This window comes from Antedon mediterranea, chromosome 6, assembly GCF_964355755.1.
Source record: "Antedon mediterranea chromosome 6, ecAntMedi1.1, whole genome shotgun sequence".
Classification (NCBI taxonomy): Eukaryota; Metazoa; Echinodermata; class Crinoidea; order Comatulida; family Antedonidae; genus Antedon; species Antedon mediterranea.
In genome coordinates, this window is record NC_092675.1 from 5,763,327 (window position 1) to 5,835,415 (window position 72,089).

Below are 72,089 nucleotides of genomic sequence, written 5' to 3' on the forward strand. Positions count from 1 at the left end.
GATTTGTGACATCTGAAAGTTCCGGCAATGAACTCCAAACTGGACTAAATTTGTTGCCGTCCTTCCTCCATCCCCAGTTTGCTGGGTCCTGTTCAACCCTGAATGCATCTAGTAGACAGTTGTACCACTTTCTGGCTTGTAGAAAAGACCGTTTCACATGTTCTCTTAATGCCGCAGATGTTGGGGGGGGGGGGGATATTTTCAATAGTCTGTAGTAAAAAGATATCGTCTTGCATCATTTACCTTCTTTCTACTGTACATAGTTACAACAAACTGTTCTAGATAATCTGTGTCACTAACATCCCCTACAGACAATGACATCGTCTCAAATTCCTTTCCTTGAACAGATGAAGTTGTATCAGAACTGCTAAAGGAATGAAAGAACAAGTAAGCGGCTGATGCTTGTGATCCAAGAGAAGTAATCTTGTGTATTGAGATATACTTCAAGTGCTTCCCCACTCCAAACTCGATCCAAAGCTTGTGGATGCCAGGTATTCTGTGGAAAGTTGACAATGAAATAACAACATCACTGTCTACAGTCTTGACAAGAATGCGCGGACAAATTTTAGCGGCATGTTAAACATGAACAAACATACGTTCATCTGCCTCTTCTATGTTACATGGCATCAGCGGTTTTATATTTACAGACTGGTTTGTTACAGCTCTGTATCGCTCTCAGAGACCCTACAAACATTCCGTGATTTGTGTCAATGTTCTCTACTACTTCAGTTACAATTAATGAAACAACTCTGATTTGTTGTCATCATATCTCGAATATGTGGTCCAATTGTTGGGCATGTTCCCACTGGCTTTGACGCCCCTCCTTACACCAGAGGTTTGAACGCGTACTAGCGCGTACTAGACTTTAAGCCGTCGTTAAAGTATCTATCGAAAACCAAATCTGGTCACGTCACTGATCGAAGTTGATGGTCTATATATGATTGTACGACAAAATGAAGCACCATTAGTTGCTGCCAAGGTGTTAGATGGACCAGCAATAATCAATATGCTCAGGCCCAATGATTCGAAGACAGTTTAAAGTCTGGTACGCGTTCAAACCGCGTCTCTGGTGTAAGGAGGGTCGTTAAAGCCAGCAGGAGCTTGCCCAACAATTGGACCACATTTTTTAGATTTGATGACAACAAATCAGAGTTGTTTTCATTTATTGTAACTGAAGTAGTAGAGAACATTGGCACAAATCACGGAATGTTTGTAGGGTCTTTGGGAGACAGAGCTGTAACAAACCAGTAAATATACAATCGCTGATGCCATGTAACATAGAAGAGGCAGATGAACGTATGTTTGTTCACGTTAAACTTGCCGCTGAAATTTTCCACGCATTGTCAAGACTGTACACAGTGATGTTGTTGTCAGCTTTCCACAGAATACCTGGCATCCACGAGCTTCGGATCGAGTTTGGAGTGGGGAAGCACTTGAAGTACATCCCAATACACGAGATTGCTTCTTCTCTTGGATCACAAGCATCAGCCGCTTACTTGTTCTTTCATACCATTAGCGGTTGTGATAGAACTTCATCTGTTTAAGGAAAAGGTAAAGCTACATTTAACGAGACTTTGAAAAAGATGCCATGTATGACTCCAGTTTTTGAGAGGATGTCATTGTCTGTAGGGCATGTTAGTGAAACAGACACAGATTATCTAGAACAGTTTGTTGTAACTATGTCTACTGCAGAACATTTAATGATGCAAGACGATATCTTTTTACAACAAGAGAAAGACTATTGAAAATATCCCCCAACATCTGCGGCATTAAGAGAACTTGTGAAACGGAAGCCAGGAAGTGGTACGACTGTCTAGATGCATTCAGGGTTGAACAGGACCCAGCGAACTGGGGATAGAGGAAGGACGGCAACAAATTTAGTCCAGCTTGGAGTTCATTGCCAGAACTTTCAGATGTCACAAAGGTTTTAATTCGCTGTAGACACACCGACTGTGATCTTGGATGCTGTAAATGCAGAAAGAGTGATTTACGATGTACAGAGCTGTGTGGTTGCCAGGGAAAATGTGATCTACAATAAGTGTCCGTGTTAAATGCATGTAATTATGAACATAAACAAATAGTGTAAAGCCAGTACGGGTTGAGCTACATTCAAAATGGCCGCCATGCAATCAAAGACGTTATACCAATATGTTTGTTGACCTCAATACTATATTATACTTTGTACCTAAAATTTTAACTGTAGGTACCGTACTGAAACATTTTGAGTTCGCCATTTTGAAATTCAAAATGGCCGCCATGCAATAAAAATGTCAGTTAAATACCAATATGTTTGGTTACCCATTACCATATAATTGGCACCTAAAATCAGAACTCTGTGTACCTTTTTAGCAGAGATACCTGAAAAGTGAAAATTTGAAGTCCGCCATTTTGAAATCCAAAATGGCCGCCATGCAATCAAAATGTTAGTTATACCAATATGTTTGGTGACCCCATTAACATATAATTTGCACCTAAAATCAGAACTCTAGGTGCCTTTTTAGCAGAGATATGCCTGAAAAATGAAAATTTGAAATCCGCCATTTTGAAATCCAACATGGCCGCCATGGAATCAAAATGTTAGTTATACCAGTATGTTTGGTGACCCCACTACCATATAATTTGCACCTAAAATCAGAACTCTAGGTGCCTCTTTAGCAGAGATATACCTAAAAAGTGAAAATTTGAAGTCCGCCATTTTGAAATCCAAAATGGCCGCCATGCAATTAAAATGTTAGTTATACTAATATGTTTGGTGACCCCATTACCATATAATTTGCACCTAAATTCAGAACTCTAGGTGCCTATTTAGCAGAGATATACCTGAAAAGTGAACAATTTGGGTCCGCCATTTTGAAATCCAAAATGGCGGCTTTCCCCTGACCAAATTTTGTGCAACCTTCCATTTCATATTTTTGACACCCTAATGAATAACTGTGCAAAGTTTCAGAATGTTATCACAATTTGAAGGATTGGGTCACTTAACAGGCCTACTATGACATGGACATCTAGGCCCCATTTGCTAAAAACAACCAATCTGAAGGCGTCAAACATAACTGATCCTACAAAATCTGTAGAACCAGTAAATATATTATATATTGGCATAGGAATAATTATAATTGTTGGAGCACTCATAATATTTGGTCAAGTATGGTCATACAGAAAAGATCGGGCTTATAAATTTTTAAAGCAAAATAAGAATAAATTAGATAAAGAACGTTTGATAGACGATAACCAAAACAATTGCCAAGAGGAAGACGTCGTTTAAAGTAAACCTTAGAAAGATATTCAATAAATAAATATATATTGAGGCAGTTTTAACTTATTTGATCTTGATTTTTGTCTATATCCTGCCTATGCAGCTCTTTGATTTTAAAAAAATAACGAAACAATTGTAGAAAATGCTTAGAGATTATGTAATTGTTGCTTATGTAACATTGAATGAATAAAGGAGGTGGTTAACCACAAAAGATAAAAATAAATTGATGTAGTTATTAATTATATTTACAATAAATAAATCACCCAGAATACTTTTCGTTCAAATTATTAGAAAAAAGGTAACAATTTAAAATGAATCAAAAGAAACTAGATTTGAACTCGTCACGGTGACGAGTTATTAGGATATCGTGCAACGCATCGTAACATGCACATGCTATTTATTAGCTGGCTTAGTCTACAGTAGGGTGCACCACAACGAACTGTGTCGACAGAGATAAAAATCCGCCATATGATGATGTCATAACATACTTACGGTCTAAATTTCACATGAATTCATATCTACAAAAAAATAGGTGTCACCAGCCATTCCGGGGAGCTATAATTGATTGAAAATAATAAGAGAATGTACTTTATATACAAAATGAAACGGTTTAATGTTAGTTCTCATCTCATTCATATGTTTTATTCCTCTGTTGTTCAATCAATCATTTCTTATAGTACTGTATTATTGTTTGGTTTTCTCATATCAATGTAAACAGTAAAAGTCAAATTCAGAGATTAGTAAATAAGGCCAGCAGAGTTATCGGTGTAGAAGTGAAACCTTTAGATGAAATGTTTAATACATTCATACTTCAGAAATTTGACACAATTATGCAAGACCCATCACACCCATTACATTCAGACATCATTATAAGTAGATCAGGAAGGGTTAGACTGACACAGAAAAAAATATCCACAAACCGTTTCGGATTTTCACCAATGTACATAGCATGCAATTTATTTAACAAAAACTTTTCAAGATAGTCCACTTGTATCATTTGTATTTATTTATATAGTTATCACATCGTATTATTTATTCTACTCAGGTACAAAACAAATCTCGAAATTGTTACCAATTTTGACAACAAAGTTATCTTGTATCTTTTATCTTGTAAAATAGGCATATTTTTACACAAATTTGCATATAATACCCATTTTAAAGCGCACGATTTAAAAAGTTTGACGTGCACGTGTTTACATTCATAATTCGTCAAAAATGAAAGGAACTTATCATAAAAGGTATACAAAACAACAAGTGCAAAACGGTCTGTCTAAGCTGCGTGAGAGGTAAGTACGTAAAAGCGCGTGCGTGACGCGACATTTTGTGAAAAATGTAAAATGCTTAAAATGTCCTTAAACGTGTAGAAAGTTGAAATTGATTTTGAGCAATTTAAACTTTCAATGCGCGCGTACGCGCGAAAATACAAATGTTCAAAATGTTGCTGATGATACAGGAAGATGACCCTTGACATGAAGCAAATATGTTTCATTTGAAAAAGGCTGTTAGTTTTGATTTTATAGTGTTGTTAAACTGCACAACTACATTTATACGTGCATCTGCTGGTCAAGTTACAAAATAACTGCTTTCGTCCTTTTAGAGATCTGTCACTAATAAAAAATGATCACAAAAAAAAATATTTTTAACAATAACAATAGGCTAGGCCTAACATAGAGCGATAGCCTAGTGAGAAAATTAAAAATGTGTGTTTACACTGTCAATTTACACAAAAGTACAACTTTCAGCAAGTGTAATAAAAAGAAATCGTACAACTCAATCATAATAGCCACCAAAATTACACCTGATACAGTAGCTCCATTAAAACTGTTACTTATCTTAGTGTCTATTGTCACTTCATGTTTATCTACTATATTTTTATCATGTTTGTAGTGGAGTGTCAACAGAGACAGTACAGATTGACAAATATTGATGTGTGATTAAATGTGTTTATTTTTCAGGAACTGTGACCATAAATGTTCATTTTATGGTATAAGTAATCTTATAACATAAGACATAATCTTAGAGAGCCACTATCTAATACCAAGTCATTATTAATTAAATCTGTTGGTCGTCACATATATTTTTTTTCTGTTTGTTTTGTTTTGTTTTAATTAATTTCCACACATTAATGATTATTTTACATAAACATAATACATTTAAAATGTGGAATTTACAGCATAATGGGCATGATGTTGATGATAACAATAGTTATCATTAAGAACATCGGAGATATTTTACTACTCTACTGTAAAGATATTGCTTTTTAGTTATCCGCTTGGTATACCAAGCGGATAACTCCTTGTTATTGTATGAGATCAACATTTTTGGTTATCCGCAACTTAGTTGCAGGATAACCCTTGTGATTGTAAATATCTTTTTCATCTTCTTTGTTATTAGTTATCCGCTTAGTAGCGGATAACTCCTTGTAATCGTCCTGTTTCATCATATTTTTTTTTTTTTTCTGTATTATACTTATTTCCTTCCGTCATTTTTGTGCGTCGCGTTTCTCTAAAACGTGTAAACAGAACATATCGTAACTTTGTCAACATATCGACATTTACGTGAACTTGTGCACCTCCTATTTTTGAATGACGTCAGAGTTGCGCAACGTGACTTACGCGTGATTTTATGAATTTCAATGATTGATCATAGACTGAAAACCAAACATAATTTTGTTTTGACACTTTGTGAAAATTTAAGTCACATCAAGCGCAAACTTTCTATGGATTAAAAATAGCATCTTTCACAAAAAGTTACGCGCGCACGCACGTTTAAAATTTTAGAGTGCGAAAAATCAACTTCTAATCAACTTTCTATGCGTTTCATGTCATTTTGAGCATGTCAAAAATTCCCACGCGCGCGAAACTTTTTACGCACGCGGTGCACACGTAGCGTTAAAAACATGCTTTTTTCGCGTGATTTATGTTTTTTCAGCCTTTTATAGTAATGTTACCAACTTTTAAACAATTTCGACTTAAAATTACGTCATACGAGCACGTCGAATTAAATAATTTGCACGCGTTTCTGATGAAAAAGTTTAAAAATTCGTCAAAATTATGCCTATTTTTAAACAGTCATAGATTCTAAACTACATGGAGAACTTTTTTTTAATTACATATTCTGGAAGTTGATGAGTTGTAGATATCGAATCATGCATTAATATGGCTAACCGGACATTGTGACGTCATCGTATGGCCACGCGAATATAAAATATAGGATTTTTGTCTCTTTCGTCATAGCTCATCACATTTAATAGAGCGCATCTCCACTTATTCGTAGTCGATTTTCATCCCGATTTTAATATATTCTAGGTCAATCAACTATCTTTTGCATGAATTAAAAAATTTTTAATTTTTTTAACGTCATCATGCCTAAAAATTTAAATTACGTTGGTCATTAATTTCATCTTTACAGTAAATTTTAATCTGTTATAGCTCGTAAGAATAAAATGAGATAATCACGATTAAAACGTTTTCAGGAAGCTATTGTATTGTAGATACAAAATCATGTAAAAATTGTGCCAATCGAATGTTGTGACGTCATCATATGGCCAGTTAAATACAAAAAGTCGTATTTTCATCTTTTGCGTTATATTTCATTACATTTAAAAGAACGCGCATCAATATTTCACGTATTCAAATTTCTACTACACGTTAATATGTTGTTGCTGAGATAATTTCATTCTGAAATTTCTACTTTTGCATTTCATTTTGAAACCGTCAAGATTTTAAAAATTACAATAAAATACGGGTCCCGTAATTTCACCTATTTTACACTGTTTGTGATATGTATACAGATTGTACCGTGTATACTATGTATATGACACAAAATAACAGAATTCAGAAATAACAACATATCATATTCTTCAGTTCAGGTCATAATGCCTTAATATTTTTCTGTGTGCAATATTCTAACGTATGACGTGCACGTGGCGTTTGTCGAGCGGATAACTAACTCGTCAAAGTGACGAGTTTCATGTCTAGTTCTTCTTTCTTTCCCGGATTTTTGTCTACAGCATATCCCCTATTGCTTGTGACTATATCATATATATAACTTTGTCATCATATGGACATTTACCTGAAGTTGTGCACCTCCATATTTTGAATGACGTCAGAGTTGCGCAACATGACTTACGCGCGATTGTATGAATTTCTATGATTGATCACAGGATAAAAAATAAAAGTCATTTTGTATTGACACTTGGTAAAAATTTAAGTCATATCAAGGGCAAACTTTCTATGGATTAAAAATGGCATGTTTCACAAGAAGTTACGCGCGCACGCGCATTTAAAATTTCAAAATGCGCAAAATTAATTTCTAATCAACTTTCTACGCTGATCATGACATTTTGAGCATGTCAAAAATTCCCACGCGCGCAAAAAAAATTACGCGTAAGGTGCGCACGGAGCATGAAAATCATGTGTTTTTCTCTTGAATTATAATTTTACAGTCTTTCGTAGTCATTTTAAAAAAGATTGACATCATTTCAAATTAAAATGATGTCATACGAACACGTTGATTTAGACCATTTGCGCGCATTTTAGTTGCAAAAGTGACAAAATATTGTCAAAATTATGCTTATTTTTAATCTATTATAGCTCTTCAGGATCGAAGGTGACCCCCAATTTTTTTTACTTATTATGTAAGAAGATAAATTGTAGATATGAATTCATGCAGAATTTTTACCTCTCGGATGTTATGACGTCATCGTATGGCCACACGAATGTAAAATATAGGATTTTTGTCTCTTTTGTTATTGCTCATCACATTCAACAGAGCGCATCTCGCTTATACGTATTCAATTTCCTCCGAGATTTTATTATTGTCTCTGTCAATAAACTATCTTTCGCATGAGTTAAAAATATTTTTATTTTTATGACGTCATCATGTCTAAAAATGTAAATAACGTGGGTCACTTCTTTTCATCTTTACAGTAAACTTCAATCTGTTATAACTCGTCAGAATAAAAAGTGACGCGCATGATTAAAACTTATTATAGAAGTTGTTGGATTGTAGATATGAATTAATATACAAATTTTGTCTATCTGATGTCCTGACGTTATCATATGGCCAGTTGAATTCAAAAAGTCATATTTTCATTTCTTGCGTAAAATTTCATTGCGTTTAAACGAGAGCTCATGTCACTTTTACGTGCCCAAAATTCTTCAAATTTGTATTAATGTAATTATTTAGATAATTATCTTCTAAAATAGTTATCTTTATGTCAATTTGATGACGTCATCGTGTTAATAATTGGATTTAAAAGATGGGTTTCGTAATTTCGTCTATGCTACACTGTATATAACATATACTACAGTGTATTCTGTAAATACTGTAATATGTTGTATGCTACAAAATAGGTACAATTCAGCACTGTAAACGTATTTAAATCATGTAATAGGAAGGCATAATAATTGTCGGCGTTCATATATTTTAAACGTATGTGCATGTTGCGTTTGTACGGATAACCCGAACTCGTCAAAGTGACGAGTTCAAATCTAGTTTTTCTGTATTATTAGTTATCCGCATTCAGCGGATAACTCCTTGTAATCGTCCTGTTACTTTTTTAGTTATCCGCATTGAGCGGATAACTCCTTGTAACTGTCCTGTTACTTTTTTTTTTTCTTTCCTTCTCCCCCATTTTTGTGTCTCGCGTATCTCAAAAACTTGTGAACATAACATGTTATAACTTTGTCAGCATGAGGGCATTCACGTGAAGTTGTGCACCTCCTATTTTTGAATTATGTCAGAGTTGCGCAACATGACTTACGCGCGATTTTATGAATTTCACATATTTAACATAGGTCAAAAACCAAATAACATTTTAAATTGAAACTTATCAAAAGTTTAATTTATATCATGCGCTAACTTTCTGTTGAAAAAAAATTGCGTGTTTTACACAAAGTTACGCGCGCACGCGCATTTAAAATTTCAAAATGCGCAAAATTAATTTATAATCAACTTTCTACGCGTTTCATGTCATTTTAAGCATGTCAAAAATTCCCACGCGTGCGCAAATTTTTACGTGTGCGGTGCGCACGTAGCGTTGAAAATATAATTTTTTCGCGTGATTTATGTTTTTCCAGCCTTTTCTAGTAATTTTACCAACTTTTAAACAATTTCGACTTAAAGTTACGTCATACGAGCACGTCGAATTGGACAATTTGGGCGCGTTTTTGATGAACAAGTTCAAAAATTCGTCAAAATTATGCCTTTTTTTAAACAGTCGTAATTTCTAAACTGCACGGTCAACTTTTTGTGGATGACATTTTCTGGAAGATAATGAGTTGTAGATATCGGATCATGTATTAATATGGCTAACCGGACATTGTGACGTCATCGTGTGGCCACGCGAATATACAATTTAGGATTTTTGTATCTTTCGTCATAGCTCATCACATTTAATAGAGCGCTTCTCCACTTATTCGTTTTCCATTTTCACCCCGATTTTAATATTGTGTAGGTCAATCAACTATCTTTCGCATGAGTTAAAATATTTTTAATTTTTGTCACGTCATCATGCCTAAAAATTTAAATTACGTGTGGCATTAATTTCATCTTTACATTAAATTTTAATCTGTTATAGCTCGTAAGAATAAAATCTGATAATCACGATTAAAACGTTTTCTAGAAGCTATTTGATTGTAGATAGGAAATCATGTGAAAATTTTGCCAATCGGATGTTGTGACGTCATCATATGGCCAGTTAAATAAAAAAAGTCGTATTTTCATCTTTTGCGTCATAATTCATTACATTTAAAAGAGCGCGCATCAATATTTTACGTATTTAAATTTCTTCTACACATTAATATGTTGTTGCCGAGATAATTTCCTTCCGAAATTGCTACCTTAGTGTTTCATTTTGATACCGTCTCCATGTTAAAAATTGAAATAAATGGCGGGTCCCGTAATTTCACCTATTCTACACTGTATATAATATATATACAGATTATACTGTTTGTACTATATACTATATGACACAAAATTGACAGAATTCAGCACTAACAACATATCATATTCATCAGTTCAGGTCATAATGCCATAATCTTTTTCTGTGTGGAATATTCCAACGTATGACGTGCACGTGGCGTTTGTCGTGCGGATAACTAACTCGTCAAAGTGACGAGTTACATGTCTAGTTTTCTTCTTCTTTCTTTCTCCCTCATTTTTGTGGCTCACGTATCTCAAAAACTTGTAAACATAACATTTCATAACTTTGTCTGCATATGGACATTTACGTGAAGTTGTGCACCTCCTATTTTTGAATGACGTCAGAGTTGCGCAACGTGACTTACGCGCGATTTTATGATTTTTTATGATTGATCATAGACTAAAAACCAAGCATAATTTTGTTTTGACACTTAGTGAAAATTTAAGTCATATCAAGGGCAAACTTTTTGTGGATTAAAAATGGCGTGTTTTACAAGAAGTTGCGCGCGCACGCGCATTTAAAATTTCAAAATGCGCAAAATTAATTTCTAATCAACTTTCTACACTGATCATGACATTTTGAGCATGTCAAAAATTCCCACGCGCGCGAAAAATTTTACACGCGCGGTGCGCACGTAGCGCTACAGACATGTTTTTTTTGCATGAATTATGTTTTTCCAGCCTTTTATAGTAATTTTACCAATTTTTTAACAATTTCGACTTAAAATTACGTCATACGAGCACGTCGAATTGTACAATTTGCGCGCATTTTTAATGAAAAAGTTCAAAAATTCTTCAAAATAATGCCTTTTTTAAAAAAGTCATAGATTCTAAACTACGAGGTGAACTTTGTTTTAATTACATATTCTGGAAGTTGATGAGTTGTAGATATCGGATCATGAATCAATATGGCTTACCGGACATTTTGACGTTATCGTATGGCCACACGAATGTAAAATATAGGATTTTTGTCTCTTTCGTTATTGCTCATCACATTCAATGGAGCGCATCACGCTTATCTGTATTCCTTTTTCTCCGAGATTTTAATATTGTCTAGGTCAATCAACTATCTTACGCATGAGTTAAAATATTTTAATTTTTATGACGTCATCATGCCTAACAATTTAAATTAAGTGGGTCATTAAATTCATCTATACAATAAATTTTAATCTGTTATAGCTCGTAAGAATAAATTGTGATAATTACGATTAAAACGTTTTCTGGAAGCTATTGGATTGTAGATACGAATTCATGTGAACATTTTGCCAATCGGATGTTGTGACGTCATCATATGGCCATTTGACTTAAAAAAGTCGTATTTTGATCTTTTGCGTCATAGTTCATTACATTTAAACAGCGCGCATCAATATTTCACATATTCAAATTTCTTCTACACGTTAATATGTTGTTGCTGAGATAATTTCCTTATGAAATTGCTATCTAAGCGTTTCATTTTGATACCGTCGCCATGTTAAAAATTGGAATAAATGGCGGGTCCCGTAATTTCACCTTTTCTACACTGTATGTAATATGTATGCAGATTATACTGTAGTGTTTGCATGTATACTATATGACACAAAATTGACAGAATTCAGCACTAACAGCATATCATATTCTTCAGTTCTTGTCATAATGCCATAATCTTTATCTGTGTGCAATATTCCAACGTATGACGTGCACGTGGCGTTTGTCGTGGTGCGGATAACTAACTCGTCAAAGTGACGAGTTTCATGTCTAGTTAGTTATCCGCTTAGTAGCGGATAACTCCTTGTAATCGTCCTGTTTCATCAAATTTTTTTCCTGTATTATTGGTTATCCGCACTTGGCGGATAACCCCTTGTTATTGTCAGGATCTTTTTTTTTTTTTTTTTTTTTTTTTTTTTTTGGTTATCCGCACTTGGCGGATAACCCCTTGTTATTGTCAGGATCTTTTTTTTTTTTTTTTTTTTTTTTCTATGTTATTCTTCTTTCTTTCCCCGAATTTTGTTCGCAGCATATCTCTATCTTCTGGCCAACATAAGATTGTATAACTTTGTCATAACGTTGACCTATAGCTATAGATGTGCAGCCAAGCTTTTGGACGATTTTGGAGTTGCGCAGCGCAAGTTACGCGCAATTTTATGAATTTCAATGATTGATCATAGAATAAAAACCAAAAGTAATTTTGTATTGAAACTTGGTGAAAGTTTAAGTTATATCAAGCGCAAACTTTCTATGGATTAAAAATGGCATGTTTCACAAAAAGTTACGCGCGCACGCGCGTTTAAAATTTCAAAATGCGAAAAATCAATTTCTAATCAACTTTCTACGCGTTTCATGTCATTTTGAGCATTTCAAAAATTCCCACGCGTGCGCAATTTTTTTACGCGCGCGTGCGCACGTAGTGCAAAAACATCTCTTTTTTGCTTGATTTTTGTTTTTTCAGCCTTTTCTAGTAAATTTACCAATTTTCAATCAATTTCGACTTAAAATCACGTCATACGAGCACGTAAAATTGAACAATTTGCGCGCGTTTTTGATGAAAAAGTTCAAAAATTTGTCAAAATTATGCCTTTTTTCAAACAGTCATAAATTTTAAACTACGCGGTGAACTTTTTTAAAATTACATATTCTGGAAGTTGATGAGTTTTATTTCTCGAATCATGCATTGATATGACTAACCGGACGTTGTGACGTCATTGTTTGGCCACTCGAATATGAAATATAGGATTTTTGTCTCTTTCGTCATAGCTCGTCACATTTAATAGAGCGTATCTCCACTTATCCGTATTCCATTTCCCCTCATTTTTTTATATTGTCTAACTCAATCAATTACCTTTCGCATGATTTACAATTTTTAAAATTGTGATGACGTCATCATGTTCAAAAGCGTCAATAACTTTGGTCACTTATTTTCACCTATCCTGAACTGTATGTAGTACGTTTACAGTATATAGTGTATACTGTATATACTTTGACGTGACACAAAATAGAGAGCGCACTAACATTTTTTTCAATGGCATAATCGTTTTTCTGTGCGCAATATTCTAACGTATGATGTGCACGTAGCGTTTACGCGGTGGATAACCTTACTCGTCCATAGTGAGGAGTTCAAATCTTTTTTTTATATTCTTCTTTCTTTCCACGAATTTTGTTGGCAGCGTATCTCTAATTCTGGTCAACATAAGATTGTATAAATTTGTCATAAGATTGACGAGCTGATGAATTTTAGATATAGATTCATATTCATTTTTTCTATCTGATTTCTTTTTTTCTTCATATGGCCAGTTAAATTTTAAAAAGTCGGATTTTCATTTCTCGTAAAAGTTTGTCGTGTTTAAAAAAACGCGCATGTTAATTTTACGTGGCCAAAATTATTTACCTTTTTAGAATGTAATTATTTAGATAATTTTTTAGATAACTATGGTTTTAAATTTTTATCTTCATGTTTCATTTTTATGATGTCATCATTTAAAAAATGTGAATAAAATATGGGCCTCGTAATTGTTTCTGTGCTTCACTGTATATCTAGACGTATGATTCAAAATAGACACAATTCAGTAAAAGTTCATCGTTTTTAAATGACCGCGCCTCTCACTTTTATGTGCCTGAATTTCCTGAAAATGTAAACATGTTGCAGCTCAGACAAAATTGTCCTATTGGATGCTGTGAAGTCATTCTATGGGTCATGCTATGAGATGATGCTATGGCCAGTAATTGGAAAGGTATTTAGAAAGGTAGGATTTTCATGTATTTTTGTCATAATTCATCACTTCAACATATTACGTATATCTCAGTCGTAGTGGCAAATTTTCTTTTTAAATTAAATTTGTTATGTTCTCGTTGAGATGAATTACTTTTCGAAAATGGACATGCCTTTATGTTTTTTTTATAACATCAAACAATATTATTCCCGTGATTTCAGCTCTGCTATACACCATAATGTACTCTACAGTACAACCAGTTAAAGAATTACAGAGCAGAGGAGACAATAAATTGTTATTATTATTCAGTGTTTTGATCTAATTGAGTTTAAGTTACAGTGAAACTTGCTTCAATAGATATAATAGTTCTAATAAAACTAATATCATCACACCATAACTGTTAAAAATAATATTTTATTTTAAACAAATAATAAGTATAAAATGTATGCATTTATAAAAGCTTTCATTGGTTAATGCAAATTGTACACAATTTTCAAAATTATAGTAGGCTGTTTATACTACAGTAGTTTATTTGGTGATCAGTAATTTTACATTACATTACCTACATTATATACATGTTAATTTGTGGATTAATTAAACGCATATTTATTAATCTATTTATAGAAGATTCTTATTTTTTAACAATCATTAATATAATTAATAATTTAATCATTTGCCGCGTTTAGACAATTGCTATGAAAGAGCGAATGACTGCATTGATGACTGCCTAAATATTCGGATCCTATTATAGTTGAAGAGATGAAACCATTCTATTAAACACCTAAAAAGCAAAACAAAATAACTTGATTATTCTTGCAAATGAGTAAATTACTGTGAATCTGGATAGATAGAAAAAATAAAATAAAAAACAACTATGCAACTGAAATTATGTATATACCTAATGAAGTATTGGTAATCGTATAAAACAAAACGTATTTTCTACTTCTGTAAAATGTAACTTTTTATTTTTAACATTACTTGAATACCGGTAAATATTGAAAGATTATTATGTGCAGAGATTACAACATTGCATATTCAAATTCAGAACAATATCTATAATAATATAACTAACATAAAAACAAGATTAAAATGTGTTTACTCACCAGATATTGTTTCTCCTATACAGGAGAATGACATGGGTTGAAGTTACAGATTATTTGCTGCTCCTGTTGCATAGATAATGAACTGATTATTCTTCCAAATGAGTAAATTACTGTATTAATAATTTCATGTGGACCTGGATAGATAGAAAAAATAATATAAAAAACAATTATAAAACTGAAATTATGTATAGACCTAATGAAGTATTGGTAATCGTATAAAACAAAACGTATTTTTTTCTTTTGTAAAATGCAACTTTTTATTTTTAACATTACTTGAATACCGGTAGATATTGAAAGATTATTATGTGCACAGAATATTCAAATTCAGAACAATATTTATAATAATATAACTGAAATAAAAACAAAATTAAAATGTGTTTAGACACCAGATATTGTTTTTCCTATACAGGAGAATGACATGGGTTGAAGTTACAGATTATTCGCTGCCCCTCTTGCATAGATAATAAATTGATTATTCTTCCAAATGAGTAAATTACTGTATTAGTAATTTCATGTGGACCTGGATAGATTAAAAAAATAATATAAAAAAAAAACAAATATACAACTGAAATTATGTATAGACCTAATGAAGTATAGGTAATGGTATAAAACAAAACGTATTTTCTTCTTCTGTGAAATGTTACTTTTTATTTTTAACATTACTTGAATACTGGTAGATATTGAACGATTATTATGTGCACAGAGATTGCAACATTGCATATTCAAATTCAGAACAATATCTATAATAATATAACTCACATAAAAACAAGATTGAAATGTGTTTAGACACCAGATATTGTTTTTCCTATACAGGAGAATGACATGGGTTGAAGTTACTGATTACTCGCTGCCTCTTGGGCATAGAGAGTCATAATGATTTTCAGCTTGTTTTTATCAAATTGTTTTTTTTTATTTGTATCCAGTTCTTTTTTCAATTCCTAAAAAGTTTTTACAGAAATATAATTCAAATACTTAAAAGGTATTGCTGCAATTAAAATTTAATTTGAATGGCTTCATGATAGCTATAATAAATTGGAATTACTTCAGCCTGTACTGAATCAAGACCTTTGCTATAAACATGATCAATCAATGTATTGTTTTCAGTGGTGGAACATGTAACATGTTGTCGGTATTCATTCTCTGACATTAAATTATTCACTCTGGAAGATTGTTTGAAAAGATTTTCGTTAAAATCACCCATTACAATACATTTTGTACTCACTTTTTGTAACTCTTCCAAATAGTTTCTCAAATTTTGACAGAATTGATTAATATCATAGCTTGGGGGTCGATAAATTACTGACACGGAAACTGAAATTGGACTTGTTATTAAAAATGAAACTGCTTCTATATCATAATTAGGTATGTTTAATCTGCTTGAAAACTTGTTTTTGGTATACACTGCAACGCCGCCATGAGCCTGATTTTTCATTTTGGAACTCAGATCATTTCTATTAGAATACGAATCATACCTTGTTTGGTGATACAATTTATACGGCTCAATATTTACTTCAAAAACATCGTCATCTTTATTCAACCACGTTTCAGTCAGACATATGATACTAGAATTCATAAACAAATCATTGCACTGAAGATCAGCAAAATGCTGTTTAAGTCCTTGAATGTTATGTAACATTATTGAAAATTTAGAATCCGAATCATGACCTTGTTTTTCACATTGTACATATGAATCCATATTATTTAAGCATTTCTTTATGTTTGGATCACAATAAATCAGATTAGGATTAAGATGTTCAATAGTAAGTCCAGATATTGAAGTAACACGACTGAGGGCTACGTATGCTTGTCCAGGTGCAAAGGTACTGTTAAGGCAAACTACTGCTTCATTCATTGTCAATCCTTGGACTTTATGAACTGTGCATGCATATGCTAATTTGAGAGGAAATTGTTTTCGACTATATTTATTCCCCATAGATTCTTTAAACATTTCAATTGCCTGAACACCGATGCTATTATTATCAAACTTTACTTTAATAGTTACTGGTTTGGCGTTATTATTGGGTTTGACTATTTCATAAACATGTCCCATACATCCATTCGTTAAGCCTTTTTTAACATCTACATTTTTAATCAACATCACTCTGGCATTAAGTGCAATCCACAAATAATTTAGTAAACTAGTTTGACGTGAATTCCGAGGTTTGTCACAAATTTTGCTCTGTTTCTTGGCGTTTACTACACTATCTTCTGCTTCAATGCATACAATGTCTGTACAGGTTTTGTGCAACATTTTTTTATTCCATTCATCAACTTGTTTATTGCGTGGGTAAATATGAACAGCATCTTCACATTCTTCCCCTGTTTCACGTGATTTTAAAACAAATAAATCGTTATCAGACAAACAATCATGTTTTTCTTTTGTACGCAATTTGTTTAACAATAAAGCAAATTCTTTATCTTCTTTTTGTCTCATGATTTGGTCTAACTGTACTTGCTTAAAGTTATCTAACCACAGTGAGCTTTCCAATGTGTCTTTATATAACGAACTGCCCATCACTGGGGGTAACTGATAAAAATCACCAACAGCAATTACTGAAATGTTACCAAATGGACTATCGTTGCGTACTTGTTTTATTTGCCTTAATCTTCCGTGGATATACCAAAGTAACCTTTGATTTACCATTGATATTTCATCTATAATAACAATTTGCAACTGACACAACTGATTACGAAGTGCACTTATTTTTTCTTCTCCAAGTGGTTGATACGGAAGTGAAATATTAATCGGGATAGACAAAGCGCTATGAATTGTTTGGCCTTTAATATTATATGCTGCGATTCCTGTAGGAGCTAATTTCAATATTGACAAATCATCGGGATTTTCCATAATTTTTCCAAGAATACGTGTCGCTTCATTATAAATACAGTTTACCAAATGACTTTTTCCTGTACCAGCGCCACCAGTTATGAAAGTGTAAAATGCTTCAGGTTTTTTACCATTAGCTTTGTCTAAACACCATTGTCTTGTCTTATAAAATATATGTTGTTGTTTTTCATTTAAAGATCGAATCATTTTGTTCAATTCTGGTCTTGGAATATTAGATGAATTAGACTCTACTTTAGATGTATGATTTTTTTGAATTCCAAAATCTGGAATGAAAAATTCATCTTCTTCATCATCAACCTCTACATTTGGCTTTGGGTTGTCTAACCTTTCTTTTTCGCTTTCTGGACATAATAAACTCCATGCATCTTCTTGTGGTCCAAATTTTGATAAACATTCCTGTGCTTCTTCAACATCATCAGCACTTTTTTCATATTGTTCCATGTTTCCATGAACTATTGACTTTACCGTTTGTAATTGACAGTCACATAATTTCACACATCCTTCCTCATGAAATTGTTCGTACGTTTCAAAATTTGGAGGTTTTAACTGTTCATCTTTTCGAAATGGTAGAAATAACTGAAGTATACTCAAAAAATATTTCTCAGGTGCTGTATCCATTGGAAATCGAGGGTATCTTACTATAGCATTACTAGTTCGTGTTCTTTTTTGGATGAATCCCAACTGTTTTTTTAACTGAAATACATTATTTTTTTGTTTGTTTCCTTTCATTTCTGATGAACTCAATATTCTATATTCCGAACAAAATTTTGCAAGGCACATTTTATTAAATTCAGAACTATTAGGTCGAGCTTTATATTTGTCGATCTTATTTGGCAACCATGCACTTACATCATCATCTTCTTTGTTTTTAATTACACTTAGTGGTAAACTCATTCTGACAGGATTAGGTCCTACTGGGATAAATTCAACTTTCCTTGAACATTCTTTTAATCTTAAACTACAAACACGATAAATACTTTCTTGTGCAGACACTTCTCGATTATTCATATAAACATTACCAAGTTTTCGCAAACTTTGCCTAGCATCTTCATTGCCTTCTTTTACTTCTGATGCTGCATGATTTAACAGTAAACCCATTTCACGTTCAGATTTTGACATATATCCTATAACGTAAATTATACATGCATATACATTTGTAATATATTGAATATCCATATTAGCATTCCATGCTCTCAATAAGGAAGGATTATATTGATTTACCCACACATCTTGAGGGTTTCTCTTTATAACTATTTTTTCCTCAGTAGCTACACAATTATTTGCTTTCTCAAATGCACTCTGTGTAATACCTAAACTTTGGAAAAGTTCTATTGCATTTTTATATGTTTCTTCATTAGTCACAGCATCTTTTACTGAGGTTAACAGCTCCATTGCTTGTTTATTGTCATCATTATCATCATTGTCTTTATCCACAATTGTAGGTCTCATAACAAATGTATTTCCAGAAGGTTGTCTGGGAAAGTTAAATCTGCAATTTGTTCCCTTTTTTTTACATGATTTAGAATGTCTTTTACTGTGAATTTGCACACTTTTAACAATTTCATTCAGTTCACGATCTACAGTTTCACATGGCACAGCACAAGAAATATATTTATCAACAAAATTAATAACTTCATTATCTTTATCTGTACCAAAAATAGGAGCATTTTCAACCCATACTAACATATGAACATGTGGACTTCCTCTCATTTGAAATTCAATTCGGTAAAAATAATCTACGACTTTACCAATAGGCTGTGCTTCAGACAAAATTACATTTTTCAAAAAAGTATGAAAGCGTTTATCAAACATTCTGGCAACAGTCACTGGATTTGATTTCAACAAATTACATTTATCTGCCCATTCTAATTCTTCAATGTTTCTTTGGTCTCCAGACTGACTTAGCAATGTCGTCATTATTTCTTTCCAACGGAAATCAGCACTTGAGAATGAAAGAAAGAATGTTGGTTTTCCAATCTGTCTAACCATTGCTATTATATCTTTTTGTGTAGCTTGCCAGTACGGTGGAGTTCCACGAATTTGTTTTAGAAATTTATAACCCCTATCAGATTTTAAAATCTCCTGAATTTTGGTAACATTTTTTAAATCGGATACAGTAACTTTGCTAAAATCATCTTTTTTACTTGACCCTTTTCGCAATGCAATGGAAATACTTGATAAAATTTGTTGAAGTTCATATAAAGATTGAGCATAAAATATGAATTCTGTATTTTGTGCAAACCTGTTATCTATATGCATTAATCTATTGTGAAAATAACGTCCAAGTGTTATTTTAACATCTCTCGTATCATGGAATGTTGGTTGTCCTGTTGGAAATAACACTGGAAATGATTTTGCTTCATTGCTTTTATTACTTAACAATGCAATAGGACTATTATTTTCACATGGTGCACAACAAATTATGTCATTAAAATATTCATCAACCAAATTCTGTCGCCTGTCAACAGGTTGAAGACTTGTATCAAAGGTAGCACCACATAATCGGTCTTCTATTTCTTCTTCTTTTTCTTCTTCTTCATTGTTTTCATTTTCATTAGTAGTTTCCCTTTCGATGTTATCTTCAGATAAATAATTGTGCCATTCTTCATTAATAGCTATATCAAAATAGCACTTGTTATGATCTTGTAAATATTTAAGAGCTTGAATAACATTGGCAGTGTTAACAAATTTATATTTGTAATAACCTTTGTAAGACAACTTTCGCTTCAATTTTACGGATATTAATTGATCATCAACCTGTGGTCTAGGCAGCATTTTAACAGTTTCAATAGTATTTGAAGGTACACATACAACAGGTCCATGTACTCCATGCTGTCCACCTTTAGGTAAATTCATTAATTTCATAAAAGGAATGTTTAATCCAATTAAATGCTGCTCTAAATTATTTAAACACCTGAGCTCAGGAGGAATATCGTGTAGTTGTAAATTGTTTGAATTGGCTTCTGCAGGAACTTTCCCGTTTAACATTTTTCTGTGGCATGTGAAACAAATCCATAAACGACATCTTGGTGATTCGACAAATTGACAAGGTTTATTACATTCATTATTGCAAAGATGCAAATACTTTTCATTTATACAAGCCTTATTTTTGTATTTAGCTTTGATGCACTTCATAACTTGATCTTTGAATAACAATTTAAAGCATACACAACAAACATATTCAGGACCACGAGAAACTGTTCTCCTGAAGTTTTCTAAAACAATCTCAAAATTAGTGTTTTCTGTTTTGATTTTTTCCCGATTCTTCATGTTTTTATTCATGATTTTGTTTCGGAACCCTTCATCACCATGATACTTTTCTGTAAATCTTTGCTTACACTTTTGCTTACACCTTTGACGAAATTTTAAATTACCTCGATATTTCTCAGCCAATTTTTGTTTACAGTTTTGTCTAAATTTCAAATTACTCCGATACTTCTCTGCCAATTTGTCTTTACAGTTTTGTCTAAATTTCAAATTACTCCGATACTTTTCTACCAATTTCTGCTTACAGTTTTGTCTAAATTTAAAATTACTCCGATACTTCTCTGCCAATTTCTGCTTACAGTTTTGTCGAAATTTCAAATTATTCCGATACTTCTCTGCCAATTTCTGCTTACAGTTTTGACGAAATTTCAAATTACTTCGATACTTCTCTGCCAATTTTTGGGTAACATTTTCTCTGAATTTGGAATTATTACAATACTTCTCTGCTAATTTTTGCTTCAAGTTTTGTTGAAATGTTAGATCATTGTGATACTTTTCCTTATTTCTTTGATTATTGTTTTGTCTAGTTTTATGTCTAAATATTGTATCATTGTTATATCTATTTTTCTTTGTTTCTTTCAAATTTTGCCTATACTTTTCATTAAATTTATAATTTAACAAATTGGTGGCTTTTTTGGTTGTTCGGTAATGCAAATTAATGTTGTAGTTATGTCTAGCTTTATTTCGTACCTTACCATTATATTCAGGATCACATCTATACATTTTGTATTGTCTTTTTCTGTTATCTTTACTTTTTTGGAATTTATAATCATCATCATCACAATATTTCATTTTTTGTGCCTCTTTTACTTTACGTTTCTTTTTTTCTCTGTATACAGGATCACTTTGATATTTGTTTCCGATTTCATTTGTTTCTTCTGAATTATTTTTTTCTTCTCTTTCCCGTTTAATTCTCTGTCGATTCTTAGCACTTTCTTTTCTAATTCTATAAGATTGTTTTCGTTTTCTGCTCAATATTTTTACTCTGCTTTCTGAACAAGGTCTTTCAACAGTTTTACTCTGTTTGTGTTTTGGTTCTATATCTTCAAATGTGTCACAAGTTTCATTTCGCGTTTGCTTTCGTTTCTTTGTTGTAGAATTCTTTACAGAAAAATTCGCCTCTGTATTTGACAGTTTATTGTGGGATGTCACGTTCATATCAACTTTTCCTGTTGTTTCCTGAACATTATTTTGACTAACATTGACAGATTCCACTACATTAAAATGCACATTCATGGTGTACAAAATATATATACCATTGTCAGTTGTAACATCATCTATTCTTCCCGGCTTTTTAGCAGAAAACAATTGCCACGTCAAAAGTTGATCATTAAATGAATAAATATCTGTATTAAGCAAGTTTGCCATTGCACTTATTTCAGTATTGGATGCCCACGTTCCATTATCCATTACTCTTTTTTTTAACACATATTCCTTAACTGATCTATACTCGTGACTAAATGTATTAATAAACAAGTCACCAGTCTCCAATAAATGATTAGTAATTGCTCTTCTTAAAAGAAAATGATTATCTTCAGTACCAGAAATAATGTATGAAATTGCACGATAAAAACAATTACCATCACCTGTAATATTCGTAATTTGAAGAGGATGTCCAATCTGACTAGCTCTGTTAATACCACAATTCATATCGGTATGTTCACAATGAATGCCTACTTCATTACACATGTTTTTCTTTTGTGCTTCTGAGATAGGAATAAATTTAAAATTCTCGTCAGGTCTTCTTTCATACTGAACATTAACAATTTCAATATCACTATCACTTTGCCATCCATTACTTGATGAGACATGACCTTCTTTATTATGTTTTTTGCCTTTAACGTTAGAATCAATATTCTTGTCTGGTAATCCTGTACTACATTTATATTGATAAGACGTACTAGGTTCATCAACATCGACATTTCCAAAGTTGCTTTGTTCACAATTATCATCTAGCACAGAAGCGGAACATAACATCATAGACTTATTTTCAATATTTACACCAGTCAGTTCAAACTCGGTGTCATGTAAATTACAGTTCATTGACCTTGCTAATCTTATACAATAGTCGTACACACCTTGCCAAGATGTACTGTAAAGTAAAATACTCTTTCCATGCTCACTAACACGACCAAATCGATCTCTTGCATGTGGATCAAATATAAGGAAACCATTTACACGTTTAATAATAGAAAATGTGCTTCTGTTGAAATTCATAAAAAATGCATCATGTTGGTGTAATTCTTGTTCAAGAGCTTGGTTTAATGACAAGGCTCCATACTCAGCCATAAATTCGAGATTCCCATCTATTATGCCAAAAACTGATTCTTTGGGAGATATTACAAATGTGTTATCCAAGATATCCAATTCTTTCGGCAGTTCAGAAATCATTAAAAGGTCCTCGTGCATAGTGGAATCTTTCTGAATGTAACGGTACAACTCGTTTCCAAGAGTCAATATTGTATCAAGGTCTTTGGTGTAAAAATCATTTCCATTCCTCTTTGTAGAATAAAGAATAGCTACAAGACTATTTGCAACACACTGTTTACCACTTGCAAAGCCAAATCTATAATTCCCTTGATTAAAATTACCCTGTGCTACAGTTATATTTTCATTACTATTATATACTTGTAATTCATTTATTGATTGTGTTTTCTGCCTTTTTCGTGTATTTTTTTGTTTTGGTACATCATCGATTATCAATTCTTCCGAAAAATTATTTTTTGTTAAAATTTCAATGTCCACATCGATAGTATGTTGGTCACATTTAGGTTTAGTATGGGACCTAATTTTTTTAGTCATTGCTTTTTTGCATCCGTCATCAATTATGAATACTTCATTTTCCTCAAATTCACAACTTGCACATGTTTGATTTTTATGATCTGTACCATTACTATCAATTATTCTACTTCTGTCATTTATTTTGCTATTATTTTGTGTTTTCGCATCTTCAGTCGCTGTGTTGTCGTTTTCTACAGTACATTCTATTTTAAAATCCTCGTCAGTTTTCGTTTCAGAATTGTCATTATTACCCATGTTCTTTATATCTTTGCCAAACCGTTCCATAGTATCGCAATCATTCTTTAAATTCACATTACCTTGTGCTTTTTTGTTATCAATCTTCTTAGTTTTGACAAAACGACCTTTGTTATTTCGTAAACGTTTCGAACCACCACCTGATTGTTGTTGTATTCCGTTTGTTACTTTTGTATTTTTCAAAACATCACACATAGGCCTACCACTGTCGTCAAATATTGTTTGTGAATTTCCCAATACATTCGTTTTAGAATTTTCTTTGTTGTATTCTCTGTAAGTATTTGTATTCATATTCCATTCCATTTTGTTATTATTTCGTCTTTCATAGAAATCTTTTACACCTTTGCCAATATATTTTACACCTGGTTCTAAACTTATACCATTTATAACGGGCTTTCTCCTTTTCTTATTTCCTCTATTTTTACATCTTTTTTTTTTGTTGTCGGTTCTTTTCTTTGATCTTACTCTCATCCAATCACTACCAAGTAAATCTTCACTTCCTGTTTGTTGACATTTTAATTTGGCATTATTACAACGTTTTTCTTTATTTTTCGTTAATTCTGGAAAGTCTGCAGTGACAGATTCATCAGGTTCTAGAATCGTATATCTATTGAAATGACAGGGAATACCTATTTCACCCAACATGTTATTAACAAAATTACTATTCCCACACATTGAACAAATCCAAATTACCCTGGAATTACATAGTTTGTCTTCAAAAACATCTCTTACACATTTCACATGAAAATATTGACTACAACAGTCACATGTTATGCAATTGTCGTCTACTTTCACTTCAATATTACAGAAATCGCATGTATCATCAAACTCTGAAGTGACCTCTGTACCATAAGATAATATGTTTATGATATCATCAATTATTCCTTTAAATTCAGTTGTATCTTTCATAAATTCACAATTGACATTACCTGTATCATCATTTCTGTCGTCTTTGACATTCTCAGTTGAACAGCATTCATCAAGTAGGTCCAAGATGTCATTAACAACTATTTTAAATTCTGCTGTCTTATCCATAACTCCATTATTAACATTACCAGTTGTATTGACAAAAATCTGCTTTTTACTTGTAACTTCTTTATTCACATTCTTACACAAATAAATTATCATTGTAAAGATAATCAACAAAAAGATACCAACTAATGTTATGAATTCCATATCCATTATTCAAAATTTGTATAAGAAACAAACCTACAAATTTCTTCAAATTAATAAACTTTGTATTCTGCAATTCCAATGAATATTACAATTAAGTTCTTTTTATCAATTCAAGAAATCCTTGCTAAAACAAAATAAATTATTAAAATTCCAAAAACAATTCAATTATATATTGTCTTTTGTTTCTATGATTTTTAATTTTTGTCCTAATTTTTTTTCTTTTAATATATTTTTTTTTTGTCTGCTTTTTTTTCAATAGTTCAATTATACAATTTCACTGAATAAAAAAATTAGCTTCTGCTTAATATTGGCTTAATGAAATACTATTTAATATTATTATAAATATTATTTTAAACTTCTCTTTAATACTTGGTTGTGCTAAATAGTTTCAGATTCTAATTTTTATTCTTTTTACAATTCTACTTAATAACAGATTCAAATAAAAGTGATCTTTAAATCTTCTTTAATTAATTCTTTTGTAATAAACTCTGTTTAATATTTATTTCTTTATAATAAGCTTCTGTTTTATTCTTCAAACTTTTGTTTGTATAATCAAACTTTAACTTTACACTTTTGCTTTTGCAAAAATGGTTTTGTAATAAACTTTTGTTTATTAGTTGTTTCCTTGTGATTAACTTCTGTTATCTTCAAGGTTTTACACTTTTGCTTTTGCAAAAATGGTTTTGTAATAAACTTTTGTTTATTGGTTGTTTCCTTGTGATTAACTTCTGTTATCTTCAAGGTTTGACACTTTTGCTTTTGCAAAAATGGTTTTGTAATAAACTTTTGTTTATTAGTTGTTTCCTTGTGATTAACTTTTGTTATCTTCAAGGTTTTACACTTTTGCTTTTGCAAAAATGGTTTGTAATAAACTTTTGTTTATTAGTTTTTTCCTTGTGATAAACTTCTGTTTACTTCAAGGTTTTACTGAATGTTTCAAAGATACTTTTAAAAAATGTTTAAAAAGAAATTGTGCATAAATATTAAAATTCGGTAACCCCTCGTAGAAACTCTCTTTGGAGAGTGGATCTTTTTCTAAAGACCCGGATCTCTTCTGAGATCCAGTGGGTTTATATAAGACAGTCACCTACAATAAAAGAAAAAAAAAAGAGTTAGTTATTAATTTTAAGATACACTGTACAGTACTAAGAATTACAGTCAAACAATTATAAATTGAATCAGTAGATAAATCAGTGTTTTTACAAATACCTAAATAATAATATACACATCCCCCCTGTGGAATGTAACATGATCTATTGGGCCTAGCAAAACAAATTAGGACCAACTCATTACTAAATTCAGGATAGACCCATTTTATAAAATTGCAAATTTATGTCTGGAGAAACTGACCACCACATTTATGTTAAAAAGGATGATTGTCCCAAATTTTGAAGTAAATTGTGATAATATATTTGTGACTTTGGTTTATACAATATAAATAAATCACTATAGAAGATATTTTGACCTAAAAATATGTCAAAACTTCATTACATGGAATGTGTCGGAAACAAATTCTTTCATAACAATTTCACCTTCAAAATTAATCTGAAAATAGGTTTAATTATTCAATGTTCTAATAAAATAGAATTTTATACACAAACATATTTGGTCACTCAGTATAGTCAATTTACAAACAACACATGTTTATCAATTATTGGAGGGCATAAAGTAAGGAAAATATGTTTTTTCCGTTTTACAGATAATTTTCTAATACTCACAGCTGTAACTGGCACTGTATATTTTCTGTACAACTACAATCTAAAAAATAAAAGGAAAATCATTAATAATGGCAATAAACAACATTAACACTTTTTCAAAATCAACATGCTTCTTAATCAATGTCTGAAAAATTAAGAAATTTTCTCAAAATGAATTTGGGTATTAGACAGCTGGTTAGGGCCTACATGTTGTCTCAATGCTAATTTCATTTAATATTTTATTCACAAACCATAAAATCTGAATTATGTAAATGTTTCATAATAGAACATGCCTACAAAATAACAGGCAACGGTTCACAAAGTAAAGAAAATATGTTTTATCCGTTTAACAGATAATCTACTAATACTCACAGCTGTAGCTGACACTGTATATGTTCTACAATCTAAAAAAAAAAACAAGGAAAAACATTAATAATTGGCAATAAACAACATTAACACTTTTTCCAAATCAACATGCTTTTTAATCAATGTCTGAAAAATTAAGAAATTCCTCAAAATGACTTTGGGTATGAGACAGCTGGTTAGGCCTACATGTTGTCTTAATGCTAATTTCATTTAATATTTTATTCACAAACCATAAAATCTGAATGATGTAAATGTTACATAATAGAAAATGCCTACAAAATAACAGGCAACGGTTCACAAAGTAAAGAAAATATGTTTTCTCCGTTTAACAGATAATCTACTAATACTCACAGCTGTAGCTGACACTGTATATTTTCTACAATCTAAAAAAACAAAACAAGGAAAAACATCAATAATTGGCAATAAACAACATTAACACTTTTTCCAAATCAACATGCTTCTTAATCGAGGTCTGAAAAATTAAGAAATTTCCTTAAAATGACTTTAGGTATGGGACGGCTGGTTAGGGCCTACATGTTGTCTCAATGCTAGTTTAATTTAATATTTTATTCACAAACCATAAAATCTGAATTATGTAAATGTTTCATAATAGAAAATGCCTACAAAATAACAGGCAACTGTTCACAAAGTAAGGAAAATATGTTTTCTCCGTTTAACAGATAACCTACTAATACTCACAGCTGTAGCTAACACTGTATATTTTCTACAATCTAAAAACAACAAGGAAAAACATTGATAATGGCAAAAAAACAACATTAACCCTTTTGTTAAATCAACATGCTTCTTAATCAATGTCTGAAAAATTAAGAAATTTCCTCAAAATAACTTTGGGTATGGGCCAGATAATTGGGGTCTACATGTTGTCTCAAAACTACTTTCATTTAATATCTTATTCACAAACCATAAAATCTGAATTATGTAAATGTTTCATAATATAAAATGCCTACAAAATAACAGGCAACAGTTCACAAAGTAAGGAAAATATGTTTTCTCCGTTTAACAGATAATCTACTAATACTCACAGCTGTAGCTGAAACTGTTAATTTTCTACAATCTAAAAAAAACAAGGAAAAACATTAATAATGGCAATAAACAACATTAACACTTTTTCCAAATCAACATGCTTCTTAATCAATGTCTGAAAAATTAGGAAATTTCCTCAAAATGACTTTGGGTATGGGCCGGCTGATTGCGGCCTACATGTTGTCTCAATGGTAATTTCATTTAATTGTTTGATCACAAACAATAAAATCTGAATTACGTAAATGTTTCATAATAGAAAATGTCTACAAAATAACAGGCAACAGTTCACAAAGTAAGGAAAATATGTTTTCTCCGTTTAACAGATAATCTACTGATACTCACAGCTATAGCTGAAACTGTATATTTTCTACAATCTAAAAAAAAACAAGGAAAAACATTGATAATGGCAATAAACAACATTATCACTTTTTCCAAATCAACAAGCTTCTTAATCAATGTCTGAAAAATTAAGAAATTTCCTCAAAATGACTTTGGGTATGGGTCGGCTAATTGGGGCCTACATGTTGTCTCAATGCTAATTTCATTTAATATTTTATTCACAAACCATAAAATCTGAATGATGTAAATGTTTCATAATAGAAAATGCCTACAAAATAACAGGCAACAGTTCACAAAGTAAGGAAAATATTTTTTCTCTGTTTAGCAGATAATCTACTAATACTCACAGCTGTAGCTGACACTGTATATTTTCTACAATCTAAAAAAAAAACAAGGAAAAACATTAATAATTGGCAATAAACAACATTAACACTTTTTCCAAATCAACATGCTTCTTAATCGAGGTCTGAAAAATTTAGAAATTCCTCAAAATGACTTTGGGTATGAGACAGCTGGTTAGGGCCTACATGTTTTCTCAATGCTAATTTCATTTAATATTTTATTCACAAACCATAAAATCTGAATGCTGTAAATGTTTCATAATAGAAAATGCCTACAAAATAACAGGCAACTGTTCACAAAGTAAGGAAAATATGTTTTCTCCGTTTAACAGATAATCTACTAATACTCACAGCTATAGCTAACACTGTATATTTTCTATAATCTAAAAACAACAAGAAAAAACATTGATAATGGCAATAAACAACATTAACCCTTTTGCTAAATCAACATGCTTCTAATCAATGTCTGAAAAATTAAGAAATTTTCTCAAAATAACTTTGGGTATGGGCCGGCTGATTGGGGTCTACATGTTGTCTCAATACTAATTAAATTTAATATCTTATTCACAAACCATAAAATCTGAATTATGTAAATGTTTCATAATATAAAATGCCTACAAAATAACAGGCAACAGTTCACAAAGTAAGGAAAATATGTTTTCTCCGTTTAACAGATAATCTACTAATACTCACAGCTGTAGCTGAAACTGTTAATTTTCTACAATCTAAAAAAAACAAGAAAAACATTGATAATGGCAATAAACAACATTAACACTTTTTCCAAATCAACATGCTTCTTAATCGAGGTCTGAAAAATTAAGAAATTCCTCAAAATGACTTTGGGTATGAGACAGCTGGTTACGGCCTACATGTTGTCTCAATGCTAATTTCATTTATTATTTTATTCACAAACCATAAAATCTGAATGCTGTAAATGTTTCATAATAGAAAATGCCTACAAAATAACAGGCAACTGTTCACAAAGTAAGAAAAATATGTTTTCTCAATTTAACAGATAATCTACTAATACTCACAGCTGTAGCTAACACTGTATATTTTCTACAATCTAAAAACAACAAGGAAAACATTGATAATGGCAATAAACAACATTAACCCTTTTTCCAAATCAACATGCTTCTTAATTAATGTCTGAAAAATTAGGAAATTTCCTCAAAATGACTTTGGGTATGGGCCGGCTGATTAGGGCAAGCAACAGTTCACAAAGTAAGGAAAATATGTTTTCTCCATTTAACAGATAATCTACTAATACTCACAGCTGTAGCTGAAACTGTTAATTTTCTACAATCTAAAAAAAACAAGGAAAAACATTGATAATGGCGATAAACAACATTAACACTTTTTCCAAATCAACAAGCTTCTTAATCAATGTCTGAAAAATTAAGAAATTTCCTCAAAATAACTTTGGGTATGGGCCGGCTGATTGGGGTCTACATGTTGTCTCAATACTACGTTCATTTAATATCTTATTCACAAACCATAAAATCTGAATTATTTAAATGTTTCATAATATAAAATGCCTACAAAATAACAGGCAACAGTTCACAAAGCAAGGAAAATATGTTTTCTCCGTTTAACAAATAATCTACTGATACTCACAGCTGTAGCTGAAACTGTATATTTTCTACAATCTAAAAAAAACAAGGAAAAACATTGATAATGGTAATAAACAACATTAACACTTTTTCCAAATCACCAAGCTTCTTAATCAATGTCTGAAAAATTAAGAAATTTCCTCAAAATAACTTATTTTATTCACAAACAATAAAATCTGAATTATGTAAATGTTTCATAATAGAAAATGCCTACAAAATAACAGGCAACAGTTCACTCCCAATCATGAAACCATTAATCATCTCTACAAACTATTTATTTAATATACACTACTTACTATATTCTAGAGATACTAAAGTAGAAACAATTGTGTATCTCTTCCAACAGCTACAAGACAAAAATATATTATTATTATAAATATCAATACAAATTGTGATCAAAACATCCACAATATTTGTAACAATGACAGGTGCGAAAGGGAACTGCGCTGACCTACGTCACTACTACTAGGACTACTGGAGTAAGCCTAGACAACATGCTATTGTAAGAAGAACGAGTCATTGTTTCTTCTCTTTAAGAATTTATACAACTAAAAATTAAGCTAGAGTTAATATAATATAAGCCAGGTGCAAAAGGGAACTAGCGCCGTTTAGTCCTACTAAAAACAGCAAGTATTCTTGTACAGGCTAGGCCTAGGTACACTATGAATGTAGCAGACATATTTGTTCGTATTTACCGGGACCGTATTTAACATACACATGGCCATACACGATTGTCGTGCTGCTACGAAAGCCATCGGGCTGAAAAACGTCACGACGTTTGCCGGCCGTCTCTGAAAGTCTGACATCCTTCCGTATATCTATAGTAGGCTAGGGTATCGTTAGTAAGTAGCAATTACAAAACAACTACAAATCAAACAATCCACATAATTTCTTACCTATTTCTTATAGTATATCAATTCTCAACAAACTTGAGTTTGTTATTTATTTATTTAATCGTTGAAGTTCGACGATATAAAATGGTATTTGTAACAATATTATCAGAGAGCGACTCTTAAAAACCAACATGGAGTTTACCAACGACATACCACAACACAACACGTTGTCGAATTTTCTCGAAATTCGGTTCACCTACAGTATGGCATGCAATCCTCGCCAAAATTACCAATATTTAACGAATAACGAAAATTAGTTTTCACGTCAGACCTATTATATGTATTCTACGTGTATATTATTGGTTATCCGCACTTGGCGGATAACCTCTTGTTATTGTCAGGATCTTTTTTTTTTTTTTTTTTCGATATTCTTCTTTCTTTCCACGAATTTTGTTCGCAGCGTATCTCTAATTCTAGCCAACATAAGATTCTATAACTTTGTCATAAGATTGACCTGTAGCTCTAGATGTGCAAGAAACTTTTTTTTTCGAATTTCGAGTCGCGCAGCGTAAGTTACGCGCGATTTTATGAATTTCATTGATTGATCATAGAATAAAAACTAAAAATTGTTTTATATTGAAACTTTGTGAAAATTTAAGTGATATCATGCGCAAACTTTCTATGGATTAAAAATGGCAGGTTTCACAAAAAGTTACGTGCGCACGCGCGTTTGAAATTTCAAAATGCGAAAAATAAATTTCTAATCAACTTTCTACGCGTTTCATGTCATTTTGAGCATTTCAAAAATTCCCACGCGTGCGCAATTTTTTTACGCGCGCGTGCACACGTAGCGCAAAAACATCCTTTTTTTGCTTGATTTTTGTTTTTTCAGCCTTTTCTAGTAAATTTATCAATTTTAAATCAATTTCGACTTAAAATCACGTCATACGAGCACGTAGAATTAAACAATTTGCGCCCATTTTTGATGAAAAATTTCAAAAATTCGTGAAAATTATGCCTTTCTTTAAAAAAGCATAGATTCTAAACTCCGTGGTGAACATTTTTAAAATTTCAGATTCTGGAAGTAAATGAGTTGCAGATATCAAATCATGCATTGACATGGCTAACCGGACATTTTGACGTCATCGTATGGCCACTCGAATATAAAATATAGGATTTTTGTCACTTTCTCATAGCTCATCACATTTAATAGAGCGCATCTGCACTTATCCGTATTCCATTTCCCCCCATTTTGTTATATTGTCTAGGCCAATCAATTATCTTTCGCACAATCTACCATTTTTTAAATTGTGATGACGTCATCATGTCCAAAAGCGTCAATAACTTGGGTCCCTTATTTTCACCTATTCTGCACTGTATGTAGTACGTATACAGAATACAGTGTATACCGTATATACTTTGACGTGACGCAAAATAGAGAGCGCACTAACATTTTTTCAATGGCATAATCGTTTTTCTGCGCGCAATATTCCAACGTATGACGTGCACGTGGCGTTTGCGCTGCGGATAACCTAACTCGTCCGTAGTGACGAGTTCAAATCTAGTATTTATTTCTTTCTTTCCACACTTCTCTCCCATTTTTTGTGGGCAGCGTATCTCTAATTCTAGCCAACATAAGATTGTATAACTTTGTCATAAGATTGCCCTGTAGCTGTAGATGTGCAAGAAACTTTTTTTTTCAAATTTCGAGTCGCGCAGCGTAAGTTACGCGCGATTTTACGAATTTCAATGATTGATCATAGATTAAAAACTAAAATTCATTTTGTATTGAAACTTGGTGAACATTTAAGTCATATAATGCGCAAACTTTCTATGGACTAAAAATGGCATGTTTTGGAAAAAGTTACGCGCGCACGCGCGTTTAAAACTTCAAAATGCGAAAAATCAATATCTGATCAACTTTCTACGCGTTTCATGTCATTTTGAGCATTTGAAAAATTCCCACGCTTGCGCAATTTTTTTACGCGCACGTGCGCACGTAGCGCAAAAACATCATTTTTTTGCTTGATTTTTGTTTTTCCTGTCTTTTTTAGAAAATTTACCAACTTTCAAACAATTTCGACTTAAAATCACGTCATACGAGCACGTAGAATTAAACAATTTACGCACATTTTTGATGAAAAAGTTCAAAAATTAGTCAAAATTATGCCTTTTTTTAAACAGTCATAAATTCTAAACTACGTGGTGAACTTTTTTGTAATTATATATTCTGGTAGTAGATGAGTTGCAGATATCAAATCATGCATCAATATGGCTAACCGGACATTGTGACGTCATCATATGGCCACTCGAATATAAAATATAGGATTTTTGTCTCTTTCCTCGTAGCTCGTCACATTTAATATAGCGCATCTCCACTTATTTGTATTCCATTTCCCCCCATTTTTTTATGTTGTCTAGGTCTATCAATTATCTTTCGCACGATTCACCATTTTAAAAATTGTGATAACGTCATCATGTTCAAAAGCGTCAATAACTTTGGTCACTTATTTTCACCTATTCTGCACTGTATGTAGTACGTATACAGTATATAGTGTATACCGTATATACTCAGACGTGACGAAAAATAAAGAGCACGCTGAAATTGTTTCAATTACTTAATCGTTTTTCTGCGCGCAATATTTTAACGTACGACGTGCACGTGGCCTTTGCGCTGCGGATAACCTAACTCGTCCGTAGTGACGAGTTCAAATCTAGTATTTATTTGTTTCCTTCCACCCTTCTCCCCCATTTTTTGTGCGCAGCGTATCTCTAATTCTGGCCAACATATGATTGTATAACTTTGTCAAAAGATTGCCCTGTAGCTGTAGATGTGCAAGAAACTCTTTTTTTCAAATTTCGAGTCGCGCAGCGTAAGTTACGCGCGATTTTATGAATTTCAATGATTGATCATAGAATAAAAACTAAAAGTCGTTTTGTATTGAAACTTGGTGAACATTTAAGTCATATAATGCGCAAACTTTCTATGGATTAAAAATGGCATGTTTCATAAAAAGTTACGCGCGCACGCGTATTTAAAATTTCAAAATGCGAAAAATCAATATCTAATCAACTTTCTACGCGTTTCATGTCATTTTGAGCATTTCAAAAATTCCCACGCGTGCGCAATTGTTTTACGCGCACGTGCGCACGTAGCGCAAAAACATCATTTTTTCTATTGATTTTTGTTTTTCTTTTCTTTTTTAGAAAATTTACCAGCTTTCAAACAATTTCGACTTAAAATCACGTCATACGAGCACGTAGAATTAAACAATTTACGCGCATTTTTAATGAAAAAGTTCAAAAATTTGTCAAAATTATGTCTTTTTTTAAACAGTCATAGATTCTAAACTACGTGGTGAACTTTTTTATAATTACATATTATGGTAGTAGATGAGTTGCAGATATCAAATAATGCATCAATATGGCTAACCGGACATTCTGACGTCATCGTATGGCCACTCGAATATAAAATATAGGATTTTTGTCTCTTTCCTCGTAGCTCGTCACATTTAATATAGCGCATCTCCACTTATTTGTATTCCATTTCCCCCCATTTTTTTATGTTGTCTAGGTCTATCAATTACCTTTCGCACGATTTACCATTTTCAAAATTGTAATGACGTCATCATGTTCAAAAGCGTCAATAACTTTGGTCACTTATTTTCACCTATTCTGCACTGTATGTAGTACGTATACAGTATATAGCGTATACCGTATATACTCAGACGTGACGAAAAATAGAGAGCACACTGAAATTGTTTCAATGACTTAATCGTTTTTCTGCGCGCAATATTTTAATGTATGACGTGCACGTGGCCTTTGCGCTGCGGATAACCTAACTCGTCCGTAGTGACGAGTTCAAATCTAGTTAGACGTTGCGTTTTCGCGGATAACCTAACTCGTCCGCAGTGACGAGTTCAAATCTAGTTGGTTATCCGCACTTGGCGGATAACCCCTTGTTATTGTCAGGATCTTTTTTTTTTTTTTTTTTTTTTTTCTATGTTATTCTTCTTTCTTTCCCCGAATTTTGTTCGCAGCACATCTCTATCTTGTGGCCAACATAAGATTGTATAACTTTGTCATAAGGTTGACCTATAGCTGTAGATGTGCAGCCAAGCTTTTGGACGATTTTGGAGTTGCGCAGCGTAAGTTACGCGCGATTTTATGAATTTCAATGATTGATCATAGAATAAAAACTAAAAGTTGTTTTGTATTGAAACTTTGTGAAAATTTAAGTGAGATCATGCGCAAACTTTCTATGGATTAAAAATGGCATGTTTCACAAAAAGTTACGCGCGCACGCGCGTTTGAAATTTCAAAATGCGAAAAATCAATTTCTAATCAACTTTCTATGCGTTTCATGTCATTTTGAGCATTTCAAAAATTCCCACACGTGCGCAATTTTTTTACGCGCGCGTGCGCACGTAGCGCAAAAACATCTTTTTTTTGCTTGATTTTTGTTTTTTCAGCCTTTTCTAGTACATTTACCAATTTTCAATCAATTTCGACTTAAAATCACGTCATACGAGCACGTAGAATTGAACAATTTGCGCGCGTTTTTGAAGAAAAAGTTCAAAAATTCGTCAAAATTATGCCTTTTTTAAAACAGTCATAGATTCTAAACTCCGAGGTGAAAATATTTAAAATTTCAGATTCTGGAAGTAGATGAGTTGTTTTTCTCGAATCATGCATTGATATGGCTAACCAGACATTGTGACGTCATCGTATGGCCACCCGAATATAAAATATAGGATTTTTTTCTCTTTCGTCATAGCTCGTCAATTTAATAGAGCGCATCTCTACTTATCCTTATTCCATTTCACTCAATTTTTTTATATTGTCTAGATCAATCAATTACCTTTCGCATGATCCACCATTTTAAAAATTGTGATGACGTCATCATATTCAAATGCGTCAATAACTTTGGTCACTTATTTTCACCTATTCTGCACTGTATGTAGTACGTATACAGTATATAGTGTTATACCGTATATACTTAGACGCGACGCAACATAGAGAGCGCACTAACATTTTTCAATGCCATAATCGTTTTATTTTTTTGCGCGCACTATTCTAACGTATGACGTGCACGTGGCTTTTGCACTGCGGATAACCTAACTCGTCCGTAGTGACGAGTTCAAATCTAGTTTTTTTTTTCTTTATTCTTCTTTCTTTCCACGAATTTTGTTCGCAGCGTATCTCTAATTCTAGCCAACATATGATTCTATATTCTTTGTTATAAGATTGGCCTGTAGATGTAGATGTGCATGACATTTTTTTTTTCGAATTTCGAGTCGCGCAGCGTAAGTTACGCGCGATTTTATGAATTTCAATGATTGATCTTTGAATAAAAACTAAAAGTCATTTTGTATTGCGCGATTTTATGAATTTCAATGATTGATCTTTGAATAAAAACTAAAAGTCATTTTGTATTGAAACTTGGTGAAAATTTAAGTCATAATATTCTCCAACTTTCTATGGATTAAAAATTGCATGTTTGACAGAAAATTATGCGCGCCCGCGCGTTTAAAATTTCAAAATGCGTAAAATCAATTTCTAATCAACTTTCTACGCGTTTCAGGTCATTTTGAGCATTTCAAAAATTCCCACGCGTGCGCAATTTTTTTACGCGCGCGTGCGCATTTAGCGCAAAAACATATTTTTTTTGCTTAATTTTTGTTTTTTCAGCCTTTTCTAGTAAATTTACCAATTTTCAATGGATTTTGACTTAAAATCACGTCATACGAGCACGTAGAATTGAACAATTTGCGCGCGTTTTTGATGAAAAGTTCAAAAATTTGTGAAAATTATGCCTTTTTTTAAAAAGTCATAGATTCTAAACTACGTGGTGAACTTTTTTTAAATTACATATTGTGGAAGTAGATGAGTTGTAGATATCGAATCATGCATCAATATAGCTAACTGTACATTGTGACGTCATCGTATGGCCACTCAAATATAAAATATAGGATTTTTTTCTCTTTCGTATAGCTCATCACATTTAATAGAGCGCATCTCCACTTATCCGTATTCCATTGCCCTCCATTTCTTTATATTGTCTAAGTCAATCAATTATCTTTCGCATGATTCATTAGTTTAAAAATTGTGATGACGTCATCATGTCCAAAAGCGTCAATAACTTTGGTCACTAACTTTCACCTATTCTGCACTGTATGTAGTACGTATAGAGTATAATATAGTGTATACCGTATATACTTAGACGTGACGCAAAATAGAGAGAAAACTAAAATTGTTTCAATGGCATCATCGTTTATCTGCGCGCAATATTCTAACGTACGACGTGCACGTGGATTTTGCGCTGCGGATAACCTAACTCGTCCGTAGTGACGAGTTCAAATCTAGTTGGTTATCCGCTCTTGGCGGATAACCTCTTGTTATTGTCAGGATCTTTTTTTTTTTTTTCTATGTTATTCTTCTTTCTTTCCCAAAATTTTGTGTCACGTGTATCTCAAATTCTGATCAACATTACATCGTATAACTTTGTCAGAAGATTAACCTCTATGTGTAGAAGTGCAGGACAGCTCGTTTTTTTACTTTAGAGTCGCGCAGCGTAAGCTACGCGCGATTTTATGAATTTCGCGTATTTAACATAGACTAAAAAGCAAAAGTCATTTTGTAATGACACTTGGTGAACATTTAAGTCATATCAAGGGCAAACTTTCTATGGATTAAAAATGGCATGTTTGACATAAAGTTACGCGCGCACGCGCGTTTAAAATTTCAAATTGCGAAAAATTCATTTCTAATCAACTTTCTACGCGTTTCAGGTCATTTTGAGCATTTCAAAAATTCCCAGGCGTGCGCATATTTTTTACGCGCGCGTGCGCACGTAGTGCAAAAACGTCTTTTTTTTGCTTGATTTTTGTTTTTTCAGCCTTTTCTAGTACATTTACCAATTTTCAATCAATTTCGACTTAAAATCACGTCATACGAGCACGTAGAATTGAACAATTTGCGCGCGTTTTTGATGAAAAAGTTCAAAAATTTGTGAAAATTATGCCTTTTTTTAAAAAGTCATAGATTCTAAACTCCGAGGTGAAAATATTTAAAATTTCAGATTCTGGAAGTAGATGAGTTGTTTTTCTCGAATCATGCATTGATATGGCTAACCAGACATTGTGACGTCATCGTATGGCCACCCGAATATAAAATATAGGATTTTTTTCTCTTTCGTCATAGCTCGTCAATTTAATAGAGCGCATCTCTACTTATCCTTATTCCATTTCACTCAATTTTTTTATATTGTCTAGATCAATCAATTACCTTTCGCATGATCCACCATTTTAAAAATTGTGATGACGTCATCATGTTCAAATGCGTCAATAACTTTGGTCTCTTATTTTCACCTATTCTGCACTGTATGTAGTACGTATACAGTATATAGTGTTATACCGTATATACTTAGACGCGACGCAACATAGAGAGCGCACTAACATTTTTCAATGCCATAATCGTTTTATTTTTTTGCGCGCACTATTCTAACGTATGACGTGCACGTGGCTTTTGCGCTGCGGATAACCTAACTCGTCCGTAGTGACGAGTTCAAATCTAGTTAGGCTATCGCTCTCTGTAGAGCGATAGCCTATTGTTATTGTCAAAGATTTCATTTTTTCTGCTCATTTTTTGTGCGCAGCAGATCTCTAAATTGGCAATAGCTGTTATGTTGTAACTTGGCCAGCAGATGCACGTATATATGTAGTTGTGCAACAAACTTTGGTTTAATGAAAATATGGTCGCGTAGCGTAACTACGCGCGATTTTCTGAAATTCTTAGATTGACTATAACTTGAAAACCAATAGCTATTTTTAAATACCACTTGACACACGTATGCTTCATGTCAAGGGTCATCTTCCTGTATCATCAGCAACATTTTGAACATTGGTCAAATCGCGCGTACGCGCGCTTTGAAAGTTAAAAATGCTCAAAATCAATTTCTAATCAACTTTCTACACGTTTCAGGACATTTTAAGCATTTCACATTTTTCAAAAAAAATTGCGTTGCGCGCGCGCTTTTGCGCACTTCGCTCGTACGCAGCCTAGAAAGCCCGTTTTTGCGCTTGATTATTGTTTTTCATAGTTTTATGATATATTTCTTTCATATTTGATGAATTATGAATGCAAAATAATGACACACGTGCACGTCAAACTTTAAAAATCGTGCGCTTGAAAATTGGTAATTTTATGCTAATTTGTGTAAAAATATGCCTATTTTGAATCGATTATAGCTCTCCAGGATGTCTGGTGACCCCCAATTTTTTTAACTTAATATGTAAGCAGATATGTTGTAGATATGAATTCATGCAAAATGTTTACCTCTGGGATGTTGTGACGTCATCGTATGGCCACACAAATGTAAAATATAGGGATTTTGTCTCTTTCGACACAGTTCGTGACATTCAATAGAGCGCATACCGCGTAAACGTTATCAATTTTCTTCCAGTTTTCAATATTCTATTACTAAAACAATTCCTCTTTAGACTTATGAACTTTTTTTTTTTATTTGAAAAGGTTATCATTTTCAAACAATTGAATAAACGTGAGTGGTGTAAAATAAAAAATAACCGTCAACTAAACCGTTTACAATGCTAATACCGTCAACTGTTGACACTTATTAAACGATTTTGATGTATTCCAGCTGTTCGTTACAATCGTTGTAGTGCAGCCTATTGTAGACTAAGCATAATAAATAACATGTGCGTGTTACGATGCGTTGGGCGATAGCCTAACTCGTCAAAGTGACGAGTTCAAATCTAGTTAGGCTATCGCTCTCTGTAGAGCGATAGCCTATTGTTATTGTCACAAATTTCATTTTTTCTGCTCAATTTTTGTGCGCAGCAGATCTCAAAAACGGCGGTAGCAGTTATGTTGTAACTTGGCCAGCAGATGCACGTATATATGTAGTTGTGCAACAAACTTTGGTTTAATGAAAATATGGTCGCGTAGCGTAACTACGCGCGATTTTCTGAAATTCTTAGATTGACTATAACTTGAAAACCAATAGCTATTTTTAAATACCACTTGACACACGTATGCTTCATGTCAAGGGTCATCTTCCTGTATCATCAGCAAAATTTTGAACATTGGTCAAATCGCGCGTACGCGCGCTTTGAAAGTTAAAAATGCTCAAAATCAATTTCTAATCAACTTTCTACACGTTTCAGGACATTTTAAGCATTTCACATTTTTCAAAAAAATTTGCGTTGCGCGCGCGCTATTGCGCACTTCGCTCGTACGCAGCCTAGAAAGCCCGTTTTTGCGCTTGATTATTGTTTTTCATAGTTTTATGATATATTTCTTTCATATTTGATGAATTATGAATTGAAATTAATGACACACGTGCACGTCAAACTTTAAAAATCGTGCGCTTGAAAATTGGTAATTTTATGCAAATTTGTGTAAAAATATGCCTATTTTGAATCGATTATAGCTCTCCAGGATGTCTGGTGACCCCCAATTTTTTTAACCTAATATGTAAGCAGATATATTGTAGATATGAATTCATGCAAAATGTTTACCTCTGGGCTGTTGTGACGTCATCGTATGGCCACACAAATGTCAAATATAGGGATTTTGTCTCTTTCGACACAGTTCGTCACATTCAATAGAGCGCATACCGCGTAAACGTTATCAATTTTCTTCCAATTTTCAATATTTTATTACTAAAATAATTCCTTTTTAGACTTATGAACTTTTTTTTTTAATTTGAAGAGGTCATCATTTTCAAACAATTGAATAAACGTGAGTGGTGTAAAATAAAAAATAACCGTCAACTAAACCGTTTACAATGCTAATACCGTCAACTGTTGACACTTATTAAACGATTTTGATGTATTCCAGCTGTTCTTTACAATCGTTGTAGTGCAGCCTATTGTAGACTAAGCATAATAAATAACATGTGCGTGTTACGATGCGTTGGGCGATAGCCTAACTCGTCAACGTGACGAGTTCAAATCTAGTTGGTTATCCGCACTTGGCGGATAACCTCTTGTTATTGTCAGGATCTTTTTTTTTTTTTTTTTTTTTTTTTTTCTATGTTATTCTTCTTTCTTTCCCTGAATTTTGTTGGCAGCGTATCTCTAATTCTGGCAAACAGAAGATTGTGTAACTTTTTCATAAGATTGACCTGTAGCTGTAGATGTGCAGGACGTTTCGTTTTTTGACTTTAGAGTCGCGCAGCGTAAGTTACGCGCGATTTTGTGAATTTTGCGTATTTAACATAGATTGAAAACCAAAAAGCAATTTTAATTGAAACTTGGCAAAAGTCTAATTTATATCATGCGCTAACTTTCTATGGATTTAAAATGGCACTTTTCCAAAAAGTTACGCGCGCACGCGGGTTTAAAATTTCAAAATGCGAAAAATCAATATCTAATCAACTTTCTACGCGTTTCATGTCATTTTAAGCATTTCAAAAATTCCCACGCGTGCGCAATTTTTTTACGCGCACGTGCGCACGTAGCGCAAAAACATCATTTTTTTGCTTGATTTTTGTTTTTCATGTCTTTTTTAGAAAATTTACCAACTTTCAAACAATTTCGACTAAAAATCACGTCATACGAGCACGTAGAATTAAACAATTTACGCGCATTTTTGATGAAAAAGTTCAAAAATTAGTCAAAATTATGCCTTTTTTTAAACAGTCATAAATTCTAAACTACGTGGTGAACTTTTTTATAATTACATATTCTGGTAGTAGATGAGTTGCAGATATCAAATCATGCATCAATATGGCTAACCGGACAATGTGACGTCATCATATGGCCACTCGAATATAAAATATAGGATTTTTTTCTCTTTCCTCGTAGCTCGTCACATTTAATATAGCGCATCTCCACTTATTTGTATTCCATTTCCCCCCATTTTTTTTATGTTGTCTAGGTCTATCAATTATCTTTCGCACGATTCACCATTTTAAAAATTGTGATGACGTCATCATGTTCAAAAGCGTCAATAACTTTGGTCACTTATTTTCACCTATTCTGCACTGTATGTAGTACGTATACAGTATATAGTGTATACCGTATATACTCAGACGTGACGAAAAATAAAGAGCACGCTGAAATTGTTTCAATTACTTAATCGTTTTTCTGCGCGCAATGTTTTAACGTATGACGTGCACGTGGCCTTTGCGCTGCGGATAACCTAACTCGTCCGTAGTGACGAGTTCAAATCTAGTTGGTTATCCGCACTTGGCGGATAACCCCTTGTTATTGTCAGGATCTTTTTTTTTTTCTTTTTGGTTATCCGCACTTGGCGGATAACCCCTTGTTATTGTCAGGATCTTTTTTTTTTTTTTTTTTTTTTTTTTTTTTTCTATGTTATTCTTCTTTCTTTCCCCGAATTTTGTTCGCAGCACATCTCTATCTTGTGGCCAACATAAGATTGTATAACTTTGTCATAAGGTTGACCTATAGCTGTAGATGTGCAGCCAAGCTTTTGGACGATTTTGGAGTTGCGCAGCGTAAGTTACGCGCGATTTTATGAATTTCAATGATTGATCATAGAATAAAAACTAAAAGTTGTTTTGTATTGAAACTTTGTGAAAATTTAAGTGAGATCATGCGCAAACTTTCTATGGATTAAAAATGGCATGTTTCACAAAAAGTTACGCGCGCACGCGCGTTTGAAATTTCAAAATGCGAAAAATCAATTTCTAATCAACTTTCTATGCGTTTCATGTCATTTTGAGCATTTCAAAAATTCCCACACGTGCGCAATTTTTTTACGCGCGCGTGCGCACGTAGCGCAAAAACATCTTTTTTTTGCTTGATTTTTGTTTTTTCAGCCTTTTCTAGTACATTTACCAATTTTCAATCAATTTCGACTTAAAATCACGTCATACGAGCACGTAGAATTGAACAATTTGCGCGCGTTTTTGAAGAAAAAGTTCAAAAATTCGTCAAAATTATGCCTTTTTTAAAACAGTCATAGATTCTAAACTCCGAGGTGAAAATATTTAAAATTTCAGATTCTGGAAGTAGATGAGTTGTTTTTCTCGAATCATGCATTGATATGGCTAACCAGACATTGTGACGTCATCGTATGGCCACCCGAATATAAAATATAGGATTTTTTTCTCTTTCGTCATAGCTCGTCAATTTAATAGAGCGCATCTCTACTTATCCTTATTCCATTTCACTCAATTTTTTTATATTGTCTAGATCAATCAATTACCTTTCGCATGATCCACCATTTTAAAAATTGTGATGACGTCATCATATTCAAATGCGTCAATAACTTTGGTCACTTATTTTCACCTATTCTGCACTGTATGTAGTACGTATACAGTATATAGTGTTATACCGTATATACTTAGACGCGACGCAACATAGAGAGCGCACTAACATTTTTCAATGCCATAATCGTTTTATTTTTTTGCGCGCACTATTCTAACGTATGACGTGCACGTGGCTTTTGCACTGCGGATAACCTAACTCGTCCGTAGTGACGAGTTCAAATCTAGTTGGTTATCCGCACTTGGCGGATAACCCCTTGTTATTGTCAGGATCTTTTTTTTTTTTTTTTTTTTTTTTTTTTCTATGTTATTCTTCTTTCTTTCCCCGAATTTTGTTCGCAGCACATCTCTATCTTGTGGCCAACATAAGATTGTATAACTTTGTCATAAGGTTGACCTATAGCTGTAGATGTGCAGCCAAGCTTTTGGACGATTTTGGAGTTGCGCAGCGTAAGTTACGCGCAATTTCATGAATTTCAATGATTGATCATAGAATAAAAACTAAAAGTTGTTTTGTATTGAAACTTTGTGAAAATTTAAGTGAGATCATGCGCAAACTTTCTATGGATTAAAAATGGCATGTTTCATAAAAAGTTACGCGCGCACGCGCGTTTGAAATTTCAAAATGCGAAAAATCAATTTCTAATCAACTTTCTATGCGTTTCATGTCATTTTGAGCATTTCAAAAATTCCCACGCGTGCGCAATTTTTTTACGCGCGCGTGCGCACGTAGCGCAAAAACATCTTTTTTTTGCTTGATTTTTGTTTTTTCAGCCTTTTCTAGTATATTTATGAATTTTCAATCAATTTCGACTCAAAATCACGTCACACGAGCACGTAGAATTGGATAATTTGCGTGTGTTTTTGATGAAAAACTTCAAAAAATCGTCAAAATTAGACCTTTTTTTAAACAGTCATAAATTCTAAACTACGTGGTGAACATTTTTAAAATTACATATTCTGGAAGTAGATGAGTTGTTTTTCTCGAATCATGCATTGATATGGCTAACCGGACATTGTGACATCATCGTATGGCCACCCGAATATAAAATATAGGATTTTTTTCTCTTTCATCATAGCTCGTCAAATTTAATAGAGCGCATCTCCACTTATCCGTATTCCATTTCACTCAATTTTTTTATATTGTCTAGATCAATCAATTATCTTTCGCATGATTCACCATTTTTAAAATTGTGATGACGTCATCATGTTCAAATGCGTCAATAACTTTGGTCACTTATTTTCACCTATTCTGCACTGTATGTAGTACGTATACAGTATATAGTGTATACCGTACACACTTAGACGCGACACAAAATAGAGGGCTCACTAACATTTTTTCAATGGCATAATCGTTTTTCTGCGCGCAATATTCTAACTTAGGTGTCATGCGCGTGGGTTTTGCGATGCGGATAACCTAACTCGTCCGTAGTGACGAGTTCAAATCTAGTTGGTTATCCGCACTTGGCGGATAACCCCTTGTTATTGTCAGGATCTTTTTTTTATTTTTCTTTTTCTCTTTTTTTTTCTATTTTCTTCTTTCTTTCCACAAATTTTGTTGCTAGTGTATCTCTAAATCTTCTTAACATAACATTGTATAACTTTATCAGAAGATTGACCTCTATCTGAAGATGTCGTAATAAGGTTTTCAGTCGTGTCCGAGTTGCGCAGCGTAAGTTACGCGCGATTTTATGAATTTCAATGATTGATCATAGAATAAAACCTAAAAGTTTGTTTGTATTGAAACTTGGTGAAAATTTAAGTCATATAATGCGCAAACTTTCTATGGATTAAAAATTGCATGCTTCACAAAAAGTTACGCGCGCACGCGCGTTTGAAATTTCAAAATGCGAAAAATCAATTTCTAATCAACTTTCTACGCGTTTCATGTCATTTTGAGCATTTCAAAAATTCCCACGCGTGCGCAATTTTTTTACGCGCGCGTGCGCACGTAGCGCAAAAACATCATTTTTTTGCTTGATTTTTGTTTTTCCTGTCTTTTTTAGTAAATTTACCAACTTTCAAACAATTTCAACTTAAAATCACGTCATACGAGCACGTAGAATTAAACAATTTACGCGCATTTTTTATGAAAAAGTTCAAAAATTTGTCAAAATTATGCCTTTTTTTAAACAGTCATAGATTCTAAACTACGTGGTGAACTTTTTTAAAATTACATATTCTGAATGTAGATGAGTTGTAGATATCGAATCATGCATCGATTTGGCTAACCGGACATTGTGACGTCATCGTATGGCCACACGAATATCAAATATAGGATTTTTGTCTCTTTCGTCATTGCTCATCACATTTAATAGAGCGCATCTCCACTTATCCGTATTCCATTTTCCCCCATTTTTATATATTGTCTAGGTCAATCAATTATCTTTCGATTGATTTACCATTTTTAAAATTGTTATGACGTCATCATGTCCAAAAGCGTCAATAACTTTGGTCACTTATTTTCACCTATTCTACACTGTATGTAGTACGTATACAGTATAATAGTGTATACCGTATATACTTAAACGTGACACAAAATAGAGGGCGCACTAACATTTTTTTCAGTGGCATAATCGTTTTTCTGCACGCAATATTCTAACGTATGACGTGCACGTGGCTTTTGCGCTGCGGATAACCTAACTCGTCCGTAGTGACGAGTTCAAATCTAGTTGGTTATCCGCACTTGGCGGATAACCTCTTGTTATTGTCAGGATCTTTTTTTTTTTTTTCTTCTATCTTATTCTTCTTTCTTTCCCAGAATTTTGTCCACAGCGTATCTCTATCTTCTGGCCCACATAAGATTGTATAACTTTGTCATAAGATTGACCTATAGCTGTAGATGTGCAGCCAAGCTTTTGGACGATTACGGAGTAGCGCAGCGTAAGTTACGCGCGATTTTATGAATTTCAATGATTGATCATAGATTAAAAACCAAAAGTCATTTTGCATTGAAACTTAGTGAAAATTTAAGTCATATCATGCGCAAACTTTCTATGGATTAAAAATGGCATGTTTCATAAAAAGTTACGCGCGCACGAGCGTTTAAAATTTCAAAATGCGTAAAATCAATTTCTAATCAACTTTCTACGCGTTTCAGGTCAGTTTGAGCATTTCAAAAATTCCCACGCGTGCGCAGTTTTTTTACGCGCGCGTGCGCACTTAGCGCAAAAACATCTTTTTTTTGCTTGATTTTTGTTTTCTCAGCTTTTTCTAGTAAATTTACCAATTTTCAATCAATTTCGACTTAAAATCACGTCATACGAGCACGTAGAATTGAACAATTTGCGCGCGTTTTTGATGAAAAAGGTAAAAAATTCGTCAAAATTATGCCTTTTTTAAAACAGTCATAGATTGTAAACTACGTGGTGAACTTTTTTAAAATTACATATTCTTGAAGATAATTAATTGTAGATTTCGAATCATGCATCGATATGGCTAACCGGACCTTATGACGTCATCGTATGGCCACTCGAATATAAAATATAGGATTTTTGTCTCTTTCGCATAGCTCATCACATTTAATAGAGCGCATCTCCACTTATCCGTATTCCATTGCCCTCCATTTTTTTATATTGTCTAGGCCAATCAATTATCTTTAGCATAATCTACCATTTTTTAAATTGTGATGACGTCATCATGTCCAAAAGCGTCAATAACTTGGGTCCCTTATTTTCACCTATTCTGCTCTGTATGTAGTACGTATACAGTATATAGTGTATACCGTATATACTTTGACGTGACACAAAATAGAGAGCGCAATAACATTTTTTCAATGGCATAATCGTTTTTTTGCGCGCAATATTCTAACGTACGACGTGCACGTGGCGTTTGCGCTGCGGATAACCTAACTCGTCCGAAGTGACGAGTTCAAGTCTAGTTGGTTATCCGCACTTGGCGGATAACCCCTTGTTATTGTCAGGATCTTTTTTTTTTTTTTTTTTTTTTTTCTATGTTATTCTTCTTTCTTTCCCCGAATTTTGTTCGCAGCACATCTCTATCTTGTGGCCAACATAAGATTGTATAACTTTGTCATAAGGTTGAGCTATAGCTGTAGATGTGCAGCCAAGCTTTTGGACGATTTTGGAGTTGCGCAGCGTAAGTTACGCGCGATTTCATGAATTTCAATGATTGATCATAGAATAAAAACTAAAAGTTGTTTTGTATTGAAACTTTGTGAAAATTTAAGTGAGATCATGCGCAAACTTTCTATGGATTAAAAATGGCATGTTTCACAAAAAGTTACGCGCGCACGCGCGTTTGAAATTTCAAAATGCGAAAAATCAATTTCTAATCAACTTTCTATGCGTTTCATGTCATTTTGAGCATTTCAAAAATTCCCACGCGTGCGCAATTTTTTTACGCGCGCGTGCGCACGTAGCGCAAAAACATCTTTTTTTTGCTTGATTTTTGTTTTTTCAGCCTTTTCTAGTAAATTTATGAATTTTCAATCAATTTCGACTTAAAATCACGTCACACGAGCACGTAGAATTGGATAATTTGCGCGTGTTTTTGATGAAAAACTTCAAAAAATCGTCAAAATTAGACCTTTTTTTAAACAGTCATAAATTCTAAACTACGTGGTGAACTTTTTTAAAATTACATATTCTGGAAGTAGATGAGTTGTTTTTCTCGAATCATGCATTGATATGGCTAACCGGACATTGTGACATCATCGTATGGCCACCCGAATATAAAATATAGGATTTTTTCTCTTTCGTCATAGCTCGTCAAATTTAATAGAGCGCATCTCCACTTATCCGTATTCCATTTCACTCAATTTTTTTATATTGTCTAGATCAATCAATTATCTTTCGCATGATTTACCATTTTTAAAATTGTGATGACGTCATCATGTTCAAATGCGTCAATAACTTTGGTCACTTATTTTCACCTATTCTGCACTGTATGTAGTACGTATACAGTATATAGTGTATACCGTACACACTTAGACGCGACACAAAATAGAGGGCTCACTAACATTTTTTCAATGGCAATATCGTTTTTCTGCGCGCAATATTCTAACTTAGGTGTCATGCGCGTGGGTTTTGCGATGCGGATAACCTAACTCGTCCGTAGTGACGAGTTCAAATCTAGTTGGTTATCCGCTCTTGGCGGATAACCCCTTGTTATTGTCAGGATCTTTTTTTTTTTTTTCTTTTTTTTCTATTTTCTTCTTTCTTTCCAAGAATTTTGTTGCACGCATATCTCTAATTCTGGCTAACATAAGATTGTAAAACTTTGTCATAAGATTGACCTATATCTGTAGATGTGCAAGAAACTTAGATTTTTTATTTTCGAGTTGCGCAGCGTAAGTTACGCGCAATTTTATGAATTTCAATGATTGATCATAGATTAAAAACCAAAAGTCATTTTGTATTGAAACTTGGTGAAAATTTAAGTCATATCAAGCTCAAACTTTCTATGGATTAAAAATGGCATGTTGCGCAAAACGTTACGCGTGCACGCGCGTTTAAAATTTTAAATTGCGAAAATTCAACTTCTAATCAACTTTCTACGCGTTTCATGTCATTTTGAGCTTTACAAAAATTCCCACGCGTGCGCAATTTTTTTACGCGCGCGTGCGCACGTAGCTCAAAAACAATTTTTTTTTGCTTGATTTTTGTTCTTCCAGCCTTTTCTAGTAATTTCACCAATTTTTATACAATTTCGACTTAATATCACGTCATACGAGCACGTAGAAATTGACAATTTGCGCGCATTTTTGAAAAAAAAGTTCAGAAATTCGTCAAAATTATGCCTTTTTTTAAACAGTCATAAATTCTAAACTACGTGGTGAACTTTTTTTAAATTACATATTCTGGAAGTAGATGAGTTGTGTTTATCGAATTATGCATTAATATGGCTAACCAAACATTATAACGTCATCGTATGGCCACTCAAATATAAAATATAGAATTTTTTTCTCTTTCGTCATAGCTTGTCACATTTAATAGAGCGCATCTTTACTTATCCGTATTCCATTTCCCTCAATTTTTTTGTATTATCTAGGTCAATCAATTATCTTTTACATGATTTACCATTTTTTAAATTGTGATAACGTCATCATGTCCAAAAGCGTCAAAAACTTTGGTCACTTATTTTCACCTATTCTGAACTGTATGTAGTACGTATACAGTATAATAGTGTATACTGTATACTTAGACGTGACGCAAGCTAGAGAGCGCACTAAAAATTTTTCAATGGTATAAGCGTTTTTTCTGTGTGCAATATTCTAACGTATGACGTGCACGTGGCGTTTGCACTTCGGAAAACCTGAATCAAATTCGATTATTTTTGTCTTTTTTCTTTTTTTTTTCTGGTACGAGTGAAATTAAAAAATGCGCCAAATTAATTTCTATTTAATTTGCGTACATTTCAGGTCACTTTGAGCATTTCAAAATTATCTAAATTGTTTGCGGTTTGCGCACGCACTTGTACGCACAGCTCGTACAAAGCGTAGAAAAATTTTTTTTGCAATTGATTTTTTTGGTCATAGGCCTACGTTCACGATTTCTTTCATTTTCATGCATTTTTATTGCAAATTAACGATGCACTTGCATGTTAAACTTTATAAATCGTGTGCTAAAGAATGGGTAATATAATACGAACTTGTGCAAAAATATACTTATTTTGATTCAGTTCTAGCTTCTTAGGATGGCAGGTTACCCATTTTTTTAAATGTATTATAGAAGCTAAATCAATTAATGTACAATTTGCACCTAAAGGATGTTCTGGCGTCACCATATGGCCACTCGAATTTTAATGATAGATTTTGTATTAGTTAATCCCATTTAATAGAGCGCATCGCGCTAATGCGTTTTAATGTTCTTGACAAATCAATTTTCTTTTACACATGAGTTAACAAAGTGACCCACGTGATTAAAACTTAAGGAAATTATTGAATTGTATATATGAAGTCTTATACAAATTTTGTCTATCTGATTTCATGACGTCATTATATGGCCAGTTGAATTTAAAAAGTCAGATTTTCATCTCTTTCGTAAAAATTAATCGTGTTTAAAATAGAGCGCATCTCAAGTTAACGTTCCCAAAATTTTTCAAATTTGTATTAATGTAATTATTTAGATAATTAAATTATATAACATATACAGTGTATTCTGTAATATGCTGTCATAAAAATTTTCCTATGGGATGCTGCGAGGTGATGCTATGGGGTCATGCTATTAGGTCATGGTATGGCCAGTAATTGGAAAGGTAGGATTTTTATTTGTTTTTTGGCATAGTTCATCACATATTACGCATCTCAGTTGTACGTGCCAAATTTAATTATTATTATTTATATTATATTATTTAATTATGTTATCGTTGAGATGAAATATTTTCAGAAAATAAACATACTTTTATGTTTCATTTTGATGACATCAAACAATTTTTTCTCCCGTAATTTCAGTTCTAAACACAATAATATATTACAGTACAACTAGTTACAGAATTAATTATGTGTGAATAATAATAGCAATTTATTGTCTCCTCTGGTCTATGTATTGATCCAATGGAATCTCAGTTACAGTGAAACTTACTCCAATAGATATAAAAGATAAAATAGATAAAACTAATATCACCACACCATAACTGTTAAAAATAATCTTTTATTTCAAACAAATTGAAGAAAATTTACAATAAGTATAAAATAATTTATATGTATTTATAAAAGCTTTCATTGGTTATTGCAAATTGTACCAAATTGTCAACATATAGTAGCCTTTTTATACTATACAGTAGTTTATTTCGTGATCAGTAATTTTACTTTACATTATATACATGTTAGTTTGTCAGTTGTAGATTCATTACACTTTTATTTTTTGATTTATTTATAGAAGATTCTTATTTTTTTAACAATCATTAATATAATTGATAATTTAATCATTTGCCGCGTTTAGACAATAGTTATGAAAGAGCGAATGACTGCATTACTGACTGCCTAAAAATCCGGATCCTATTATAATTGAAGAGATGAAACCATTCTATTGAACACCTAAAAACCAAAACAAACAAATTTTTGCAAATGAGCAAATTTATTTTATTTATTTATTTTATTTTATTCAGTTAACAACCAACAGCAATGAAACCGCCACTAACAGGTTGAATCTAAATTACTGTATTAGCATTGGTAATCGTATAAAACAAAACGTATTTTCTTCTTCTGTTAAATGTAACTTTATTTTTAACATTACTTGAATACCGGTAGACATAGCATATTCAAATTCAGAACAATATTTATAATAATATATCTCACTTAAAAACAAGATTAAAATGTATTTACTCACCAGATATTGTTTCTCCTATACAGGAGAATGACATGGCTTGAAGTTACAGATTATTCACTGCCACTCGTGCATAGATAATAAATCGATTATTTTTGCAAATGAGTAAATTACTGTATTAGTAATTTAATGTGGTCCTGGATATATAGAAAAAATAATATAAAAAACAATTATACAACTGAAATTATGTATAGACCTAATGAAGTATTGGCAATCGTATAACACAAAACGTATTTTCTTCTTCTGTAAAATGTAACTTTTTATTTTTAACATTACTTAAATACCGGTAGATATTGAAAGATTATTATTTGCACAGATTGCAACATTACATATTCAAATTCAAAACAACATTTATAATAATATAACTCACTTAAAAACAAGATTAAAATGTGTTTACTCACCAGATATTGTTTCTCATATACAGGAGAATGACATGGGTTGAAGTTACAGATTATTCGCTGCCTCTCTTGCATAGATAATAAATTGATTATTCTTCTTGCAAATGAGTAAATTACTGTATTAGTAATTTCATGTAGACCTGGATAGATAAAAAAAAAATAATATAAAAAACAATTATACAACTGAAATTATGTATAGACCTAATGAAGTATTGGTAATCGTCTAAAAAAAAACTTTCTTCTTCAGTAAAATGTAACTTTCATTTTTAACATTACTTGAATACCGGAAATATTGAAAGATTATTATGTGCACAGATTTACAACATTGCATATTCAAATTCTGAACAATATTTATAATAATATAACTCACATAAAAACAAGATTAAGATTAAGATTTCGCCTATACAGGAGAATGAAATGGGTTGAAGTTACAGATTATTCGCTGCCCCTCGTACATAGAGAGTCAAATGATTTTCAGCTTGTTTTTATCAAATTGGTTTTTTTTTTCTTGATTTGTTTCCAGTTTTGTTTTCAATTCTTAAAAAGTTTTTATAGTATTCTGCTGGATGATTTTCCTGTTTATTATATATTAATATATTTTTGACGTTCTTGACCACGCTTGCACATAATTATAGTGATAGGCCTAATAGTATTTCATTTTGGTTTTTCAGTTTTTCTCCATTTCATAATGTAAGAATGTAATGAACAAGTTGAAATAATAATGCTATGCAAGTTCAGTTTCTATTTACTAAAATATAATTCAAATACTTAAAAACCATTGATGCAATTAAAATTTAATTTGAATGGCTTCATGATAGCTATAATAAATTGGAATTACTTCAGCCTGTACTGAATCAAGACCTTTGCTATAAACATGATCAATCAATGTATTGTTTTCAGTTGTAGAACATGTAACATGTTGTTTGTACTCATTCTCTGCCATTAAATTATTCACTCTGGAAGATTGTTTGAAAAGATTTTCATTAAAATCACCCATTACAATACATTTTGTGCTCATTTTATGTAACTCTTCCAAATGTTTTCTCAAATTTTGACAGAATTGATTAATATCATAACTTGGGGGTCGATAAATTACTGACACGGCAACAGAAATCGGACTTGTTATTAAAAATGAAACTGCTTCAATATCATTATTACATATGTTTAATCTGCTTGAGGACGTATTCTTTGCATACACTGCAACTCCACCATGAGCCTGATGTTTTATTTTGGAACTGAGATCATTTGTATTAGAATACGAATCATACCTTGCTTGGTGATACAATTTATACGGCTCAATGCGTACGTCAAAAAAATCATCATCCTTGTTTAACCATGTTTCAGTTAGACATATGATATTAGAATTCATAAACAAATCATTACACTGAAGATCAACAAAATGTTGTTTAAGCCCTTGAATGTTATGTAACATTATTGAAAATCTAGAAGCCGAATCATGACCTTGTTTATCACATTGTACGTATGAATCCATATTATTTAAGCACTTTTTTATGTTTGGATCACAATAAATCAGACTAGGTTTAAAATTTTCAATAGTAAGTCCAGTTATTGAAGTAACACGACTGAGGCCTACATATGCTTGACCATGCGTAAAAGTATCTTTAAGGCAAACCACTGCTTTATCCATTGTCATTCCTTGCACTTTATGAACTGTGCATGCATATGCTAATTTGAGAGGAAATTGTTTTCGACTGTATTTTTTCCCCATAGATTCTTTAAACATTTCAATTGCCTGAATACCAATGTCATTATTGTCAAATTTTACTTTAATAGATACTGGTTCGGTGTTATGATCAGGTTTGACTATTTCATCAACATGTCCCATACATCCATTCGTTAAGCCTTTTTTAACATCTACATTTTTAATCAACATCACTCTGGCATTAATTGCAATCCACAAATAGTTTAGTAAACTAGTTTGACGTGAATTCCGAGGTTTGTCACAATTTTTGCTCTGTTTCTTGCTATTTACTACACTATCTTCTGCTTTAATGCATACAATGTCTGTACAGGTTTTGTGCAACATTTTTTTATTCCATTCATCAACTTGTTTGTTGCGTGGGTAAATATGAACAGCATCTTCACATTCTTCACCTGTTTCACGTGATTTTAGAACTAATAAATCGTTATCAGACAAACAATCATGTTTTTCTTTTGTACGCAATTTGTTTAACAATAAAGCAAATTGTTTATCTTCTTTTTGCCTCATGATTTGATCTAACTGTACTTGCTTAAAGTTATCTATCCACAGTGAGCTTTCCAATGTGTCTTTATATAACGAACTGCCCATCACCGGGGGTAACTGATAAAAATCACCAACAGCAATTACTGAAATGTAACCAAATGGACTATCGTTGCGTACTTGTTTTATTTGCCTTAATCGTCCGTGGATATACCAAAGTAACCTTTGATTTACCATTGATATTTCATCTATAATAACAATTTGCAACTGGCCCAATTTATTACGAAGTGCACTTATTTTTTCTTCTCCAAGTGGTTGATACGGAAGTGAAATATTAATCGGGATAGACAAAGCGCTATGAATTGTTTGGCCTTTAATATTATATGCTGCGATTCCTGTAGGAGCTAATTTCAATATTGACAAATCATCGGGATTTTCCATAATCTTTCCAAGAATACGTGTCGCTTCATTATAAATACAATTTACCAAATGACTTTTTCCTGTACCAGCGCCTCCAGTTATGAAAGTGTAAAATGCTTCAGGTTTGTTACCATTAACTTTGTCTAAACACCATTGTCTGGTCTTATAAAATATATGTTGTTGTTTTTCATTTAAAGATCGAATCATTTTGTTCAATTCTGGTCTTGGAATATTAGATGAATTAGACTCTAATTTAGATGTAGGATTTTTTTGAATTCCAAAATCTGGAATGAAAAATTCATCTTCTTCATCATCAACCTCTACATTTGGCTTTGGGTTGTCTAACCTTTCTTTTTCGCTTTCTGGACATAATAGGCTCCATGCATCTTCTTGTGGTCCAAATTTTGATAAACATTCCTGTGCTTCTTCAACATCATCAGCACTTTTTTCATATTGTTCCCTGTTTCCATGAACTATTGACTTTACCGTTTGTAATTGACAGCCACATAATTTCACACATCCTTTCTCATGAAATTGTTCATACGTTTCAAAATTTGGAGGTTTTAACTGTTCATCTTTTCGAAATGGTAGAAATAACTGAAGTATACTCAAAAAATATTTCTCAGGTGCTGTATCCATTGGAAACCGTGGGTATCTTACTATAGCATTACTAGTTCGTGTTCTTTTTTGGATGAATCCCAACTGTTTTTTTAACTGAAATACATTCTTTTTTTGTTTGTTTCCTTTCATTTCTGATGAACTCAATATTCTATATTCTGAACAAAATTTTGCAAGGCACATTTTATTAAATTCAGAACTATTAGGTCGAGCTTTATATTTGTCGATCTTATTTGGCAACCATGCACTTACATCATCATCTTCTTTGTTTTTAATTACACTTAGTGGTAAACTCATTCTGACAGGGTTAGGTCCTACTGGGATAAATTCAACTTTCCTTGAACATTCTTTTAATCTTAAACTACAAACACGATAAATACTTTCTTGTGCAGACACTTCTCGATTATTCATATAAACATTACCAAGTTTTCGCAAACTTTGCCTAGCATCTTCATTGCCTTCTTTTACTTCTGATGCTGCATGATTTAACAGTAAACCCATTTCACGTTCAGATTTTGACATATATCCTATAACGTAAATTATACATGCATATACATTTGTAATATATTGAATATCCATATTAGCATTCCATGCTCTCAATAAGGAAGGATTATATTGATTTACCCACACATCTTGAGGGTTTCTCTTTATAACTATTTTTTCCTCAGTAGCTACACAATTATTTGCTTTCTCAAATGCACTCTGTGTAATACCTAAACTTTGGAAAAGTTCTATTGCATTTTTATATGTTTCTTCATTAGTCACAGCATCTTTTACTGAGGTTAACAGCTCCGTTGCTTTTTTATTGTCATCATTATCATCATTGTCTTTATCCACAATTGTAGGTCTCATAACAAATGTATTTCCAGAAGGTTGTCTGGGAAAGTTAAATCTGCAATTTGTTCCCTTTTTTTTACATGATTTAGAATGTCTTTTACTGTGAATTTGCACACTTTTAACAGTTTCATTCAGTTCACGATCTACAGTTTCACATGGCACAGCACAAGAAATATATTTATCAACAAAATTAATAACTTCATTATCTTTATCTGTACCAAAAATAGGAGCATTTTCAACCCATACTAACATATGAACATGTGGACTTCCTCTCATTTGAAATTCAATTCGGTAAAAATAATCTACGACTTTACCAATAGGCTGTGCTTCAGACAAAATTACATTTTTCAAAAAAGTATGAAAGCGTTTGTCAAACATTCTTGCAACAGTCACCGGATTTGATTTCAACAAATTACATTTATCTGCCCATTCCAATTCTTCAATGTTTCTTTGGTCTCCTGACTGATTTAACAATGTCGTCATTATTTCTTTCCAACGGAAGTCAGCACTTGAGAATGAAAGAAAGAATGTTGGCTTTCCAATCTGTCTAACCATTGCTATTATATCTTTTTGTGTAGCTTGCCAGTACGGTGGAGTTCCACGAATTTGTTTTAAAAATTTATAACCCTTATCAGATTTTAAAATCTCCTGAATTTTGGTAACATTTTTTAAATCGGATACAGTAACTTTGCTAAAGTCATCCTTTTTACTTGACCCTTTTCGCAATGCAATGGAAATACTAGATAAAATTTGTTGAAGTTCATATAAAGATTGAGCATAAAATATGAATTCTGTATTTTGTGCAAACCTGTTATCTATATGCATTAATCTATTGTGAAAATAACGTCCAAGTGTTATTTTAACATCTCTCGTATCATGGAATGTTGGTTGTCCTGTTGGAAATAACACTGGAAATGATTTTGCTTCATTGCTTTTATTACTTAATAATGCAATAGGGCTATTATTTTCACACGGTGCACAACAAATTATTTCATTAAAATATTCATCAACCAAATTTTGTCGCATGTCAACAGGTTGGAGACTTGTATCAAAGGTAGCACCACACAATTGGTCTTCTACTTCTACCTCTTCTTCTTCAATGTTTTCTACACATGTTTGATTTTCATGTACATTAGTATTTGCATTTTCGATGTTTTCTTCAGATAAATAATTATGCCATTCTTCATTAATAGCTATGTCAAAATAGCACTTGTTGTGATCTTGTAAATATCTAAGAGCTTGAATAACATTGGCAGTGTTAACAAATTTATATTTGTAATAACCTTTGTAAGATAACTTTCGCTTCAATTTTACAGATATTAATTGATCATCAACCTGTGGTCTAGGCAGCATTTTTACAGTTTCAATAGTATTTGATGGTACACATACGACTGGTCCATGTATTCCATTCTGTCCACCTTTCGGTAAATTCATTAATTTCATAAAAGGAATGTTTAATCCAATCAAATGCTGCTCTAAATTATTTAAACACCTGAGCTCAGGAGGAATATCGTGTAGTTGTAAATTGTTTGAATTGGCTTCTGCAGGAACTTTCCCGTTTAACATTTTCCTGTGGCATGTGAAACAATTCCATAAACGACATCTTGGTGATTCGACAAATTGACAAGGTTTATTACATTCATTATTGCAAAGATGCAAATACTTTTCATTTATACAAGCCTTATTTTTGTATTTAGCTTTGATGCACTTCATAACTTGATCTTTGAATAACAATTTAAAGCATACACAACAAACATATTCAGGACCACGAGAAACTGTTTCCCTGAAGTTTTCTAAAACAATATTAAAATTAGTGTTTTCTGTTTTGATTTTTTCCCGATTTTTCATATTTTTCTTAATGATTTTTTTCCGGAACCCTTCATCACCATGATACTTTTCTGTAAATCTTTGCTTACATCTTTGACGAAATTTTGAATTCCCTCGATATTTCTCTGCCAATTTATGCTTACAGTTTTGTCTAAATTTCAAATTACTCCGATACTTTTCTGCCAATTTGTCTTTGCATTTTTGCCTAAATTTCAAATTACTCCGATACTTTTCTGCCAATTTGTCTTTGCATTTTGTTCTAAATTTTAAATTACTCCGATACTTTTCTACCAATTTATCTTTCCATTTTTGTTTAAATTTCAAATTAGTCCGATACTTTTCAACAAATTTTTCTTTACAGTTTTGTCTAAATTTAAAATTACTTTGATACTTCTCTGTCAATTTTTGGGTAATGTTTTCTCTGAATTGTGAATTACTACAATACTTCTGTGTTAAATTTTGTTTCAAATTTTTTCGAAATTGTGGATCATTGTGATATCTTTCCTTATTTCTTTGTTTATTATTTTGCCTAGTTTTATGTCTAAACATTGTTTCATTGTTGTATCTATTCTTCATTGTTTCTTTTTTGGTTGTTCGGTAATCCAAATCAATGTTGTAGTTATTTTTAGCTTTATTTCGTACCTTAACATTATATTCAGGTTCACATCTATACTTTTTGTGTTGTCTTTCTCTGTTTTCTTTCCTTTTTTGGAATTTATAATCATCATCACCATATCTTATTTTTTGCGCCTCTTTTACTTTGCGTTTCTTTTCCTCTCTGTATACAGAATCACTTTCATATTTGTTTCCGGTTTCTTTTATTTCTTCTGAATTATTTTTTTTTTCTCTTTCCCGTTTAATTTTCTGTCGATTCTTTTCTATTTCTTTTCTAATTCTATAAGATTGTTTTCGTTTTCCGCTCAATATTTTTACTTTGCTTTCTGAACAAGGTTTTTCATCAGTTTTACTCTTTTTGTGTTTTGGTTCTTTGTCTTCAAATGTGTCACAAGTTTCTTTTCCAGTTTGCTTTCGTTTCTTTGTTGTAGAATTCTTTACCAAAAAAATCGCCTCTGTATTTGACAGTTTATTGTGGGATGTCACATTCATATCAACTTGTCCTGTTGTTTCCTGAACATTATTTTGACTCACATTGACAGATTCTACTACATTAAAATGCACATTCATGGTGTACAAAATATATATACCATTGTCAGTTGTAACATCATCTATTCTTCCCGGCTTTTTAGCAGAAAACAATTGCCACGTCAAAAGTTGATCATTAAATGAATAAATATCTGTATTAAGCAAGTTTGCCATTGCACTTATTTCAGTATTGGATGCCCACGTTCCATTATCCATTACTCTTTTTTTAAACACATATTCCTTAACTGATCTATATTCGTGACTAAATGTATTAATAAATAAGTCATCAGTTTCCAATAAATGATTAGTAATTGCTCTTCTTAAAAATAAATGATTATCTTCAGTCCCAGAAATAATGTATGAAATTGCACGATAAAAACAATTACCATCACCTGTAATATTTGTAATTTGAAGAGGATGTCCAATCTGACTAGCTCTGTTAATACCACAATTCATATCGGTATGTTCACAATGAATGCCTAATTTATTACACATGTTTTTCTTTTGTGCTTCTGAGGTAGGAATAAATTTAAAATTCTCGTCAGGTCTTTCTGCATACTGAACATTAACAATTTCAATATCACTATCACTTTGCCATCCATTACTTGATGAGACATGACCTTCTTTATTATGTTTTTTGCCTTTAACGTTAGAATCAATATTCTTGTCTGGTAATCTTGTACTACATTTATACTGATAAGAGGTACTAGGTTCATCAACGTCGACGTTTCCCAAGTTTCTTTGTTCACAATTATCATCGAGCACAGAAGCGGAACATAACATCATAGACTTATTTTCAATATTTACACCAGTCAGTTCAAACTCGGTTTCATGTAAATTACAGTTCATTGACCTTGCTAATCTTATACAATAATCGTACACACCTTGCCACGATGGACTGTAAAGTAAAATACTCTTTCCATGTTCACTAACACAACCAAATCGATCTCTTGCATGTGGATCAAATATAAGAAATCCATTTACACGTTTGATAATAGAAAATGTGCTTCTGTTGAAATTCATAAAAAATGCATCATGTTGGTGTAATTCTTGTTCAAGAGCTTGGTTTAATGACAAGGCTCCATATTCAGCCATAAATTCGAGATTCCCATCTATTATGCCAAAAACTGATTCTTTGGGAGATATTACAAATGTGTTATCCAAGATATCCAATTCTTTCGGCAGTTCAGAAATCATTAAAAGGTCCTCGTGCATAGTGGAATCTTTCTGAATGTAACGGTACAACTCGTTTCCAAGAGTCAATATTGTATCAAGGTCTTTGGTGTAAAATTCATTTCCATTCCTCTTTGTAGAATAAAGAATAGCTACAAGACTATTTGCAACACACTGTTTACCACTTGCAAAGCCAAATCTATAATTCCCTTGATTAAAATTACCCTGTGCTACAGTTATATTTTCATTACTATTATATACTTGTAATTCATTTATTGATTGTGTTTTCTGCCTTTTTCGTGTATTTTTTTGTTTTGGTACATCATCGATTATCAATTCTTCCGAAAAATTACTTTTTGTTAAAACTTCAATATCCACATCGATAGTATGTTGGTCACATTTAGGTTTAGTATGGGACCTAATTTTTTCAGTCACTGCTTTTTTGAATCCGTCATCAATTATCAATACTTCATTTTCCTCAAATTCACAACTTGCACATGTTTGATTTTTATGATCTGTACCATTACTATCAATTATTCTACTTCTGTCATTCATTTTGCTATTATTTTGTGCTTTCGCATCGTCAGTCGCTGTGTTGTCGTTTTCTACAGTACATTCCATTTTAAAATCCTCGTCAGTTTTCGTTTCAGAATTGTCATTATTACCCATGTTCTTTATATCTTTCATAGTATCGCAATCATTCTTTAAATTCACATTACCTTGTGCTTTTTTGTTATCAATCCTCTTAGTTTTGACAAAACGACCCTTGTTATTTCGTAAACGTTTCGAACCACCACCTGATTGTTGTTGTATTCCGTGCGTTACTTTTGTATTTTTCAAATCATCACACATAGGCCTACCACTGTCGTCAATTATTGTTTGTGAATTTCCCAATATATTCGTTTTACCATTTTCTTTGTTGTATTCTCTGTAAGTAGTTGTATTCATATTCCATTCCATTTTTTTATTATTTTGTCTTTCATAGAAATCTTTTACACCTTTGCCAATATATTTTACACCTGGTTCTATACTTATACCATTTATAACGCGCTTTCTCCTTTTCTTATTTCCTCTATTTTTACATCTTTTTTTTCTGTTGTCGGTTCTTTTCTTTGATCTTACTCTGATCCAATCACTACCAAGTAAATCTTCACTTTCTGTTTGTTGACATTTTAATATTGCATTATTATAACGTTTTTCTTTATTTTTCGTTAATTCTGGAAAGTCTGAAGTGACAGATTCATCAGGTTCTAGAATCGTATATCTATTGAAATGACAGGGAATACCTATTTCGCCAAACATGTTATCAACAAAATTATTATTCCCACACATTGAACAAATCCAAATTACCCGGGAATTACATAGTTTGTCTTCAAAAACATCTCTTACACATTTCACATGAAAATATTGACTACAACAGTCACATGTTATGCAATTGTCGTCTACTTTCACTTCAATATTACAGAAATCGCATGTATCATCAAACTCTGAAGTGACATCTGTACCATAAGATAATATGTTTATGATATCATCAATTATTCCTTTAAATTCTGTTGTATCTTTCATAAATTCACAATTGACATTACCTGTATCATCATTTCTGTCGTCTTTGACATTCTCAGTTGAACAGCATTCATCAAGTAGGTCCAAGATGTCATTAACAACTATTTTAAATTCTGCTGTCTTATCCATAACTCCATTATTAACATTACCAGTTGTATTGACAAAAATATGCTTTTTACTTGTAACTTCTTTATTCACATTCTTACACAAATAAATTATCATTGTAAAGATAATCAACAAAAAGATACCAACTAATGTTATGAATTCCATATCCATTATTCAAAATTTGTATAACAAGTTTCTTCAAATTAATAAACTTTTTTTACAAATTAAATTAAAATGTATTCTGCAATTCCAAAGAATATTACAATTAGGTTCTTTTTATCAATTCAAACTTCTAAAAAGAAATCCTTGCTACAACAAAATAAATTATTAAAAATTACAAAAACAATTCAACTTTATATTGTCTTTTGTTTCTATGACTTTTAACTTTTGTCCTAATTTCTTTTCTCTTTGTCAATATTTTTTATGGTCTGCTTTTTTTCAATAATTCGATTATACAATTTCACTGAATACAAAAATATAGCTTCTATTTAATATTGGCTTGATGAAATACTTAATATTAATTTAAACTTCTCTGTAATACTTGGTTATGCTAAATAGTTTAAGATTGTAATTTTTATTCTTTTGACAATTCTACTTAATAACAGATTCAAATAAAAGTGATCTTTAAATCTTCTTTAATTTATTCTTTTGTAATAAGCTTCTGTTTTATTCTTCGAACTTTCTGCAAAAAAGGTTTTGAAATAAACTTCGGTTTATCTTCAAGGTTTCAGTGAATGTTTGCAAAAATGGTCTTGAAATAAACTTCGGTTTATCTTCAAGGTTTTACAAGATGTTTTACAAAATGGTTACAGATAATTGTGCATAATGGTTACAGATAATTGAACATAGATTTTCAAATTCGGTAACCCCTCGTAGATTCTCTCTTCGGAGAGAAGGATCTTTTTCTAAAGACCCAGATCTCTTCTGAGATCCAGTGGGTTTATACAAGACAGTCACCTACAATAAAAGAAAAAAAAAAGAGTTAGTTATTGATTTTAAGATACACTGTACTAAGAATTCCAGTCGAAGAATTATATATTGAATCAGTAAATAAATCAGTGTATTTACAAATAGCTAAATAATATTATACACATCCCCCTTGTGGAATGTAACATGATCTATTGAGCCTAGCAAACCAAATTAGGACCAACTCACTACTAAATTCAGGATAGACCCATTTTATAAATTGTAAGTATATGCCTGGAGAAACTGACCACCACATTTATGTTAAAAAGGATGATTGTCCTAAATTTTTAAGTCAATTGTGATAATATATTTATGACTTTGGTTTATACAATATAACTAAATCACTATAGAAGATATTGTGACCTAAAAATATGTCAAAAATTCATTATATGGAATATGTCGGAAACAAATTCTTTCACCTTCACAATTTTTCAACTTCCTGCGAAATCAACTTGTATTTGTTTTGCTTTTAATCAAATACTTGTATAAAATGATAATTCACATACATTTTTATATTGTAATATTAAATAAAGGCCTTTTTTTTTTTTTTTTTTAATTTCATTTCAACACATACATACTAGGCCTTTATATTAAATAAAGTCCTAGTATAAACATATAATCTGAAAATAGGTTTAATTATTCAATGTTCTAATATAATAGAATTTTATACACAAAAATATTTGGTCACTCAGTATTGTAAATTTACAGACAACACATGTTTATCAATTAAGGGAGGGCATCAAGTAAGGAAAATATGTTTTTTATGTTTTACAGATAATTTTCTAATACTCACAGCTGTAACTGACACTGTATATTTTCTGTACAACTACAATCTAAAAAATAAAAGGAAAATCATTAATAATGGCAATAAACAACATTAACACTTTTTCAAAATCAACATGCTTCTTAATCTAAAAATTAAGAATTTTCCTCAAAATGACTTTAGGTATGGGCCGGTTGATTGGGGTCTACATGTTTTCTCAATACTAATTTCATTTAATATCTTATTCACAAACAATAAAATTAGAATAGAATTAAGTAAATTTTTCATAATAGAAAATGCCTACAAAATAAAAGGCAACAGTTCACAAAGTAAGGAAAATATGTTTTCTCCGTTTAACAGATAATCTACTAATACTCACAGCTGTAGCTGACACTGTATATTTTCTACAATCTAAAAAAAAACAAGGAAAAACATTATTAACGACAATAAACAACATTAACACTTTTTCCAAATCAACAAGTTTCTTAATCAATGTCTGAAAAATTAAGTAATTTCCTCAAAATGACTTTGGGTATGAGACAGCTGATTAGGGCCTACATGTTGTCTCAATGCTAATTTCATTTAATATTTTATTCACAAACCATAAATCTGAATTATGTAAATGTTTCATAATAGAAAATGCCTACAAAATAACAGGCACAAAGTAAAGAAAATAAGTTTTATCCGTTTAACAGATAATCTACTAATACTCACAGCTGTAGCTGACACTGTATATGTTCTATCAATCTAAAAAAAAACAAGGAAAAACATTAATAATTGGTAATAAACAACATTAACACTTTTTCCAAATCAACAAGCTTCTTAATCAATGACTGAAAAATGAAGAAATTTCCTCAAAATGACGTTGGGTATAAGACGGCTGGTTAGGGCCTACATGTTGTCTCAATGCTAATTTCATTTAATATTTTATTCACAAAAAATAAAATCTGAATTATGTAAATGTTTCATAATAGAAAATGCCTACAAAATAACAGGCAACAGTTCACAAAGTAAGGAAAATATGTTTTCCCTTTGTTAACAGATAATCTACTAATACTCACACAGCTGTAGCTGACACTATATTTTCTACAATCTTAAAAAAAACAAGGAAAAACATTAATAATGGTAATAAACAACATTAACACTTTTTCCAAATCAACATGCTTCTTAATCAATGACTGAGAAATGAAGAAATTTCCTCAAAATGACTTTGGGTATGAAACGGCTGATTGGGGCCTACATGTTGTCTCAATGCTAATTTCATTTTATTTTATTCACCAACAATAAAATCTGAATTATGTAAATGTTTCATAATAGAAAATGCCTACAAAATAACAGGCAACAGTTCACTCCCTATCATGAAACCATTAATCATCTCTACAAACTATTTATTTTATATACACTACTTACGATATTCTAGAGATACTAAAGTAGAGACAATTGTGTATCTCTTCCAACAGCTACAAGACAAAAATATATTATTATTATTATAAATATCAATACAAATTGTGATCACAGCCACAATATTTGTAACAATGACAGGTGCGAAAGGGAACTGCACTGGCCTACACTACTACTACTAGGACTACTGGACTAGCGTAAGCCTATAGACAACATGCTATTGTAAGAAGCACGAATCATTGTTTCTTCTCTTTAAGAATTTATACAACTAAAAATTAAGCTAGAGTTAATATATAAGCCATCCCATGTGCAAAAGGGAACTAGCGCCGTTTAGTCCTACTAAAAACAACAAGTGCTCTTGTACAGGCTAGGCCTAGGTACACTGTGTACCAGACATATTTGTGCGTATATTTACCGGGACCGTATTTAACATACACATACATGGCCATACACGATTGTCGTGCTGCTACGAAAGCCATCGGGCTGAAAAACGTCACGACGTTTGCCATCTCTGAAACTACAGACATCCTTCTTCCGTACGGTGTATACAAACACAGCAGGCCTCTACTCTATATCTATAGTAGGCTAGGGTATCGTTAGTAAGTAGCAATTACAAAACAACTACAAATCAAACAATCCACATAATTTCTTACCTATTTCTTATAGTATATCAATTCTAAACAAACTTGAGTTTGTTATTTATTTATTTAATCGTTGAAGTTCGACGATATAAAATGGTATTTGTAACAGTATTATCAGAGAACGACTCTTAAAAACCAACATGGAGTTTACCAACGACATACCACAACACAACACGTTGTCGAATTTTCTCGAAATTCAGTTCACCTACAGTATGGCATGCAATCCTTGCCAAAATTACCAATATTCTTTATATCAAACCAACAGTGTAAAACACCAATAACAGGTTGAAAATAAAAGCTAAACTATAAAATATGAGCCAATATAATATATACAAATATGTAACGAATAACGAAAATTAGTTTTCACGTAAGACCTATGTATTATACGTGTATATTAGACGTTGCGTTTTCGCGGATAACCTAACTCGTCCGCAGTGACGAGTTCAAATCTAGTTGGTTATCCGCACTTGGCGGATAACCCCTTGTTATTGTCAGGATCTTTTTTTTTTTCTTTTTTTTTTTCTATGTTCTTCTTTCTTTCCACGATTTTTGTTCGCAGCGTATCTCTAATTTTGGCCAACATATGATTGTATAACTTTGTCAAAAGATTGCTCTGTAGCTGTAGATGTGCAACAAACTTTTTTTTTTTAATTTTGAGTCGCGCAGCGTAAGCTACGCGCGATTTTATGAATTTCGCGTATTTAACATAGACTAAAAAGCAAAAGTCATTTTGTAATGACACTTGGTGAACATTTAAGTCATATCAAGGGCAAACTTTCTATGGATTAAAAATGGCATGTTGGACATAAAGTTACGCGCGCACGCGCGTTTAAAATTTCAAGTTGCGAAAAATTCATTTCTAATCAACTTTCTACGCGTTTCAGGTCATTTTGAGCTTTTCAAAAATTCCCACGCGTGCGCATATTTTTTAGGCGCGCGTGCGCACGTAGCGCAAAAACATCTTTTTTTTGCTTGATTTTTGTTTTTTCAGCCTTTTCTAGTACATTTACCAATTTTCAATGAATTTCGACTTAAAATCACGTCATACGAGCACGTAGAATTGAACAATTTGCGCGCGTTTTTGATGAAAAAGTTCAAAAATTTGTGAAAATTATGCCTTTTTTTAAAAAGTCATAGATTCTAAACTCAGAGGTGAAAATATTTAAAATTTCCGATTCTGGAAGTAGATGAGTTGTTTTTCTCGAATCATGCATTGATATGGCTAACCAGACATTGTGACGTCATCGTATGGCCACCCGAATATAAAATATAGGATTTTTTTCTCTTTCGTCATAGCTCGTCAATTTAATAGAGCGCATCTCTACTTATCCTTATTCCATTTCACTCAATTTTTTTATATTGTCTAGATCAATCAATTACCTTTCGCATGATCCACCATTTTAAAAATTGTGATGACGTCATCATGTTCAAATGCGTCAATAACTTTGGTCACTTATTTTCACCTATTCTGCACTGTATGTAGTACGTATACAGTATATAGTGTTATACCGTATATACTTAGACGCGACGCAACATAGAGAGCGCACTAACATTTTTCAATGCATGCCATAATCGTTTTATTTTTTTGCGCGCACTATTCTAACGTATGACGTGCACGTGGCTTTTGCGCTGCGGATAACCTAACTCGTCCGTAGTGACGAGTTCAAATCTAGTATTTATTTGTTTCTTTCCACCCTTCTCTCCCATTTTTTGTTGGCAGCGTATCTCTAATTCTGGCCAATATAAAATTGTGTAACTTTGTCACAAGATTGACCTAAATCTGTAGATGTGCAAGAAACTATTTTTTTTTATTTTCGAGTCGCGCAGCCTAAGTTACGCGCGATTTTATGAATTTCAATGATTGATCATAGAATAAAAACTAAAAGTAGTTTTGTATTTAAACTTGGTGAAAATTTAAGATATATCAAGCGCAAACTTTCTATTGATTAAAAATGGCATGTTTTACAGACAGCTACGCGCGCACGCGCGTTTAAAATTTCAAAATGCGTAAAATCAATTTCTAATCAACTTTCTACGCGTTTCATGTCATTTTGAGCATTTCAAAAATTCCCAGGCGTGCGCAATTTTTTTACGCGCGCGTGCGCAAGTAGCGCAAAAACATCATTTTTTTGCTTGATTTTTGTTTTTCCTGTCTTTCTTTAGTAAATTTACCTACTTTCAAACAATTTCGACTTAAAATCACGTCATACGAGCACGTAGAATTAAACAATTTACGCGCATTTTTGATGAAAATGTACAAAAATTTGTGAAAATTATGCCTTTTTTTAAACAGTCATAGATTCTAAACTCCGTGGTGAACATTTTTAAAATTTCAGATTCTGGAAGTAAATGAGTTGTAGATATCAAATCATGTATCGATATGGCTAACCGGACATTATGACGTCCTCGTATGGCCACTCGAATATAAAATATAGGATTTTTGTCTCTTTCGCATAACTCATCACATTTAATAGAGCGCATCTCCACTTATCCGTATTCCATTTCCCCCCATTTTGTTATATTATCTAGGCCAATCAATTATCTTTCGCATAATCTACCCTTTTTTAAATTGTGATGACGTCATCATGTCCAAAAGAGTCAATAACTTGGGTCCCTTATTTTCACCTATTCTGCTCTGTATGTAGTAAGTATACAGTATATAGTGTATACCGTATATACTCAGACGTGACGCAAAATAGAGAGAGCGCTAGCATTTTATCAATGGCATAATCGTTTTTCTGCGCGCAATATTCTAGCGTAATGACGTGCACGTGGCTTTTGCGCTGCGGATAACCTAACTCGTCCGTAGTGACGAGTTCAAGTCTAGTTGGTTATCCGCACTTGGCGGATAACCTCTTGTTATTGTCAGGATCTTTTTGGTTATCCGCACTTGGCGGATAACCCCTTGTTATTGTCACGATCTTTTTTTTTTTCTTTTTTTTTTTCTATGTTCTTCTTTCTTTCCACGATTTTTGTTCGCAGCCTATCTCTAATTCTGGCCAACATATGATTGTATAACTTTGTTAAAAGATTGCTCTGTTGCTGTAGATGTGCAAGAAACTTTTTTTTTTAAATTTCGAGTCGCGCAGCGTAAGTTACGCGCGATTTTATGAATTTTAATGATTGATCATAGATTAAAAACCAAAAGTTATTTTCTATTGAAACTTGGTGAAAATTTAAGTTATATCATGCGCAAACTTTCTATGGATTAAAAATGGCATGTTTCAATAAAGTTACGCGCGCACGCGCGTTCAAAATTTCAAAATGCGCTAAATTCATTTCTAATCAACTTTCTACGCGTTTCATGTCATTTTGAGCATTTCAAAAATTCCTACGCGTGGGCAATATTTTTACGCGCGCGTGCGCACGCAGCGCAAAAACATATTTTTTTTGCTTGATTTTTGATTTTTCAGCCTTCTCTAGTAATTTTACCAACTTTCAAACAATTTCGACTTAAAATCACGTCATACGAGCACGTAAAATTAAACAATTTGTGCGCGTTTTTGAAAAAAAATTTCAAAATTGTGTCAAAATTATACCTTTTTTGAACATTCATAGATTTTAAACTACATGGTGAATTTTATTTTTTTTTACATATTCTGAAAGAAGATGAGTTGTAGATATAGAATCATGCATCGATTAAGCTAACCGGACATTTTGACGTCATGGTATGGCCACTCGAATATCAAACATAGGATTTTTGTCTCTTTCGTCATAGCTCATCATATTTAATAGAGCGCATCTCCACTTATCCGTATTTCATTTCCCTCCATTTCTCTATATTGTCTAGGTCAATCAATTATCTTTCGCATGATTCACAATTTTAAAAATTGTTATTACGTCATCATGTGCAAAATCGTCAATAACTTTGGTCAATTATTTTCACCTATTCTGAACTGTATGTAGTACGTATACAGTATATAGCGTATACCGTATACACTTTGACGTGACGCAAAATAGAAAGCGCACTAAGATTTTTTTCAATGGCATAATCGTTTTTCTGCGCGAAATATTTTAACGTATGACGTGCACGTGGCTTTTGCGCTGCGGATAACCTAACTCGTCCGTAGTGACGAGTTCAAATCTAGTTTTTCTATGTTCTTCTTTCTTTCCACGATTTTTGTTCGCAGCGTATCTCTAATTCTGGGCAACATATGATTGTATAACTTTGTCAAAAGATTGCCCTGTAGCTGTAGATGTGCAAGAAACTTTTTTTTTTGAATTACGAGTCGCGCAGCGTAAGTTACGCGCGATTTTGTGAATTTCAATGATTGATCATAGAATAAAAACTAAAAGTCATTTTGTATTGAAACTTGGGGAACATTTAAGTCACATAATGCGCAAACTTTCTATGGATTAAAAATGGCATGTTTTACAAAAAGTTACGCGCGCACGCGAGTTTAAAATTTCAAAATGCGAAAAATTAATTTCTAATCAACTTTCTACGCGTTTCATGTCATTTTGAGCATTTCAAAAATTCCCACGCGTGCGCATTTTTTTTACGCCCGCGTGCGCATATAGCGCAAAAACTTCATTTTTTTGCTTGATTTTTGTTTTTCCTGTCTTTTTTAGTAAATTTACCAACTTTCAAACAATTTCGACATAAAATCACGTCATACGAGCACGTAGAATTAAACAATTTACGCGCATTTTTGATGAAAAAGTTCAAAAATTTGTCAACATTATGCCTTTTTTTAAACAGTCATAGATTCTAAACTACGTGGTGAACTTTTTTAAAATTACATATTCTGAATGTAGATGAGTTGTAGATATAGAATCATGCATCGATTTGGCTAACCGGACATTGTGACGTCATCGTATGGCCACACGAATATCAAATATAGGATTTTTGTCTCTTTCGTCATAGCTCATCACATTTAATAGAGCGCATCTCCACTTATCCGTATTCCATTTTCCCCCATTTTTATATATTGCCTAGGTCAATCAATTATCTTTCGAATGATTCACCATTTTTATAATTGTTATGACGTCATCATGTCCAAAAGCGTCAATAACTTTGGTCACTTATTTTCACCTATTCTGCACTGTATGTAGTACGTATACATTATATAGTGTATACCGTATATACTCAGACGTGACGCAAAATAGCGCGCTAACATTTTTTAAATGGCGTAATCGTTTTTCTGCGCGCAATATTCTAACTTATATCGTGCGCGTGGCTTGTGTGCTGCGGATAACCTAACTCGTACGTAGTGACGAGTTCAAATCTAGTATTTATTTCTTTCTTTCCACACTTCTCTCCCATTTTTTGTGGGCAGCGTATCTCTAATTCTAGCCAACAGAAGATTGTATAACTTTGTCAAAAGATTGCCCTATATCTGTAGATGTGCAAGAAACTTTTTTTTTCAAATTTCGAGTCGCGCAGCGTAAGTTACGCGCGATTTTATGAATTTCAATTATTGATCATAGATTAAAAACCAAAAGTCATTTTGTATTGAAACTTGGTGAAAATTTAAGTCATATGAAGCGCAAACTTTCTGTAGATTAAATATGGCAGGTTGCGCAAAAAGTTACGCGCGCACGCGCGTTTAAAATTTCAAAATGCGAAAAATCAATTTCTAATCAACTTTCTACGCGTTTCATGTCATTTTGAGCATTTCAAAAATTCCCACGCTTGCGCACTTTTCTTACGCGCACGTGCGCACGTAGCGCAAAAACATCTTTTTTTTGCTTGATTTTTGTTTTTTCTGTCTTTTATAATAAATTTATCAACTTTCAATCAATTTTGCCTTAAAATCTCGTCATACGAGCACGTAGAATTAAACAATTTGCGCGCAATTTTGATAAAAAAGTCTAAAAATTTGTCAAAATTATGCCTTTTTTTAAACAGTCATAGATTCTAAACTACGTGGTGAACTTTTTTGTAATTACATATTCTGGTAGTAGATGAGTTGTAGATATCGATTCATGTATCAATATGGCTAACAGTACATT

At 32.4% G+C, this 72,089-nt stretch overlaps 1 protein-coding gene and 2 long non-coding RNA genes across 3 annotated transcripts; all 3 read right to left on the minus strand.

Annotated features, from left to right (window-relative positions):
- Positions 1–201: 201 nt before the first annotated feature.
- Positions 202–25,248, minus strand: LOC140051884 (uncharacterized). The gene is made up of 9 exons (XM_072097216.1): positions 22,069–25,248; positions 21,354–21,540; positions 20,060–20,960; positions 18,667–19,879; positions 18,049–18,393; positions 17,478–17,958; positions 16,012–17,288; positions 15,807–15,907; positions 202–496 (listed from the first exon to the last, which is right to left on the minus strand). The coding sequence occupies exons 1-9, from the start codon at positions 25,246–25,248 to the stop codon at positions 202–204; spliced, it is 7,980 nt and encodes a 2,659-aa protein (XP_071953317.1).
- Positions 25,249–27,681: 2,433 nt separating this feature from the next.
- Positions 27,682–28,777, minus strand: LOC140051194 (uncharacterized). Its single transcript, XR_011845488.1, has 3 exons — positions 28,746–28,777; positions 28,403–28,434; positions 27,682–27,742 (listed from the first exon to the last, which is right to left on the minus strand). It is a non-coding gene; the product is annotated as an uncharacterized lncRNA (long non-coding RNA).
- Positions 28,778–62,673: 33,896 nt separating this feature from the next.
- Positions 62,674–65,185, minus strand: LOC140052341 (uncharacterized). Its single transcript, XR_011845621.1, has 5 exons — positions 65,154–65,185; positions 64,807–64,839; positions 64,472–64,503; positions 64,123–64,162; positions 62,674–63,320 (listed from the first exon to the last, which is right to left on the minus strand). It is a non-coding gene; the product is annotated as an uncharacterized lncRNA (long non-coding RNA).
- Between the last annotated feature and the right edge of the window lie 6,904 nt (positions 65,186–72,089).

Excerpts from the sequence above, each read along its gene's own strand:
- LOC140051884 (XM_072097216.1), bottom strand. The coding sequence starts at position 25,248 with ATGATAATTTATTTGTGTAAGAATGTGAATAAAGAAGTTACAAGTAAA. Across the intron at positions 20,961-21,353 it reads ATTGGCAGAGAAGTATCGGA|ATCAAGTTATGAAGTGCATC; the intron begins GTAATTTTAAAT and ends TGTTATTCAAAG. Across the intron at positions 17,959-18,048 it reads AAAAAAATCATACATCTAAA|ACAAGACAATGGTGTTTAGA; the intron begins GTAGAGTCTAAT and ends ATATTTTATAAG.